The sequence below is a fragment of the Atractosteus spatula genome, chromosome 12 (assembly GCF_055471065.1).
Source record: "Atractosteus spatula isolate fAtrSpa1 chromosome 12, fAtrSpa1.hap1, whole genome shotgun sequence".
NCBI lineage: Eukaryota > Metazoa > Chordata > Actinopteri > Semionotiformes > Lepisosteidae > Atractosteus > Atractosteus spatula.
In genome coordinates, this window is record NC_142717.1 from 21,293,021 (window position 1) to 21,365,109 (window position 72,089).

At 38.8% G+C, this 72,089-nt stretch overlaps 2 protein-coding genes across 2 annotated transcripts in view; one reads left to right on the forward strand and one right to left on the reverse strand.

Moving 5' to 3' along the window:
* Nucleotides 1-14,945: 14,945 nt before the first annotated feature.
* LOC148822764 (uncharacterized) lies at nt 14,946-24,639 on the forward strand. Its single transcript, XM_088929541.1, has 2 exons — nt 14,946-15,060; nt 23,615-24,639. The coding sequence occupies exons 1-2, from the start codon at nt 14,946-14,948 to the stop codon at nt 24,637-24,639; spliced, it is 1,140 nt and encodes a 379-aa protein (XP_088785667.1).
* Nucleotides 24,640-66,008: 41,369 nt separating this feature from the next.
* Nucleotides 66,009-72,089, reverse strand: part of vwc2 (von Willebrand factor C domain containing 2) — a 19,079-nt gene continuing 12,998 nt past the window's right edge. Inside the window, exons 2-3 of the mRNA XM_088929546.1 lie at nt 66,942-67,071; nt 66,009-66,079 (exon numbers count right to left, since the gene is read on the reverse strand). Of these exons, the coding sequence (XP_088785672.1) occupies nt 66,009-66,079; nt 66,942-67,071 (201 nt within the window). The remainder of the gene's footprint in view (nt 66,080-66,941; nt 67,072-72,089) is intronic.

The window sequence follows — 72,089 nt, forward strand, 5'->3', positions numbered from 1 at the left end:
GTTTTGTACTGTATCTCAAAAGATCCTACAGTGCTTTACATATACAGTAGTGGAGGATCACTGTCACCCATGTGCACTGAATTGACGGTAGACTTTGGTAAAACAAATTCTGCAAGTCTTGAGTGGAATTTAACCAGGACACTGGGGTTAACATCCATATCTTCTGAACTGTACCATGGGATGTTTAATGAAAGAGTAGTTACTGTAGGACCTTACTTCTCCTTTAACTTCTAAAGGATGCATAAGGATAAACATCAATATTTTAAGCTATAGTACTATATCTTTCTCAAAGTGGACAAAACTGATAACTTCTTCCATATTAAATTATATATATATATATTATAAATTATATTTTTATATATTTATATTTCTATTGTGGATACAACTGTATTTCAAAAGCATTTAGAAGGGAATATTATGAAGTAACTTTTCAGTCACAGTAGGCCTAAGCGACTAAATGTGTATGTGCGCTTTCAAGGTTAAGTGTAGCTAAAGCCATGCTACATTTACATTTTACAAATCCAGATGAGTTTTAATGTAGTTTATAACAAAAGTTCGGCAGGGATGACAACAGCCAAAATCAGTTGAACTTGGTTATCAGTAATATGCAATTACTCCTGACATCATTTCCTCACCTAAAACATTATACTATAAATAGTATATCCCCATCTCCCTCACATATTATACATCTTTCTGCATGGACCATGTTATGACTATGTTTTTCCCTACCTCTTTCACTTTGCAATGGATTTTTTTAATTTGTTGCTCCAATGAATAGCTGGAAACCTAAGAAGTAACAACATCTTGCTCACCGACATATATAGGCAAATGATTCTTGTATTGATTTCACTGTACCTACTTTCGAGCATGTAGCTCCAAGCCACAACTGCTTCTGCCGCTTCTGGGTCAGTGCAGCATATTTTCTGTTACAGAACTACAGTCTGATTCCAGAACTGGTGCTCATTCTCTAATATACCTAGCTGCCCATGTGGCATTACATGGGGGCATGCCCAGTGTGGAGGTGGAGCACTGGAGGAAGGGTGACACCTTTCTAGTCACAGCTGTCCCAGCTCCTAGAAGATGAGCCACAGCTGTGCAGGTCCTATAAAAGAGCACTGGACACCCCCGAAGGGACGAGCAGGGCCACCCCCGGAAGGGGGATTTTTTACACCGACAGTCCCGGAGGGGATTGCACTTGCGTAAGGTGTTCTTTTTCTTTTCTAAAACTACTTGATGGGACAGGCAAACCTTTTTCACGTACTTAGTTTTGTTTTTGCCTTACGCGCCAAGCCTGGAGGTAGCGATGCACAGCGGTTCACCTTTCTTTTTGCCTTTTTGTTTCACTTTATTTTTGGTCCCTGCTAAGCTCACACCGCTGCTTCTATCCCACAGTTATGGGCGTTGACTTTTTACCGGTGGTCGCCGTGGCTCCTCCCAATCTCACAACCAGAAGGGGAGGCATCCTTTGGGCCAGGACCCCCAATTCAGTTTTTTTTCCTCTCTAATGAACCCACATGGTCACATTCCTACACTTTCAAGGTCTCAATACACTCATAATATGTTCAGAAGAAACTGCATCTCTCAGCAGTTGGTTCCCTAGACTTAACCATTCCAGCCACACCAGGAGTTTGCAAGGTCAACAGATAAACTTGCCTCAGCATCACATTTGAGCCAGCCAGTCCGTTCCCTCACTCCATTCCCTCATTGCAGCTATTTTCTTTCACAGCAAAATACCTGTTTAAACCCCAGAACAACGTGTTCAACTTTTTACAGTAATCCCTATTATCATGCCAGCTGCATCCTGTCATCCTGCATCCTTGGATACATTTTCATTTCCTAACATCTTACACTCTCATACCTGTATCCAATTGTAACTTTCCACTTTCCTGTCAGTTAAGTTTTGCACATAAGGAACTTCTGCCTCTGCTCGGTTACCTTAACTTTGCCTTGCAGATTATATCCCATGGATGGTCTTGTATTTCTCATTTTCTCAAGCTGGCATCATCATCACAATCTTTACACCACTCTTATCACATTGTAAAATAGAACTTTGGTTGTGGTGCTTATTTTTCAAACAGTGAAAAGGGTTCTCTCTTTCTTATAATGAATCTTGTTCTCTCCAAAATGTTTTGCAGTCACAGCACTGCCATTTGCTTTGGAGGCTATTATTGAATCAGTGGTTAGCAGCATATTGTCCTTCTGCCTTTACCTTCATATCTCCTTCTGGTCATTCCTCTGCTTTATTGAATGGTTTCCAGTTTTTGTAGCTGTTTCTTTTTGGTGCCACAATTGGAAACAACAGTCCTTATCCATTCAGATAACATTGTCATTTATAATCAACAAAGGAAGATCTGAAGAGCATCCTCTCAACTTATCATTTAAATTTACTTTTGGATCTCTTCTATTGTAAGAACTGGGTAAGACCAATTTAAATCTACTTCCATCAGCTCTTAAGAATCTCTTTTTGTTAATAAGTCTCTTACTGTCTTATAACTGGTTTCTCTATAATCTGCGAGATGTTCTCACAAAGTCTTGAACTGCTGTTGAGGAATGCTCATCAATGCATTCCTAAATATCTCATTAAGCAACTTGGCCACTGGTCACCCAAGGTCTACCTTGCTTACATAAACCTATACAGGTACACTTAAACAAGCCCTCCACCACCTTTCTATGCAACTGCCACAGCGACCCACAGTTCAAGCCATACATTGCAGAACACATCTCTCACCTTTCTTTATGGTTTCCCTATTTCTGCATTGGAGTTTTGAGATGCTGTTTTGTTCTTTTTGGGGATCAGCCTTCTTATCCCATGGCCAGGAAGGTAGCCCTCAGCCAAGCGGGTTAAGCCAAAAATTCCAAAATCCTTGGGTGTTGTTATTCCTAGTGAATACTCTTTAAATGGAAAGTATATCTACTGTATATTGCTTGACCTTCAATGGTCTATTTTAATTAAAGCGGTTTTTAAAAATCAATAAAAATGAAAAATCCATCATTTCTCAGGGACTTCTTTTTTAAAATTTAGTACCTTTCATTATACTGTATAATATTCTGTGTTCCATTCAACTCTAATGCATTTACAGTTTCTGTACCAAGAAACTTCAGAATGTTCATAGCCAAGCAGAAAGATTTGTGTTGCTTTAATCACAAGAAAAAAGAACTGTAAGAGATTTAGATTGTTTTCCATTTGATCCTTACCTTTACCAGACATTACCAGGTACGGTATGCTGCTCTTTATAGAATGAATGGTAAAAAAAAAACCACTCCAGATTTTCTTAGCTTATAAAAGAGCTTGCATACCAAAGTCATGTTTTGAAATTTTTTTTAATTCCACATAATGGTTTGACTATTTATTTTTAGTGAAAACTAACATATTTCCCTGAAGTAAGCTCTGTAATGACACCTAAAACTTGTTTCTTTTCTGTTTTGATTCATGCAGTGACCTCATCTGACAGTAAGCAAGGACATTTTTCTTCAAAGCTTATGATCACAATGTGATAACATGATTTTGAGATCCAAAGTTATTTTTTTGGACTTTTTTTATTTGTACTAAATAATTCATGAATGTAATGGTTTTTTGTGTATCCCGGCTTTGCATTCATTGGGCTCCATTTATTTGTTCATTTATTCAGTCAAATTCTAATAATAAGAAAGATGACGGATGTAAAGTGGTAATACTTTGGCTTTAACTCACCTGGCTGGGGAAATGACCAGGGTTATTCAAAATATGTTATCTGAGGAAAACTACTGTGAAGTTCAAAAGTAAATATAGTAACTCAGCAAAAGTAAGTTTCCTTTCCAGAAAACTACTCAAATAAAGCTACAAAAGTATTATCTCTTAGTTATACTCAGGTATTTGAAAGTAATAAGTAGCTGTCCTTTCTGCTGTTAACATAAGTTTATTATCTACTTTTAAACTAATTTTCCCAATCGATGTCACAACATTTGTCCCATCTTTGGTTTTAGTCTATAATTCCGAAGTACTTGTAGTCATTGACAATTTATACAGTCTGACCGGTAATTACAATAGGTTGGAGGAGTGTTTTTCCTAAAATCAGTGATTAGTTTCTTTGTTTCCAAGACATTTAACTTCAAGCAGAAGAAATTCATCATACCATTTCGTTAATCATTTAATAATGATTAACAAGTGATAATTTTCTTGGGTTCTTTAATAAAATGACAAGGGCTGTGTCATCAGCAAACCTATTGAGATGTCTGTGTGTTTGCTCTTATAGTGTACAAAATATATAGTAGGCAGGACAAGACACCAGTTTGTGGTGATCCAATGGATGTGTATTGGATGTCAGATAACCATTTCCCCATTTGATCTGTTGAGACATGTTTATTATGAAGTCTAGGACCCTTCTTATCAAGTTGTTTAAGCTGATGTTCTTTGAGAGTTTCTATGAAATGGTGGATGTTGGCCTGGCAGTTTTGGGATTGAGAATAGTACATGTCTTCCACAGAGAGGGAATGATTTGTAAACCTAATGGCTTCTGAAAAAAGCAAGTTAAAAATATCACATACCTGATCAGCACAAGACTGTAGGACTCTTCCACAAACATTGTCTAGACCTAAGCCTTTTCTTATATTAATCATCCTAAATTGCCTATGCACCTCTGCTGATCAGCTGAGCTGGTTGTGGATTTTAATTCAAAACAAGTATAAACACATTTAAATTAATTACATCTGTTGAATCACATCTTTTCTAAACCATTGTACTTTAATTAAAGTCAAAGTATTCTGAAAATAAAATACTGAAATAAAGGACAGATCACAGAAAAATGTACTTAAGTAAGTAGTGTAGCTAAGTATTTCTACTGCATAACTTCACAGCCCTGGAAATGATAGTGCTGGTGGAAGATCAGCGCTGTCACATTCCCGCAAAAGAATCCCAAGACACTAAGCTAAGGGGAAGAAGGGGGGCCAAGGTGGGGGGACTCATTGCTGTAGCGGCCTAGGCACGAGTGCTAGGGACAGCTTGAGCAGATCAGCCCAGATCCAGAGCAGAATGACTTTGTGCACTTGCAGTCATTGATTAGGGGCTCCTGTGGGGACAATGAAAAGAAGGATAGGGTAGAGGGAAAGAAAGGAAAGGAAAGATACAGTTATAGGCAGGAGCCATATGTGCATTGGGTTAGACACTCGACCAGAAATGGAGATAAAGAGAGGAAAGAAGGGGAACATATTAGGAAGAGAGAGAGGGAAGGGAAAGGTGGGACAAAATTGCCACAGTTTCACAGTTTCTGGAAGGCTAAAGCTTCTTGAGGCTACAGAGGCCAGAAAGCGACACTGACATTGTCATCAACAACAAATGCAAAACATGTCCATCTATGATGAAGGGAAACTAGAAAGATGCCTGTACAGCCAGGGAAACAGAAGTGCAAGATTAGAGTTTGACATCAACTTCTATTTAATAACATCATATGTGTTCAGTATTTCAATCCCAATTTAGTTTGGACAGAATACTTTTAGACCTTTTTAAGGAAATGGCTTTTGTTAAAAAAAAATATTTCTTTCTCTTAAAAGTTGAGAAACCTTTAAACACAGAATTTCAAATTATTCTTCACCATCAGCTCCAATGTATTTTATGCTTATCCTTCAATGAGTCGAAGAGTTTCAATTAGATAATTGGACTCTTGAGGGTACTAGGTGCCTGCTGAGTTCTTTGGATTGTTTTTTTTAGGCCTGGCTCCAAAGTAACACAACAGAAGCTACCAATGAAAAGTTTTGTATTTCTGTATTTGATTATCACTTATTAAAGAAAGGCAGTATCACTAGGGAGCCAACTTCCACATATTTTATTCTTAAATCTTATAAAACATGTAATTTTGAATATATTGTAATTTTGCCATATAATTATGGTAACAATTATGTCATGCTTAAATGAGAAAATATATTTTTGTCATTCGTAAATCAAAAGCATTACTGGAAACGTACTACTTATTTTCTGTATGTACTGTATGTTAATGGCATCTGAATTCATTACACATGTTTTTTACAATACATACAGTATATATTGTATATACAGTATATAGTGTATGAGTGGTGAGGAGATTACAGTATATAATAGAAGCTTATTTCAGAAGTATGACTTTCTGAAACAAATACGCCTGTAAAAAGATGGTGATGTATGCTCATTAAAAAAAAAACATTTTTTCTCTGAACTGCTTAGTAATCTACTCATATGTTGAGATTTGTGTTCTGTACAGCAGAAACAAGGTCTTGAAAATGCAAAAACCAAAAGGAATTCAAAAAAGGATTTGATATAATCAAATACTCTGTTATATTGTAAAGCCTGATCATACTGAGGAAATATTTGAGCGTCAAGAAGCAATCATTATATATTCCAGATTGAAATTGACTGCCAGTGTTATATGAGGAGAACATAATCCTCTGTAATAAAAATAGCTACAGTAGGTTATACAAATGCCATTACAAATTCAGTAGTAGTATCAGTGCAGATATATCAGGGTCACATTTTGATTTACTCACTTGTTATTTGGTTACTTGACCTTTTATAGAATTTAGCTTAAAAAACCGTGTCATAAAGAACTGGTTGTCATACTGGAGCCCCAACAGGACTTTTCTGGTTATCATTTTTTACAAAGTCTTCTCTGTGTTTATATTTCTACTGGAATGTATAATCTTGATATCATGTTTGGAGATACTGTATTCATATTTGCTTGACTTGTTCCTTATATAGCAGTAAGTTTTTTAAATCTATTTCAGCCTTCATCTGAGATTTTGAAATATATTTAATCTTTTGGAACAATATATTGTTCTATCATTTTTTTCTGCTTTTATGTGATAACTAATCTAATATCCCTAATAACACATTGAGGTACAGTACATACATTAAAAAGGTTTAGAAGGAGTTGTGATTCTTTGGCATCTCTAGCATTTTTGGTTGCTACTGTAGTAACGGAGTGATCAAAGTATCTCATCCAGTCATTTATTTAAAGAAACTAGGTAATATATAAAAAATTGGCTAAGTAGCTTGTTCAAGACTTTGTGTACTGTAAACCCTTTGTGTTGATTTTACCTGTGCTTTTGAGGATTTTGAATACTTTTAAGTACTGCAGATATCATCAATGTGAGTTAAACATTGCTTTTATACATAGTCTTAACCAATGTATTTACCAGGTGTTTAGTCAGGCCTGGACCAATGGGACATCGAGACTCTTGGTCAACGTTGGTTGTATGGATTGTGACCTGTCCAAGATTTCTCAGTTGACAGAGTTCTGATTTTTCACCATGATGCAGAATCAATAAAGAAGATGAATAGCATAGTCAAGACTCATTTGAGCATAATTACTTTGAAACAAAAACATATAGAGATACCAAGATTACATATTAATCTGCCGCATAACATTTAATTCAATTATATTTCACTTATTATGGTGTTTATACCTTCATTGAAACACAATAAATCCTGACTTTATTGCATTGGAACAGCTTTCTATCACAACCATTATTCATTTGTGTGCCTGATACTTCAAACTGTGCCCTTGAAATATTCCTTGCATGTCTATTAACTTGTTTTAGTTACTGTACAGCAGATTGGGAGTTGGTTTGGGATATTTGTTTGTTTTAGGGAATCTCCTAAAGTTTTCTGAGACTCTGTCCACAGTTCCTCTTCACATGATGATACATTATTACTGTACGTATGCAACATGATATGCTATTGACCTCAACAAAACGTTTGTTTGAAGACAGAGACAAATAAGAAATTACCTTAAGATTATCGCATCACATTTATTGGTTGTTAGGCTATGCTGTTAGTTGTTTTGAGTGGGAGGTTCACAGCAGAGGAAGCAACTCTAGTTCATTAAAAGGCATTACCAAATTTAATCTTTTTAGAACTAAAAATGAGTTTTAACAGTCATTACCTAGCAACACTGTGTTAATGTTATTTATTTGTCACAAAATACTGTATGTGGTGATAGTGAGTTAGGCTGTCAGACAGCACTAGTCAAACTTGCTGTATAATTCCAGTGTAATCAAAATGAGCAGAATGAGTTCATGCCCAAAGCCCATGCATCGTGACACTGACCAAATCACATGAATCACTGCTGTCAGCACCAGTACTGTCTATTCCACTGCAACTGTTATTCACAACCTGAATGCTCAAACTGAAAACTTCTAATCGTAAGACAAATCACGGAAAATGTTAGAAAAAAGAAACTAAGGAGGACAAAACTGAAATATGTAGATTTCAAATTCAGAATCAATTTCCTTTTTGCCCGTCTACTGAGCCTTGTGGGAGAGTCTTATATAGGCAGTGCCTGGATGTCTCACATTTCTTAATGTTTGACATCACCATAGTCATAGAGATATTAAGGATCTATGAAATGATTTATGTAATGGCTTTATCCTTGAGATGTTTAGCAAGCTCCTTGGTCCTCATGGTTGAACATTATCTTGAAATTTACTACCTGAACACCTGAAAGATAGATTATTCTGAAAACCATGTAAATCACTATTGCACACTAACACAATTTCAGTACCTATTCAGTACCTAAAACACAATTTGACAAGATAGCTCTCTAGTGTTAAACCCAGATGAAGCAAAATTAAGGTAATTTTATACAAAGGTTTGCCACAGCAAAGGGTTTGAGAACTTCCAGTTTTTCATAGTATTAGCCATTTCAATCGATACTTTTTATCTAATCTTTTTTGGTTTTTGCTTTGAATGTGTGAGAAACATTAATTCAGGGACATGAAAATAGAGAAAAACACAAATGACCCAGTGGATAAATCAATAATTAAAATAAATATTTATAACCCCCAACTAGTTAATGATTTTGCCAAGAATATACTTGTACTTGAAACAATTGAAGATATCTGAGTTATTTGTTCTCTCACACAGCTTTGGTGAAAAGAGTAATAATTCATAGAACACTGAGTTAAATAAACATTCATTAACAATAACAATACACACATTAAACAACACACAACATAAACATACAACAGAACAAGTAAAGGTTTATTCCATGCTGAAAAGAGAAGAAAAGAAACACAACGTTTCGGCTGTGGAGCTTTTTCCTGAATGACACCTGAAGAAGACTCCACAGCCTAAATGTTGTGTTTCTTTTCTTTTCTTTTCAGCATAGAATATACCTTTTCGTTTGCAGCCTATGCATGCTGATGCAGCTCCCTACTTGAACTACTTCATAAACATACTGTACAACACCAGCATTTTAGAGGCCTACATCATTAACCACATAGAAAAACCCTGGACTGCTACCAAGTATTCAACCCAAGTATTCAAGTAATCTCCCTATTCTAAAAATGCACCTACTGTACTAATCAAGGGATTCACTATACAGGAAATCAAAGTCCCTAACAACAACATAATGGCAAGTTCTCTTAACAGGGTTCCAATACTTAGCTTGAATTAGGTTATTCTGGAAGATCGGGACAAGGAGCTGTCACCTTCTGTCCTTCTGTCTCTTTCCTCCTGTCTTTCTTGTCTTACTCTTCTCTCTTCTGTCTGCCTGTTTATGCTGTGTTCATAGACTGTTGATTGACGCTTAACCATTTACCCAGATTCAGTACTCTAATACTTACAATGATGTATAATGTCATTTTAATGCCACTCGGTATTAATTAGAAAATCATCATCAATCATCCTAAATCTAGGATGTATAGTATTGTAACGATTGTGGGTTTCAGTACAGAATGGAGCAGGCATGGGACTCAGGGAATGGGGTTGAACAACACATTTATTAACTCGAACCGGAGAAAGGTACACACACAAGGACAGGGATTACAGCGCTGGACCTACACTAACACACACACGAAGGGAAGAGACTGTTTCCCAGCCTCCGTCCCACTATATACAGTCCCGTAGTCCCACACCCAGGCGCTGTTCTCAGCCAGCCTTGCGTCCGCATGGCTAAAGCGCCCCGCGTGGTGCTACAGTATAATGTCTATGAAATTAATATTAAAACAAATGTCAGGAATTCTAATGCTAGAAAACATTTTGCTTAACTCTAGAAACTTAGTGGGTATGTACTGTATATTAATTGTTAAACATTGCTTTCTGTCAAAATGTCTTATTCTTGATAATCCAGTGTCATTAACTTCATTTGAGTTTAACACAAGAGTTATCTTGTCAAATTATGTTTCCAATAGGTAATAAAGGTCAATCCAATGCCACCTTTTCACTTTATATCAATGTACAAGAGATAGAATTCTAAATTCTAATAAAATCTATAATTCCCTTATCTCAAACTAAAATTTTTGTATTGCTTATAAGGTCAGAATGAATAAGGAATGTTTGAAATAGTAAATTATCAGTGAGGGATTGTACTGTAGCAATATTAAATTAATTGTAGCAATATAGATCAGAATTTACCCTTGAAAATATACTTATGGAAAAAAGAAACGCAACACCTCCTCCTCCACAGTCTGGCCCTCCCGTCTGTGTGAAACAGGCTGAAGAGTGATTCATCTGTGAAGAGGACCTGATGCCACTGCTGATGAGTGCATCACAGCCTCTGTCTGGCCCAAGCCAGTCGGGTGTGACATCTAGTAGGTGTGAGCAGAGGGCCTCTGACAGGTCGCCTTGTTCTAAGGCCAGCAGCATTGAGCCTCACTGTCCTGTCACTGATGCGGGCATCGTGTCTGCCGGCAGTTTCAGCAGCAGTACGAGTGGCAGATCTGAAACAATCTCTCATACTGTATGGACCTTTCTGATGTGTTAGTCCTGCTCTGGTGTGGTCACTTGAGGCTGACTGGATCTTGGATGGTCATCTGTCCTGCCAGTCTGCTGAATCCTTCTCTGCAGTCGGGACACAATGGAGCAGTTCACTCCATAGTGTCTGGCAATGCTGGCACGTGACACGCCTACCTGCAGAATGTCAATGGCCCTCTCCCTTGCTTCTGGTGACATTCAAGGCATTTTGAGTGACTTTTCCTTGCAGTGACCTAAGCTTTGAATTAAGGTCTTTTTAAAGGTGACCATATTAGGCATTGTTCCATCTGGACCTCATTGGGTAAAAGAGCACCTAACGAGCTTTTGTGTGATTGGCAAGTTGCAATGCCTCACTGCACAAGCTGTATTGCTGGGGTCAGATGGCTTAAAACAAATTGACAACTTTTTGTGAAGGTACATAAGCTATAACTATAGTATTCTCATTCCAGAAATTGTTGTATTTTTTCCATCAGTATATATATATTTCTTGATAAAAAAAGAAAAGAAAAATTTGCAAGGTAGAAACAAAAATATATTTGATATATCATACACTGAAGCAATGGTATTTTTTCCCTTCTCTTTCAAGTATTTCAGGTTGATTGTCAGTTTGTAAAAAGCTAACCAGCTGTGAAACCACATTAAATATATGTAATGTAAGTGACTTTTGAAGTGTCTTTAAGATTCTAGATACAATGGGTAGCACCTGGTTGTTGAAAAAATTTCCAGTTATCAGGATCTTCAAAGCAAGGAGATGTTTGCTGAGAAGTAGGGGTCCAAAAGAAGTCTTTTAGTACACATGTGTCACTGTTTACAACATTACATGGTAACGATGCATTAAGATTCAGACTAATACTTAAGTAAGTACTTAAGTAAGTAATAATCTTAAATTAAGTAATCTTAAGTAAGTAAGGGCTAATAATCTTTAATGTTAAAAATGTCAGGACTTTATCTCGAGAAGCTTTGTCTGCATGTCTTATTTGGCTTAAAATAAGTAGACTATGATCTTCCTAATGAGGGAAGTGTATAATAACATTGGGGCTTTACACGTCTATGACACGTCATGTCAATGCTATAGACACTTTAATATTTAGTTATGACAGCACTGAACACAGTGTTTTCTACCTGCTGCTTCATTTTGCCCAGCTGTGCGTGTGGGTACAAATACTAATTTAACCTGTGATAGACCAGTATCCCATCCAATAATAAGATACTGTATGTTTGATTTCGGGATGTCTGTGTGAAAAATCTTAGAGAGAAACCAAGCTCTATGCAAAAAGTCTCAGAGAAAGACTAGGACTTTGTGAAGAATCTCATGGACAGAGGATATGATGAGGATGTCTGCTCTGTTTTGAAGCTGGTATGTATGCAGCTTACCTGCCCAGTGGGGGTAATTAGGCATTGAACAAGGTAGTTAGAGTTAGGCTTATGTTTAGTGTTTTGGTTGTGGTGTTTTTTTAATTTTCCCACTTTATAAATGAAGATAATTTTTTTAAAATTTATGGCTATAATGCCTTATGGTGTCACACAGGATTATGGTATTTTGACAAACTACAATATTTTCTGTTGTCAGAAAAACATTCAACCCACATGAACAATCTTTTGGTTATTTTTAAATTTACTAACCTTAGCATTCTTAACAGGCTAGGGAATCTATCTCCAAAGAGAACTGGCAAACCTGTTACAGTTATTTTACAGATTTCCATCATTTTCTGAATTGGGAAGATTAATGGTAAATTTAACATTTCAAATATTGAACAAATATAATACAGCTAAAAAGGCACGGGATAATAACAGGTTATGTTTTTAAATAGGCCTGTTTACAATATTTAAAATAATTATAACAGAATAAGCAAAGTTCTCTATGCCAAATTTGTTAAAATTACATTTCTTAGTAAAGTAGCCTTTTTCAGGTGTCCATATAATCTGTAGACTTTTTCCATCCTGTGTACAAAACATTTTATAGCTCAGTTTTATAATCTCCATAAACACTTGACATTTAAGATATAATTTTTAATTAAAGGGCCTGTCAATGGTTTCTTAACTGAAGGTCCATTCTACTCTGTGGGCGCATCTATATAATATATACTTTGATTAGCTAAAGTTCTTAAACCTGTCACCCTGAGCTGAGTTTACAAATGGGGCAGTGTTTCTCTGCAACACTAGAGTACAGCAAAACAGATCCCATTTTCAGCCTTGAGGATAAACAATATTTTGAGCTGAGAAAATATTATTCTGCAGAGGAATCTGTGTGTCAACAATGTTTCATGTTATTAGTCAGCATGTCTTCTTTTGCTTATCCCCTGCACACCTAGAACCTAGTGGTACACCTAGTGGTGCAGTAATTTATCTGAACATTACAGTTTATTTAGTTTTAGTACATATATTGATAAGAAATTATATTTTTTGAAGGGCTGTTATACCTGTCTTTTTTTTCAGGATATGTTCTGTTTATATTATTTCCTTGAGGCTATTTTTGTCATGTTTGATTAATTAGATAACTAAGGACAGTTACTAAAACAAATCACTGCCTAAGGAACAACATATAGAATGAGAACACAAAAAAATGAAACAGAGACTGTGTTTGTTGTGACAAAACAGTGCACACATTTTATTGCTGGTTTTAATTAAAAGAATAATACAGCTAACTACATTTAGCAGTATGTACAAAATAGCATTTTTGTATTTTTACATATTAAATATAATATTTAGCATAAAGTACACAACAAATAAAGTAACAGTTCTGCCAGACCAATACCAGAACAGTATCTGTTTATTCCATTAAAAGTCTCTGTAGGAGCAGGAGCCATTAGAATCACAACTGCCAGGTGTGGCTGATGAACAGAGCAAAGAGAACTAACAAGGTAGAGTTACAGATGAAATATCTAGTAGCAGTAAGCAATAAGCTAAGCCTGCTGAAAAACTTAGCTAAAATGTTTTTGTACAATATTTTAATTAAGGACAAATAACTCATTGCAGGTTTTCTCAGCTTTGTTTTTTGTATCTAATTTCAGAAAGCACAGAATTTTTAAACTGAAAAACATGATAAACAGTACTTCTTTCATGTGGTGTTTGAAAGGGGCACTGTTTCTTGTGCTCCCACTAAAGAAATGTGGTTAAAATATGAGGTTATTTCCATTAATCATGGGATCAATGTTCCCTCTTCAACAGAAACCTCATCCAATAAGCAGTTCTTCCATTCTAGTCAGTAAAATGTACTTTTTAACATTCATTTAAATTTGGCTTTTAAAATTTAAAAATCTGGAAAGACACCAAGATGATATACAAATGTAAAAGACTACATTGAAACAAAATCCAAGAAATATGTGAGCACATTGTTTGTGAGCCTAATGTGTCTGGAAGGGGTTTCTGTGAAGGTGAATTGTGTTAGAAGGAATGGACTAAATAAAAAAAACAAACAACTAATCCTCTCCTTCTCTGTTCTCACACAACCCTGGCAACATTGATGGTGTACAACAGTATGAATTGTCATATTATTTAATTGGTATTGGTTAATTCCATGGTGAACAATATAAAGAAGAAAAATACACAGTGTTTTTGCCATGGAGCCTTTATCAGGTGTAAGGGGGAGAAAATAATCAGGAAACAATAGGGTGGCAAGGAGACCAAAATAAATATCATGTAAGAAAGGGCATTGCAGGTGAGAAAGAATGTCCAAACACATGGATATCCAGGATGCAAATTTCAGGAGAAATACAGTATGAAAAGCTGAAATCTACAAATGAATGGTATGATATTAAATTAAGGATAATTTTGGGAGTAGGAGTCCTGGAAAATAAGTACAAAAGTTGGTAAGTATGCTTAACAACAGATATTCTAACTCATGCTTTTCCTCAAAAATACTGTTTGTCGAATTAAAATGGTAGAAACATTGATTGCTTGAATACTACTGTTTCTTATGCAACTTTTATGTTTCTCTCTTTTTAAAATTATTAATTGCGGTGTGATGAATATTACCACTGACATGCACAGATAATTTGCATTTTACTAAAGTAAGCTAAAACAGAGAATATTAATGTAAAAATAAAGCACCTTTTAAATAACAGCATTTTCGAAACAGCATAAATATTAGAATTGTCACGATTGTAGTCCCTCCCCCTTCAGGGCGCTCCAGCTCTTTCACTTCGGACTTGATTTTGTGCACCTGCCCCCTGTTCCAGCCTCCTTCCAGCCCACCTTAAAAGTCAGACGCTGACGTTAATCCGGGGTCCGCATTGGTTTCCGCATCATGCAAGCCTGGGACCTGGATGCGCCTGGCTCTGTTATGCTTTTAGTTCCTGTTCCTGTTCCTGTTCCCATTCCTGTTTCCCCTGCCGGTCCCAACCCGGTTTTGGTTTTTAATCGTCAGTCCCGGATGGATCGCCTGGCTTTAGACTTTTGCCCTGTCTTTGGATTCTGCTTTTGACTCATCCCCGAATTGTTTGCTTTGGTCTCACCTCCCCCGACCACCAGCACTCCATGGACACGCCCCCCTGTTTTCATCCCCGTATCCTGCATGACTTTTTCCCTGTGTTTTCTTCACTTTTCCCTGGATCGTGTTGTCTGCATAGGGTCCGGAAAGAACGCTTTCATTACAAGAATATGACATGAAGTGATGAAAGTTATATAAATCAAATGTGTTAACAACATTCTACTTATGTGTAGTTCACTACGTACACTATATGTGTACTTTGCAAAACATTTCAGACCTTTGCTATAATTTCCTATTTTGTGAAATTAAAAATTGGTACATACAAATTTTTTTAAACTTCATATGTTATTTTAAACCTGAATGTTAAGGGTAAGGTACTGTACAGTACATGTGAGCAGAAACTAAAGAGAAAGAGTTTAAATATGTTGATTATTACAGTATTCAATACAGCATTTCGTGGAAGCTTGTTTAGCAGCAATTACAACTAGTAGTATTTTTAGGTATGGCAAGTCTCTACTAACTTTGCACACTGGCATTCTTCTTGGCATGTTTGCTCAACCTCTTGAAGGTGACTTGGAGATCACTTATGGACAGCAGTTTTGAAGTTTTTCTAAAAAATCTCAGGTGGGTTTAAGGTAGGATTTAACCTTGATACTCAAGGACATTTTGTTTTCTTATTCTTAAACCACCCTTTGTGGAGTGACTGGATTATTGTCTACCCATGGACATTTTCCAAAGACACTGTGCATTTCTTTTAAAATTACTGTTGGCCTCATAGTAGCATACTTAACAAGATTCCTCCTTGTGTCACTGTTCAGTCTGGAGGGACAGCTTGGTTTTGGCAGGGTCTGGTTGCTTTCCTCTTCTTAATGATTGACCTCACCATAATCAGAAAGATATTAAGGGCAATTGAAATGTTTTATACCCTATTCCTGATCTGTGCCTTTATACATCTTTATTCCTGAGTTGTTTTGAAAGCTCCTTGGTCTTCAGGTTTGACTTTTTAGTTGAAATTCACTACATGACAAAGGGGACTTGCAGAGACAGGTGTATTCTCAGATTACGTGAACCCGATACTGCACACAGACAGAGGCCACCCTCCTAATTGCATGTCTCGTTCAAGTAATTTTGTGCACCTTAATTAACTTAGGCTTTCAAAACTTTCAGCCTTTTACTTCTTCCCCTTTGGTTTTTGCTTTGAAAGTGTTTTTTAGGATGTGTATTTAAAAATATTAATTGCTACTTCAAAGTGTAATGCCTGAAAACTTTAAAACAACAAAATATGAAAACTGTGCAATGGTCTGAATGATTTTACAAGGAACTATACAGTATATGTATCATTTAAACAATAATCACTAAATGATAACTGACAAAACGTACTAAAATGTTCTGAATTTTGGATCTTGAAGTGAAATTCAAGTGAAGTGAAAAGCACTTGTTCGCTTTTCCATGACTGAAGAAAAAGAAAACTTCATTCTACGCATTCTGCGCTGGTGGATAAAAATGACTGAATGACTTTAAATTTTAAAGGACACATGGTTATGCATGAATCTTTTGGTTTGATTATGCACCATTTCAACCGTATCTCAACCGTAAAAACTTTTAATGGACTAAATAACTCCAAGTTTTTGCTGATTCTTGCTATTTTATTAATCTTTTTTATGACATCAAAAAGGACAATAAGAGGCAATTCTAATGTGGCTGCAAAAGCTAACCTTGTTTCACTTCAATACTGTATGTCTAAAATGCAATTATTACTGACAATTAGTTTGTGACTTGAAAAACAGCACATTCACTTGTGGGACAACTGGCACATATATTGTTGATGTGCAATGAAAATCCCAGCTGGGAAGTGACAGACTCTACTGGGTATAGACTCCCTCAAACACCCTGGGCAAGAAATATTCTGAAAAGGAAGTGTGATTTGTCAAGGATCTTGTTATTTGTTGAGCATGCTTTGCATCCCCCTAAGATCCAGATATACACATTACTTGAGATGAAAATCACATAGACTCCAGGGCTTCTCACTACAAGAAATGGAATGTGATACAAAGATTAATTAAAATGAAAGAAAAAAGTGAAACACAATTTTACATTTAATGTTAAGGTGTTAATGGATTAAAATAAAATGTTGTGCAAGGATTTATTATAGTCACTCCTATTGTTTAGTTTGTGAAATTATTTATAATTAATTCTACTATCCTTTTACTGTCTTTTCTCCTGTTGTATTTTTTTCTTGTACTGATGTACAGTACCTTTCACAGCAGATGATAGTAATACTTGCTATTATTAAAATAGGGATTTTTTTAGCTTGTTCGGTTTTAACTGCTCTTTTTTTGTAAAAAAAAAGGTTTGGTTATGGGCCCTTTATAGACTTTTGCAATTTTAAGGTGTATCTTAAAAAGTCAACAGATCGAAAGGTTCCATTCTTATCTTCAGTTATTTTAGGTATTTTAGTGGTAACACAGAAACAAAAGTTCACAAAAAATCTTCACAAATATAAGCTTTGTAAATTAAAAAAAAAACTGACTCATTAACGACAATCAACAATCTCAAATAAAAGCAAATTGTTTAAAGATTATAATTAAGAATTCCTAAGTGAATTAATAATTATGCCCCAGGTGGGCCACCAGTTGTTCTGCGACATGACATGTCAAATTAATTTCTTTGGAGAACAAGTCTTGTAAAACTGAATTCATATGATTAGAATATTGATTATTATAATTTTATTTATCTTTTAAAAAAAGCAAAACTGCTGCCTTTCTGGGCACTTGGCTTTCTTCTACTGTTGTAGTTAATAAAATGTGATAAACATAAATGTTGAATTTTAAAAAGTAAGAAATCTACAAGCTAAATCTATGAATTACCTAAAGCTAAGTTGATGATATCTGTTCTATATTTAGGTATCTTAAATTTAAAAAAATCAGACAAATTAATATAACTTTCTGGAGGCCAGCATCACTTCACAAAAACACCAAATGCAGTTCTTAAGTCTTCAAAATAATGTGTATCTGAAATACCCTTTGACATTTTCTGTATGTATCCAGGTGAAACCTTTTTGTTAATCATCTTTTTGCAACTACTGTACTTGAAATCACTGAGGTTATCTCATCGTGAAGGATTGCAAATGTGTTCATAATGTAATTTGTGTGTCTAACAATTTGTAAACAACATTAGCTTAAATAAAACATTTAATCTTTTTTATTGAGTAAGTAAAAACAAATGCAAGTTATCATCCAAATAAGGATAAAATGGTTCCTATTTTGTTAATGGTCCCCAGTTGACTGAAACTGAAAGTCATGCACATTGTTTTAAAAAGAAATATGGAGAAAGGGATAGGGTACTCAATTAATGGTGCAGGGAAAGCCTGAAAGATCCCAAAGCAAAGCAGTGATACCATCTCCTGCCCATATTGTTTGAATAGTAATGGCATTTACAGACTATAAATGTGTGGATGACACAAGGATAATGGTTGTGATAATACTGAAAACAGATTATGAGAGTTTACAGTATAAGGTTCTATTTTAATAACACAATCAAGTGTCCTAGATATGCTTCTGCAGTCGGAACAATGTTGGTTCACAGCTGTCAACAAATGGAGCAGCCATACTTGTAACAAGTTGCTTTACTCTGTGTGTTGTAAATTAGTAGCTGGGCCTTACTTTTCACACAGCTATTAATGGTGCATATGCTTGTTTGACAGTGCCAACATAATTCCAGGAATTCATGGTTGCAAGCAGAAACAATAGATAAGAATATGGATCCAAAGCTTTCCTATCATACCTAGGTTAACTAAGTAAATGTCAGAGCATTTCTCAGCATATTCTAAAAATAGGTGATTTAAAAAAAAAGAAATGTATCACATCAAAGAAAGAAACTGAAACAAAAGTTCCAATTTCTGCCCTCAGTGTTTTGGTAAATATATACTGTACCACTGGTGCATGGTGTAGAAAACAGGACACTTTCACATTAAGTTTAATTTTTCCCAATAGAGATAGAACAGTAAGAGCTAACTCTCTGCAATGTCCAATTATGTACGTACAGATCCAGCCATTCAAAATGTGCAAAGTACGCTGCGTCAAAACGCGGTAGGCGTGGCCCATCACAACGCATCATACCACATGTTATGATAATGTCATGCCCTCTGCAGCCAGAGGGCACTCCCACTCTGTCCTGTCCCTAGTTTACTCTGCTTTGCTGTCTTTCCAGTGTCTCTCTCTGGGGCTATTATTTCCGGGTCACTCATTCCCCTTCACTCAGCATTGACGTTCAGATGTCCTGAGACCTGCCTTGGTTAATATACGACTCCTGAACTGATGAGCCTGGGCTAACCCCCGTCCCGCCGTTAAGCATAGGGTTTTTTTTCCGCTCTCCTGCAATTCCACGGTTCGTCCCTTCCGACATTCATGACAGATAATAGTATCTGGAAACACCTTGTAAAACCGCCAGGTGGAGCATTTGAGCTGTCACCAGAAAACGCCTGGTTTCGAATCCCAGTCACTGCTGAGGGACAATCTTTTTCCATTTAAGATTTTAAGTAAATAATTTTAAACTGTGTATTACAGCATGTTAATCATTACACATTAAAAAGTCGGTATATTTTATAAAAGTAAGATTGCTCAGTTGGACAAAAGTAGACAACCTTCCACCTTCATCATAAATATTTTAATTATAAAATTATTATTTTATGCATCAAAGTCTTTATGGAAGATATTACTAATAGTATTAATAATGAATGACCTTTGACAGGCTGTAAGCTCAAAGTATTACCGTGGCCCACTTTCTTTGTAACCGTCTGCATCAGTTTAACTGTTGTGACACGAAAATACTTTATTTTTTCATTGACAAAAAGTAACATCACACTCTCTTGTTTAAATGGATTATTTTGTTGCTGCACAGACTGCTAAACCAGAGGAAAAGAGGACCTCTTTCTTCGAAGCATTTAGTTGATCCAATCACATATTCGTTTCCAATCATACAAAGTAAGTTTTGAGAATCTCCGATTCACCATGCCTATAATGGTATCCCAGAGATTGCTCATAAACTATATTAATTTAGGAACATAAACATATTATGTAAACTGTATATGGCTGGTATGGGTAGTTTAAATAAGAAATACACACCAGTATTACACTTTCTTCCTAAACATTTTAAGCATCAAAGTCTTTCATTTGGTTACATACTGTGGTTATTTTGGAAAAGTTTTTACGTGCTCCTTCTGACTATATTAGGTTTATATATGTCGCAAAAAGTTATAATGTTTTAACCATTTCTGTGAATATGCTCGTTATCGCAGTTAAAAAACGCATATTTTTTAGAATTTGATTAATGGGGAATATTATATGGAATCACGTATCTAAAGAAATTAATAACGATATAATTATATTCATATAGCTCAAATTTGGAAATGTCTACATCAGTTTAACTCATTCCCATGTGATTATGTGTGTAGTGTAATGGCTTAGGTGTGTACCTTGCATGTTGGGGGTTCGAACCCAGCTGTCTCCATGAGATTTCTTTTAACAAATAAACATTTCTTTGAAAAACTAAAATAGCAAATACTATGGACACTATATTGACATTTTTGATATTTCTAAATATCACAACATGTTCGAAGCTAAGTGATTTATTAATAACAACAAATAATTTCAAACTGCTACTGTACTGCCACTACAGTATAGCTTATGGGAAATACATTTATTTGTCCTGCATCAAAGTTTAACTTGTTCAGAGCGCCCTACGTTACAAACTCCAAGCCTTTCATTTTGGCTATTGCTACAATATCGACAGCAATGTAGTTAAAAGGAACATGTCAAAATGGTTGATCGAGTTAAAAGTCTGGGTGTGGCAAGTTTCAACTGTTTCCTGCCAGTCGTGGGCGAAAGTAACCTTTCTTTCTTTGGAAGGTTTGCCTATAATAATCGTGCATAGGAATATAGAGGGGAAGGAAAAGTGCCCGCTGTCATTTTTTTCACTGACAAAGTTGTGTTGTGTTAACAAAAACTATGCTTAACATTCTCTTGTAAGAGCAAGGTAACTTTCTGCTATCTAAACCAATTTTTTACAGCTTTTAAAGTCATGCAATGTTTGAGTTAGGCAGGAACATGTCATTGTATCATATTTTTTATTTCATTTTTTAAAATAAATATAAGGTAACCAGCAATCAAATGTCCTGTTTTTTCTTAACAGACGTTATTCCATACTGTAGTTTGAAATAATATAGAATTGTTTATCTAAAGAAATTAATAACGATATTAATTTAAGGATCTAAATATATGTATTTATATAGCTGATAGTATTACTGTAATCCACTTTCTTTGTAAACACGTTTTTATTTTTAATTTGACTCATGTTACTTTAATGTTACTTTACAACCATTTTTGAGCTGTTCATTCTATGTAGGCGATCAGAGTTCAATACCCGGTTCAGGCACAAGTTTTTCTTCTAACAAAGACTTTTTAAAAAATAAAATAGTAAATATTATGTACACTATATTAACTTTTTTTGTGTTTTTCATATTCAATGTTAAGTGATATTAATAATAATAACGTGAATGACAAAGAACCTGCAACCTACAGATTTAAAGATCGCGATTTGTTAAACATTTCACAGCTTTTATTTAAACAATATCTATTACCTGGTTGCATTTTTAGAAACCTTAGTTTGAATAAAGCGGATCCCAGGTGTAAGTGACTTCATAACGCTAGAAGGCATTATGCTATATTTTTTTATGAATCAGTTGAAACCTTCTGACTACATAAAAAAAAAGACAGGGTTAACTTTTTTCTCTCTTCCTACTCTCTCTCACCCGCTGCGATCTGGACACAGAATGGTTAAAAATGGGAACAAATCAGACAGGCAGAGGGAAGGGGGAGGGGTGAAACTGTTACCTGTCCTGGATAAAGTGGTTAGAAAATAGGTAGATTTACACTTGTGAAAAGCATTCCAGTTTTAATGCGATATGGAAAATACCATTCATAATAAATGACCGTGGATGGTCTGTAAATTGAAAATTTATAGAGGAGAAACCTTGTGTCTTTTCTTTTCAGCTTGGAATTAACTTTTACCTAGTAGTATATTCCATTGCAGCTACCTTATGTAACGCAGCTCCATACTTCTCACAAAGGCTAGGCCTGTCAACACCCCACTGTGTAACGTTATGTCGAAAAGAATAGAACAGAAAAGTTCTGGGGAATGGGAAGGAATTTTCAGTAGCATGCACCGTTGACATTGTTAAGGGATAGGTTTATTCCATGCTGCCTTCTTTAGCTTTTTGCAAACATTCCCGACACATAACCACATTGTTCTATTTTGTACTGTGAGAGGAGACTACACACTGTATTAATTATTGTTGCTGCTAGTCTTCGAGCTTTGAGTCGCCAACTTACTTCTTCGACTAGCTTACAGAGAAAGTCATTGCCCTGCTTTTTGTCTATCACTTAATAAAAAGGTCAATGTAGAACATGTTATTTATTACTGTGTATTTATTTTAGGGCTTTACATTTACATTTATAAAGGAGAGTCCCCATTAACCCAGCGGGCCAGTAGGTGAGAAGACATTTCCATACTATTTTCATTTTTTTTTAATTAAAATCGCAAATGGGTGTTTAATTAAATGCTTTTATTGATTCACAATCTGACAATACGAGACAGAACTAAAGCATCTGTGAAATCACATTCCCGAATGTCCCCCACTGTGCTCAACAATCTTAGGAAGAACATGAAACAGCCTGTTAATAAAATTGTTGCAACTTTGTTCTGTCAACTCTTCCTCCCAGAACTTGTAAATCGCTTTGATGAGTTTACAATTGGCACTCAGAGATTCTGACTGATTTAATTCCCCTCATTTAGCTGAAACAGATAAAGAAATCATGCAGTAGTTATATGTATTTGAAGGCGCTCTGTTTTATTAACAGACACTCCGGCTCAAATCTGTGTTGTACAGTGATATAGACGTGGGTAATGTCATCACATTTAATGTGCTTATTGCACAAATCCTGCTAAACTAGAAATTAGACACACGAAGAGTATTATTGGACAATATGTGGCTCTGGTGGAATTTCTCTGTAAACTGAAGAGTTATAGAGGAGACACGTTGTTTATCACCTCTTTTTACACTTGGAAGAACATTCCAATGTTAATGCGACACGGAAGATATTGTAACGCCCTCGCCTGGTGGTGAGGAGGAAGCGCCCCTAGGCGCTCGTAGTACCGCCGGGCATGCTGGGAGTGGTAGCCGGGGAGAGTCTGAGGGTCAGCACGATGACCAGCGGCTGACCCTACCTGTATAAATAATGTCCTAGTAAATCTAGTGCCCTGTGTAGTCCTGTAAAAGTATAGTGTGTTGTTAGGTAATTACCACCCTAAATATGTGTACGTGTTCCGTCAGTCTCCTCATGTGTGTGTAGACCCTGTGTTTGGTTTTGGTGTGGTTGTTAAATAAAGTCAGTGTTTGGTTGGTTAATCGCGTCTCCACTGTTCTTTAGTTCTGAAAAGAACCTGCAACGCTACATTGGTGTCAGAAGCGGGCAGAATGAGCAACTCGTGGCAGACATTACCCGACTCTGTTAAGCGCCGGCTGACGCTGACAGACGCAGAACCCATCGGCGGCACGCATAGGGAGCCTGAGCAACTCCTGGGTGCGACAGGTGGCCACAGCCCTTACCAGGTCTACCCAGTAGTGGTCCCGCCAGTAGAATTGGGGCGGCTGCCCCGGAGAGAGGATGCCCTCCCTGCCGGAGCCGATCAGCGATTCCCACACCCATCGGCGCGGGTGCGACCAGGTCGCTACGATGGTGAAGCGCCTTGGGAGACCTTTGAGGCGCAGTTCCAGCTCGCGGCCCGGACGAATGGCTGGAGCTGGGCGGAGATGGCCGGCCACCTGGCGGCGGCGCTGGAAGGAGCGGCCTGCCAGGTGCTCCTGGACGTCCCGGAGGAGGACAGAGGTGACTACACGGCGCTGGCGGCAGCCCTCCAGCTGCGCTTCGGTGTAGAGGAGGCGCCGGACTTGATGCGGGAGAGGCTGGCCCTGCGGCGGCGCCGACCAGGAGAGCGACTGGGCCCGGTTGCCGCGGATGTCATGTTCCTCGCCCGCCGAGGATACCCAACTTTCCCCCGGGAGGCGCAGCGGGAGATGGCTCTCCAGGCCTTTTTCAAGGCCCTCTCGCCCGAGGAGCTGCGGCGCCACGTGCAGCTGGCTGCGCCAACATCGCTGGAGCAGGCCTTGGCCTTTGCTACACGGGCTGAGGCGGTGTTCGGGGTGACTGGAAGCGCCAGCAGACGCAGTGCGCCCTGCCGGCTGACCGAGACGGCGACGGAGGAATCCAGCGAGGGGGAAGAGGAGCCAGCCCGGGCAGCGACCCCCGCGGAACAGCCCCGCACGCTGATTTGCAACCGCTGCGGGAAGAGAGGACACCGAGCCCGGTTCTGCCGGGCACCCGAGCCTCGCACTCCCCGATCGGCGTCGGGAAACGGGAACGGGGCGGCTCAGCGCGGGGAAGGCCGCCCTTGAACACCTCAACCCCCGCTCCGGAGAGCGCTGTAAAAACCGGCGCCCCTCATGCCACCGTGGGGCAAGTCGGCTGTAGCCGGGGCCTGTACCTCCACTGCCGAATCGAGGACCAACCCTGCCTGGCCCTACTCGACACCGGTTCTTCGGTAACCCTACTCTGGCCGGGCGTCCTCCCCGACACCGAGGGCACCAACCCCCCAGGATGGGAGGCCTCCGGCCTGCGGCTGAGGACCGTGACGGGACAGCTCGCTGCAGTCCGGGGGAAACAGGTGCTTGCCTTCCGTCTGGGTGCAGCGACGGTGCGCCACCCCTGCTACCTCGCACCCATCCAGGAGGACTGCATTCTGGGGCTGGACCTACTGCAGCAAGTGGGGGCCAGTTTGGACTTGGACCGGCAGGAGTTGGTGTGGCAGGGGGAGCGACTTCACCTGGTGGAGGGCAGGCCCGGCGAAGGCCGAGGGACGCGGGCTTGCCGGAGCCGGGGGAACAAGAGGCAGCGGCGGCGGCGGAGGCGGCGGCAGTCGCCGGGGCAGACCAGGCCTGCGAGCCGGGGAGCGAGCGTGCCGGATCCTGCTCCCGAGTCAGCCGGGGGGCCAGACAAGGCGGCGGCGGCGGGGGCCGAGCACTGCTTGGAAGCAAGGCGCGCCGTTGAGGATCTCTACCAGCGGAGCTGCGAGGGCCTCGATCAGGACCAGCGGCAGCGGCTCCAGGAGCTACTCGCCCAGAACGAAGACCTCTTTGCGGCGAGAGATGAGGACTGCACCCGCACTGCCCTGGTCCAACACGAGATCAACACCGGCGATGCTCGGCCCATCCGCATCCCACCGGGGCGCATGATTCACGCCAAGCGGACCGCCGCCGAGGAAAAGATCCGGGAGATGGCTGCAGCGGGGGTGATTGAGCCCTCCGCGAGCCCGTGGTCGGCGCCAGCCGTACTGGTAAAAAAAAAAGACGGCTCGTGGAGGTTCTGCGTCAACTACCGCAAGCTGAACGAGGTCACCCGGAAAGATTCCTACCCCCTGCCGAGGATAGATGACGCCCTGGACTACATCACCGGGTCGACCTGGTTCAGCTCCCTGGACCTCCGCTGCGGCTACTGGCAGGTACCGCTTGCTCCCGATGCTCGCCCGAAGACGACCTTTTCCATCGGCCAGGGCCTCTGGCAGTTTACTGTCATGCCTTTTGGCCTGTGCAATGCCCCGGCGACGTTCGAGAGGCTGATGGAGAGGGTGCTGGCATCGGTCCCGCGGAACCAGTGTGTGTTGTATCTGGACGATCTGCTGGTTCATGCCCGGAGTTTCGATCAGGCCTTGACGAACCTCCAGGCGGTGCTGGCCTGCATCCGCCGTGCTGGCCTGAGGCTCAACCCCCGCAAGTGCGAGCTCCTGCGGCGGGAGGTGACCTTCCTGAGACATGTTGTTGGACCGTGAGGGGTGGCTACGGACCCAGGTAAGGTCACCGCAGTGAGGGGCTGGCCGACTCCACGCACCGTCGCGGAGCTGCGCAGCTTTCTGGGGTTGGCCTCGTACTACCGGAGGTTCATCCGGGACTTTGCCAGCATCGCCGCCCCGCTGCACCGCCTCACTGACAAGGGCCGCCATTTTGACTGGGACTCGGGCTGTGAGACTGCCTTCGGCCGGTTGCGTGAAGCTCTGGTGGGGGCCCCTGTGCTGGCCTACCCCGACCCGCGGTTGCCGTATGTTCTCGACACCGACGCGAGTGACTCGAGGGTGGGTGCGGTGTTGGCGCAGGAGGGGCCGGATGGGGAGCGCGTAGTGGCATACTATAGTCGGGCTTTGACTAGGCCTGAGCGGAACTACTGCGTGACCCGTCGCGAGCTGCTGGCGGTGATGGCGGCGGTCCACCACTTCAGGCCGTACCTGTTCGGGACCCGGTTCCGGTTGAGGACCGACCATGCGTCCCTCACCTGGCTGCTCCACTTTAATGAGCCAGAGGGGCAGATGGCGCGATGGATAGAGATCCTGCAGGAGTACGACTTCACTGTCATGCACCGTGCGGGGTCTCGCCATCTCAATGCTGATGCTCTCTCGCGGCGCCCCTGCGAGGCCGCGGACTGCCACCACTGCGCCCGGCGGGAGCAGCGTGAGGAGGCTGTCCGCCCCGTGGCGGGGGTGAGCACCGCGGCCACGGCCCGGGAGGGGCCGCTGGGGGTGGGCCTGCCAGACCTGGCGCAGCGTCAGGCAGCTGATCCTGATGTGGGGCCGGTGCTCCGCTGGAGGGCAGCAGGAGTGCGGCCTACGCGAGAGGAGCTCGCCCCGCACCCGAAGTCCGTCAAGGCCCTCTGCGCCCTGTGGGAGGCCTTGGAGGTAAAGGACGGGGTGCTGCGCCGGGGGTGGCGGGTACCCTCCAGTGGCGAGGTACGGTGGCAGCTGGTGGTGCCTCGGTCGCTCCGCGGGGCGGTGCTCCGAGCAGTGCATGGCCAGCCGGGCGTGGGGCACTTCGGCGGTAAAAACACCCTGCAGTGTCTCCGAGGCCATTTTTATTGGGGTCTTTGCCACCGGGACGTGCAGCGGTACTGCCGAACGTGTGCGGTGTGCGTGGCGCAGAAGGGTCCCCCCGAGCGCTCTCGGGCCCCCCTCCAACAACACCAGGTGGGGGCTCCTATGGAGCGGGTGGGGGTGGACGTTTTGGGCCCGTTTCCGCGCACCGAGGCTGGGAACCGCTACGTCTTGGTGGCCATGGATTATTTTACGAAGTGGCCGGAGGCCTACGCCCTCCCGGACCAGAGTGCCCCCACGGTGGCCGATGCACTGCTGGAGGGGATGTTTGCCAGGCTGGGGGTGCCGGAGGAGTTACACAGTGACCAGGGGCGTAACTTCAAGTCCCAGGTCTTCGCCAGAGTGTGCCAGCGCCTGGGGATCACTAAGACGCGGACCACACCGCTGCATCCCCAGAGCGACGGGTTGGTGGAGCGGTTTAATCGGACGCTCGCCACCCAGCTGCCCACCCTGGTGTCCCGGCACCAACGGGACTGGGACCGCCACCTCCCCCTTGCGCTCTGGGCGTACAGGACCGCGGTCCAGGAATCCACCGGGTGCACCCCGGCCTCGCTCATGCTGGGCCGGGAAATGCGAACCCCGGTGGACCTGGTCTTCGGCCCGCCGCCCGGAGACGGGTCGGCACCGCCGGCTGGACCGGATTATGAGTGGGACCTGCGGCAGCGGATGCAGCGGGTGCATAGCTTTGCACGGACCCACCTGACGCAGGCGGGGGTCCGGCAGAAGCGGTACTACGACCTGCGCTGCAGCGGGCCTGCCTTCCAACCCGGGGACTCGGTTTGGGTGTACAACCCGCGCCGCCGCAAAGGCCTCAGCCCTAAGCTGGCGCCGTCGTGGGAGGGGCCCGCTGAGGTACTCGGGGTGGTGGGCGAGGTCTGCTACCGTGTCCGGTTGCGAACACGGGGGAGGGTGGTGGTCCTGCACCGAGACCGCCTGGCCCCCTACCGGGCCCGGGAGGAGGAGCCATGTGGGGAGGCTCTAGAGGAGCAGCCGGGGCTGGAGCCGGCCGATAGTGGGGCGCCCGTGGGTCGCCAGCCGTCACCGCGGCGCAGCGGCCGCTCACGCAGGGTTCCGCAGCAGTTGGCCGAATACGAATACAGCCTGAGGGGGGTGTTCGACGTCGGCGAGACGCCAGACGCTTCAGGTGGGGGCAGTGTAACGCCCTCGCCTGGTGGTGAGGAGGAAGCGCCCCTAGGCGCTCGTAGTACCGCCGGGCATGCTGGGAGTGGTAGCCGGGGAGAGTCTGAGGGTCAGCACGATGACCAGCGGCTGACTCTACCTGTATAAATAATGTCCTAGTAAATCTAGTGCCCTGTGTAGTCCTGTAAAAGTATAGTGTGTTGTTAGGTAATTACCACCCTAAATATGTGTACGTGTTCCGTCAGTCTCATGTGTGTGTAGACCCTGTGTTTGGTTTTGGTGTGGTTGTTAAATAAAGTCAGTGTTTGGTTGGTTAATCGCGTCTCCACTGTTCTTTAGTTCTGAAAAGAACCTGCAACGCTACAATATTATTAATAACCTTTTAAATCTGAAGCTGTTATTTCTACTTCACACCTGCACGTCAAGATCATGGTTTCAAAATAAAAAAACATCAAACATTAGATCGCATGAGAACGTCATGATTGTTTTGCAAGGATGTGAAACGTGACAATTTGTTGCAGTTACCATCAGGAGAAAAACGCCAATGTAAACGTCATATTTACAATTTCTTAAAAAAATGTAAAGTTCTCCAAAGATTTCTGAGTCAAGAGGTGACTCAGTTTCAGGTGTGAAGAATACAGATTCCCAATTCAATTGCAGCCTAAACCTTTTCCCACACACCCTCCCCACGCTTTGGAATATACACAAAGCACTGAAAGCTTTACAGTAGATGATCAGGTGTTTCGCAGATGTAGGGATGGTACATAATGGCTTTTTGAACTAATGGGCTAATCCTTCAGTCATTCTCTCTGATGCAGTGCATCAGCTGGTCAGGTGACTGAGGGTGGCACATTATTTCCCACTGCATTCTGGGGAATTTAGTTTTGACAAGAACCTCCATCTTGTCTCCATCTATCACTCTCACAATTCATCATCCGAGAATGAATCAAATTAAAAATAAAACATGTTTACAAAGAAAGTGGATTACAGTAATACTACCAGCTATATAAATACATATATTTAGATCCTTAAATTAATATTATTATTAATTTCTTTAGATACATGATTTCATATTATATTCCCTAACAATTAAATTCTAAAAAGTATGCATTTCTTTTACTGCGATAACAAGCGCAAGTATTCATGGAAAAGGTTAATCACTTAACTCACTTAACTTTGAACATTTTGTGATATTTAGAAATACCAACAAATTCAATATAGTGTCGATAATATTTACTTTTTTAGTTCTTCAATGAAACGTTTATTTGTTAAAAGAAAACTCATGGCGACAGCTGGGTTTGAACCCCCCGACCTCCAGCATACAAGTCACACGCCTAAGCCATTACATCACAAACATAATCACATGGGAATGAGTTAAACTGATGTAGACATTTCCAAAGTGTACTACTGTGATAATTTGAGCTATATGAATATAATTATATTGTTATTAGTTTCTTTAGATACGGGATTCCTTATTATATTCCCTATTAATCAAATTCTAAAAAGTATGCGTTTTTTTACTGCGATAACAAGCGTAAGTATTCACAGAAATGGTTAAAACATTATAAATTTTTACGAAGAATAGAAACTTAATATAGTCAGAAGGAGCACGTAAAAACTATTCCAAAATAACCACAGTATGTAACCGAATGAAAGACTTTGATGCTTAAAATGTTAATAAGAAAGTGGAATACTGGTGTGTATTATTTAAACTACCAATACCAGCCATATACAGTTTACATAATATGTTTATGTTCCTAAATTAATGTAACCCGGTGGTTATGGAGGGGATATTTGAAATCTGACACTGAAATTGGTAGCTGTTGCTTTAAGGCATGCACGTATGAGTGACGTCAGTGCCCCAGTAATTGTGGGAGTGGACATCGTAAAGTTGAGCGTGGTGTGTGGCTACGTGTGATGTGAATGCAGAGGTAAATGTTCAGAATTCAGTTGATTGTGTAGCTATCAAAAATGAAGTTTGTTAATCCTTGAAAGAGACATATATTGCTTATATATGAGTGGAGAGTGACATATTAGTTAGACAAAATTGGTGGATGTTTAGGGATGAAGTGATCCTGACTCCCACGAGGTTCCAGTGCTGTGTGGGTGGGTTCGTGGGAATAATGTCCATAACGGTAAATGGTCATACATTTTTGTTAGATGTTTGCATTTCTTTAACCATTGTTTGTGGAGGAAATTATTTGTTTTGTTCTTTGAGAATGACCTTATTCTGTTTAACTTGTTCAGAGCATGTTAAAAGAAGACTGTGATATTCTGTGCATCTTGGATTAGACGAGATCAAAGAGTGAATAGTTTTGTTTTTATACTTCTGTGATGTAATGGAACCAATGAAGAATGTGGCATCAGACTAATGCGGAGTATTTCTTTCCATAGGGTAATTGTCACTACCGTATTTTTTCTTTGTCTTTGTTATTTTAGTAGCGCTTTGTGCATCCTGGTGTGTGTATATCTCCATGTATATCTATGTGAATCTTTTGGGTTAAAGCTTATACTGCATTCAATCTAAGTTCTGTAACAGAAAATAATACAACCACTCATTTTTATGATTTCATGCAGATCCAGAATAAAAAGAATCCCCATTTAAGTTAATTGTAGTACGGTGTGTTCTTTCTCGGGCTACATTAATATCATTTATGGCCTTCAGACGTGTTATGCTCCTCTTCTTTTTATGCTCAGCTACTAAAATTATATATTCAATATTAAGCAGATTAAAACATGCTTTAATGCAGTAAAGAGATTAAATGATTAAATCGTTTCACTAACAATCAATGCACCACGAGTGCCCCTGTCGGTCATTTTGGCCAGCTAAATCATGTACTGCGGTACAACGCGGTGAACTGTGGGTAATTTCGCATGGTACGGGGTTGTACCATGCATTTTGAATGGCTGCATCTTGTATAAGCATTGGTATTGAAAACTGCTTTCATCATTTTGTATCCCTCGTTTCAACCTTTCAATAGCATCTTGGCTCATTCATCCTAGTGGAGAAGTTACAATATCCTCATACTTATGGTCAGATTATCAGTCCCTCAGCCTAATGGGTTAAAGTCAAATGTGTAACCCAAATTGCACACACTAAATTGATCAATACTCAAGTTATTCCAGTCCTGAAATTTTTAGCAAGGATAAAAATAACTGTTTAAAAACTGTTTAATTAGAGTAGTAAGCACGTTACTTTTGTACAGTATATCACACTGACTCCAGTCACATCAGTATGTGATTCAAAACCTTTTACTGCCTTGATTCTCCCTGTCAAAAATGTAAAACTGTAGTGTTGAGGGGAAAGTAGAATGTCCAAATAATGTTAACTATAGCAGATGCCAAAAAAATCATAGATCATGGATAATATGGAATACTTTTCTTTCATAGTACATTACACATCACACCTTGAGTTTTATTAATTCTGCTTTAAACTCTGCCACCATCCTACAATTATTACTAACATACTTTAGAACTATTTCTTGCTCGAGGTTTCTAATGTGATATCAGATCTGTTATTTTAAATCTGAAAATAAATTATCATTCTAAAGCAACTATAGAATATTATTCCTATTAAATATTTTTAATCAGACAACAATAAACTCTTAAAAAGGTGGGTTTATATGTACTGTAGTATGATAAGTGATGGTTAATTAATATGCGTCTGTTAAGACCAAAAAGAAAAGCACACATAAAAATTACATTTCAACTCCCTTCCCCCCAAAAATCTTCTTGACAAGCAAGTTGTTTTTTAGGGTGACAATGACTATCAATGACTGGCACTTATTTATTAAATGGATTGTATCAGCATCAAATAGTTGTTCACAGCAGTATGTTAGTGTATATAAGTGTATATAAGGTTGGTATGTTTTCTTAAATGTGTGTACTTATCTTTACATTCCACAGGGTGTCTTATGGTCCTGCTCCAACCTCACAGTGTGTTTACAGTTCGTATAAATAAAAAAAATGTTTTGGCTCTATACCGTATTGTCTAACAGTCCAGAAGAGAAAAAAAATCCCTTAACAAGGTTTACAAAATTCATAGAAAGTTTTTAGGCAATAATAATTTAAAGAACCACATTATTTATCACCTTAGAGGTGTAACTGTCTATTTACCAGGAGCAAATTGCTATGATTCAGCAAACAATGAAACGCCTAGAGAGCATTTAAAATAGCTGGGCATGTCTTGTGCCAGTTAGGGGCCATATTCCTGCAGTGTTCAGATTTTCAAGATCACCTGCCTTCTAGCTTGGCTTGCATTCGTTTTTGCTGCAAGTAGCCTGGCGCTCAATCCTCCACGTGCCTTCCTCATATGTGCAGTAACAAATTGTGCAGTCATCAATTTTCACCTCTCGGCCAGCTGGTATCACAGCGTTGTCCGCAAAACAGTTTGGTCCTGGCAAGATATAGAAGAGCCATATTTTCAGATTTTTTTTTCTCACAACATACAATATTCAGCAACATCATTAAAAGCACAAAGACAAATTTTCAGTGGTTAACTTGATTTGAGCAAAACCAGTTCAAATGCTGTTATATCTAGAATATGTCATTGTCCTCTCTATGTGTTGCAAAATAAAACCCCTAAAGTCCAACATTCACTGAAATTATGGGCAAGTAATATTTTGTCCAATTGTATTGTAAGATAAACTATATAATGTCCAATATAAAGTCTGTCTTACAATACAATGGTTATGGTAGCTCATCTGACTAAAAAAGGATTAACAGAGTGACATAAATGTGATAATAACCAACTTCTAAGATTAAATGAATAATATAACCACAATCCTAATTCAAACCAACAACCTAAAATAAATGTAGTAATAGATGTCTAATCTATTGCCCATTAAGTAGCTTAGTAACAAGCTGATACGGGTTAGGTCTGGGGAAAAAAAACACAACAATTTCAAGTATTTCATGGATTCTGTTTTAACTATCCATATTTTTTATACTTCTTGTAGTGCATTCTATTAATTAAAATTCACTAGAGAATCTTTTTGAGATGTTTTAAAGTATCTGAAGTGAAGCATTATTTAAAAGTATTACAAATTCCAAATAAATACAATTTTGTGTGCTCTATTTTATTGGAATTATTAATATTATAAGCAAATATATTTTTCAGCTTGGCTAACTTTGCATACTGTCTCACAAATGTTTATAGCTGCTAGGTTAATTCAATTTGTAAACTGTATTTGGATTGTAGATACTTGATTACTAATGTTAATTATTTGTCTCCATTTTAAAGTGGTGCAATAAAAAAATCAACACAATTCTTTGTACAGTACTTGGAATAAAACCAAGTTTGTTCTGCAAAACTGGTAAGCAGGTGCTATTTGTTGAACCATTCCGGTAAGTTAAAAAACACCATCTGTTTTCTCAGTCATGCATGTGCTGAACACAGTTCTCCAACAGCATTACTATTTTACTATTTAAGAGGCTGGACAGCAACAAATGAAGCTGACAGTGATTTTTAATTACATAGCCGTAATGTAGCTAACATTATCCCACACTGCTAGGTCATAGATAAATATCTGTTTTTATCACTTTTTTGGATGTGGGCCATTAGTTTCCTTAAATGAGCAATGAAACATTCCTTAATGTTTCTCAATGTGCACTACTAAATCAGTGGATTAAGGCTCAAAGTTCCCTGTTGAATTTTGACTATCTTTGATTGTTGGATTATGGCACTGAGTTATTGCTGTCACTTTCCTAAAATGGTATACTGTGCAATACGACACAACAAAACAAGGCTGGAGAATACATGTAGTGGTAAAAAAAACTGGGAAAAAACACTTGTACATGAGGGACATCAAAGATATGAAAGCAAAAGCTTTTAGAAAGCATAGCACATAAGTTAATAAAGCAAATAACATGCTTATGGTCATGTACTGTATAAACATGATGGACAGACCTGTGTGCCTATAATTATAGCTAGAATGGCTGCAAGAGGAGACATTGATAATTCTAAAAGATAACTTATTGGGGCACATTTGGAAGGAGCTTCAGTGACCAAAATAACTCGGCTTGCTGATGTTTTACAAACAATGGTGTCTAAGGTGATGTCAGCATGGAATTGTGAGAGAAAGACATCAGCAAAGGGCAACAGTACTGTAGCTTGGAAAGCACACATTCCAGGATCGTGATATCCATGCAATAACTCAAAGAGCAACTACAAATCCATCTGCTATGGCCCCACACTAAATTAGGTAACTGCACATTGTTGTTTCCATTTCTTTACAAAACAGAAATAATACATATATAAAAAATAATAAATATATTGCAGTCTACCTCACAGTCCCTCAAGGGAAGACCCTGACAAAACGGCACTGCCTCATTGTGAATAATGATTGCTAAATGTTTACTGTACTGTATAAAGCAAAATTAATTAAAAGAGATACCAAAACCAGTTTGGAAATTAAACTCAAGAGGTTATAAAACACTCTGTGAAAGGGTGGGTGGACCAGCAATACACAAATACAGATTTTTTAAGCATGAAGAGGACTTTAAGGAATTTTTCTTCTTACAAAAAGGTATAGAAACATTGCTAATACTGTATAATTGTTCGTAAACTTTCTCTTCTGCATTGCATTACCAATGTTATGTCATTTTGGCTGGACACAGTGTACCCCCCTAAAGCTAATTGAATAAAATAGCTAGTGGTGCAGCTGATGAAAGTGTTACAGTACTCATCCATGGGTAATTACATTTTACAACCTTCTGGATTCTGATACATTCTTTGTAATAGCCAAAGGTTAAATCCACAAAATTGTTATACTATTACTTTATATTCCTACAGTAAATAGCTTAAATAAACATTTAAGCATACAATACATTTGCAATAGTAGAAAAACAATAGAAACATGCAAAGATCAGTAAATGGAAAGCAATGCTACCGTTTCTGTGAAATATAGCTTACTAATATTAGGTACTTTTATTACAATGCTCTACTGCCACTCTGAGTGTAGTAATTATTTTTGTATTATCTTTTGCACAATGTTTACACAGAGGTCTCAATCAAAAAATTAGTACAAAGTAAAGAAAATGGAAGATAATACAACTAGGTGAAATTGCATTTAAATTAAACATCTGGACAACTACAAGCTGGGTACCGAACTTGTAGAAACAAGATGTATTGTTATTTTATATGTACAGTAATAGATGAGATGAGGATATGTCTGACACTTCTTGTCAATATAAAATAATTATTGTTTCTTGAAATGGTTCATTCTTATTGTCTAATGGAGTGACCACCAGAGAAAATGACAAAATGAAACTTTCAAGGTAGGTTTTAGTTCTAATTATACTGCTTCAGATTACTAATTTAGACAAAACCACAAACTCATCTTTATAATGAAAAGGGAAAAGGTTGGTAGTGTACACTAACTCAGGATAAAAAAATAAATAAATTGGTTTTGGTGAAAACCAAAAAGGGCCTCTTTCAAAACAAAACATTGTACCGCAAACGATACTATTCAGAGCTCATGTTCAGAGTTCTGAAGTCATAAAAGTTTCATTGCTTTTCCAATTCTAATACTCTTCCATTTGAGGAGCTAAAATCCTTTCAACAATTTTCATGTACATCCAGTCTTGCACTCGCAATGGATGGAATATTCATTTGCTCCACAACATTCCCTGCTATAGTACAGCCCTTCTGCAGCACGATGGCTTTGGATTAGTTCTGATGTCTGTCAGGACAGAACTCTTGGGAAGTGACAGTAGCAACTATAACGTAGTTTGAAAGATGAATTTAATTCCCTCTGGTTATACAACAATTGCGGTTAAAAAATAAGATCTCTTGCAAGCTCACATTGATTTACATTGCTTTAGTGCTGACACACTTTCCTGTTACCAATTGCACAATGGAAGTTAATTGCAGCATGAAAATAGGTGCAAATGACTTCTCCTGCTTTGATAGAATATTCATGTATATACCTTACATAAATTGGTTGTCCTAAGAGTCATTAGCTTGGTACAAATGATAATCATAGAAGTGTAAGGAAATGAAAATTGGAACCATGATGTTATTTAGGCACTTAGGCACTCCTTTATTTATTCATGCATGCATTCATTCATTCATTTTAATTTGTGGTATATACAGTATAACTCATACACTTCTATCTGTGCACTGCTCTGCTAATCAAGATTCCAGTTCAGATTGTTGGAATCTAACACTGATTATTCCTCATGCTGAAATAATTAATGCAATTAACTCTTATCTTCAGGGAGAAAACCATTCATTGACATACATTAGTAAGATAAAATAATGAACTTTTTTTTAGCTTTATATTTCTTCTTCAGTTTCTCTAGGCAATTCTTCAAAAATTGATCTCTCATGGGACTACAGGACATTAACTTTAAATTTAGCTTTGTTTTCCTTCTTCATCCATTATTGTGCTTTGCAATTGTCCTGTTCATCGCATTTTATATCACATCTCAGTTTACTTTTACATTTTACTTTTTACCCAGTATGTTCTTAGCTCAACACATAACAAAGGACACACCCTTGATTTAATCAATGCAAATGACTCTTTTGTTTACCACTGCTCTTTGCTTGATCTAGGTCTCATTGACTACTTAGCTATTCTCTTCAATCTGGAATTACCTGTCTCTAACATTTCCCCCTCAAGCTCCGTGACCAATTTTTTTATTGCAATTTTTGCAACTGGTGATCAATTGATCAGCCAAGGTTCACATATCTTCCTTATCTTGTTTCTCTGATACTCTATAGGACAAAATAAGAAAAAAATTACTTTATTGGCCATATACAATTTCTTGTATTAAGAATTTGTCTTTTCGCATACCCCAATTTGCTCTCCATGAGACACACAGACAGAGAGAGAAGCTTAGGGTCAGAGCACAAGGTCAGCCATTTATACGGCACTCCTGGAGCAGTTGGGGTAAAGGGCCTTGCTCAGGGGCCCAGTGGAGTAGAATTCCTCTGCCGGCTGCAGGATTCAAACTGGCAGCCTTCCAGCCACAGGCGCAGATCCTTAGACACAGAGCCACCACTCATCCTTAATATCGCTTTTTTATCTACCCTCGACAAAAACTTTATTTATTCCTGTTAAAACTCAAACCATCTCTTTTTCTTGCTCTGCCCCCTGGTACACTGGCCATCTGCGATAAATGAAGGCAGTCTCCTGGAAACTTGAACATAGATGGCATCTTTCTGGCCTAAACATACATTATCAAGCTTGGAAAGATTACTTGTCTGAATATAAGGATATGATAGAGTTTGCTAGATCCACCTGCTTCTCTCAAATCATTGAAAATAACCATAACAACCCCAGACATTTTTTCTCCACCATCAACAGACTGCTAAAGCAAACTGCCCCACCACATTACCTGCCTCATCGCAACTTTTCAAAACATTGTTAAATTTCTTTAGCTCCAAGATCACCAGGACCCGGCATCACATTCTCTCCACAGCGCATGACACTTCCACATCTCCTCCCCACTTACCTAACTTTACAGGTTCCCTTCTTTCTAACTTCTCACTTCTTGACTCCGCAACCATCAGTAAACTGGTTTCACATATGAAACCAACCACCTGTATATTAGATCCCATCCCCACCACTTTATTTCAGTCCTGTTTCACTTCTCTCTTCCCCATTGTCCTCAATATAATAAATGAATCCTTGAGCACAGGTGTTGTACCAACAGTCCTCAAAACCTCAAAACGGGGGGGCCATTACCCCCGTGCCAAAAAAGCCTAACATGGCTCTGGACAATCTAAAAATGTTGCCCCATCTCCAACTTACCCTTTCTTGAAAAAATTCAATAATGCACTGTTAAAATTTAGTTAAATAACCACCTCATTGCAAACAACCATTTCAAACCCCTCCAATCTGGTTTCTGACAACTTCACAGCACAGAAACTGCTCCGGTCAAAGTCACTGATGATCTTCTAATAACATGTGATTCTGGTTCTCTTTCTATTTTCATTTTTCTTTTGATCTCAGTGCTGTGTTTGATACTGTTAACCATGATATAATTCTTTCTCATCTTGAAAGTGTGTTTGGAGTTTCTGACACTGCTCTAAAATGGCTCAAGTTTTACCTCACTAATCACTGTCACTTTCTCTCTCTTGGAAGATTTAGGTCTGATATTGGATTTGTTAAGTCTGGTGTTCTTTAGGGCTCACTACTGGGCCACCTACTTTTCATATTTACTGTACATGTTCCCACTTGATCAGCTTTTCAAATCACATGTCCTCAACTAGCATTTCTATGCTCATAATTCTCAAATCTACATCCATACCAAAGCTGACACTGAAGTAGGTGTCTCTATTCTATCTAATTGCATCTCTGACATCAAAATTTTCCTTAATCAAAACTGTGACAAGACTGAAGTCATGCTTATTGGCACCCCCCAACAGCTTTGTAATGTCTGTAACTCTGTCTTTGGTTGGTACTGTACTTGAACTTCAGGCTAAATTGAAAAGCTTAGGGGTGATTTAATTCAGGCTTGACATTCGACCCACATACTGTATGCAACATATTGTCAAAACATCTTTCCTTCACCGTCAAAAATATTGCTAGACTAGGTTCTATGTTATTGCTAACTGTGGCTGAAAAGCTGATCAACACATTTGTCTTCTCCCGAATTGAGTACTGTAATGCTCTACTAGTTGGCGTTTCTAAATCCACATTGAACAAACTCCAGTATGTCCAAAATTCGGCAGTGCAAGTGATCACATTACTTTTATCCTGGAGTCCTTGCACTGGCTTCCTGTCAGGTTTCATGTCGACTTCAAAATCCTCATGCTCACCAAGGCTCTGCATGGCTTGGCACCTCAGTACCTGTCGGAGCAACTATCATCCTACTTCCCACCTTGCAACTTTTGCTCTTCTAATTCTGGTCTCCTATCTGTCCCCCAAGCCCATCTACACTCTATGGATGACAGGGCCTTCTCTTGCTGCGATAGATCTTGATTATGTAAATAATACAGACATCGCTTTCACTAGAGGTGGTGCAGCATGACTGCAACAAAGAAGATTCTGCCTCTTCAGTGGCTTTCAGAGGTTTACAGTTCTACTCAGTCAAGGTGGCATTCATATAAAAAGAAAGTAATACTGTATGTATATATTTAATTAATATACTATGCTTAAATGTTAGCATTGCTGTCTCACAGCACTGGAGCGCTGTGGTTCAATTCTTGGGGTGCTATCTGCATGGAGTTTGTTTGTTATCCTCGTGTTTGCATCAGTTTCCTGTAGGTGCCCTGGTTTCCTCCTACAGTCCAAAGATATGCTGGTAGGTTAACTGGCTTCTGTTAAAATTTGCACTGCTGTGACTGTGTGTGCCCTGCACTGGGGTGAATCCTGCCTTGCAACCTTTTTAATTACCTGGTTTGGCTTCTTTGTCCCCTGTGGCCCAGTACTGGATAGAGAGGTTTAGAATATGCATGGATGGATGATCAAATACTGTAATATATACTGTACAATAGGTGTTATTCACATCTCATATGCAAATAATTATATTGAAGCTTTTATCACAAAATTACATAAAGCGTATTTTGTATTATATCCTAATATTATAATTATATATCAGTATATATAGGATGATCCCTCCACTGGGGCCCTCTTTTCTGACCACCCCATCATCTCATATCGCCGACCACCTAATCTGTGTAACCTTCTTGTTCACTGCTCCCTCGACCGCCCTCAGCAACCATCCACACCAGGTACTTTCCCTTGCAACAGAGCTCGCTGTATCACCTGCAAGTACATATCTTACACCACACTCATTCAAGGCCCCTCAGGACAATTCCGGATCACCCAGATGGCATCTTGTACCTCCAGCAACCTTATTACTGTATCTCTTGCAGTAAATGCCCAGCTATCTACATTGAAGAAACAGGAAGGAGATTCGGAGACCACTTCAGAGAACATGTTAGGGCTGTGAAGGTTAAAGATCTCTCCAAGCCCATTGTTTCTCCTTTCACCTCTGACAGCCATGATCACACTATCTCTCGATCTGTGTTGTCAAAGATGGTTTTCCGAACTCATACATCAGAAAGACTACAGAAACTAAAATTATCCTGCAGCTAGGATTACACCTTCCCCCTTCTCTTAACGACAGACTACTTTTCTTCTAAATTTTCTCTATTCATTGTATTTCATTTCACACCTCTCTTCACTTCCTGACTTCACATCTCCTGATTGGCCTCTCTTTCTGTCCTCTGCTCCCGTCCCTCACTCCTCCTCTCTCCCAGCTTTTGTTCTCCCGCCACATTACCTTTGCTTACTGCCCTGTCTTTCTCACACCTGAAGAAGGCTCCAAGACCGAAATGTTGTGTTTTCTTTCTTCTCTTTTTAGCATGGAATAAACCTATTACTTGTTCCCTATCTATCTATATATCAATATAAATACTGTATATATCAATATCTTACAATCTTCAAATTATTTAATTGCTAATGTCTTGTTGACATAATTATCATTTACTGCCAGTATTATCAAAGGTGATGTTGCAGAATGAGTAAGCTGTTGGGACTTAAGTTGGGTTTAAGTCCCTGCTGCAAACACTGTTGTTGTATCTTGAGTGAGGTATTTTATAAATGGTGACCACTTGTGTCCCATCCATGGGGAGATTCAAGTACTCAATGGCCAACTTAACACTACAGAAACCAAGCTGAACTTTGGCCTTAAGAATTGATGAGAATTTGGAGTTTTACTGTCAGGATTATCATTTGTTTTTGTTTTCACAAATGTTAAATCCTTCTTCTCCATGTCTTATTTTCCAAAAATAACATTGCAGTACTTCAGCCAAACCCTAATTAAGACTGAGTATAGACATAATTTGAATTAGATTGATTTGCCTGACATGCCTGACTGAAGAGAATAACAACCTGGATGTGTGGAAGTTCCCCCACTTCATGAAGGATGAGCAACTGATTGACTGCAAGGGCAATGATGGGGTAGATATAGAGACGTAAAGTGATAATGTGTAAGTGTACTTTAATTGTGATACTTAGACATTGGGGAGTGATTTCTATTAAGTATAAATGAGTTTTCCTCCTTTAATAGAGTATGCCACTATATTTACATAAATTGGTTGTCCTAAGAGTCATTAGTTTAGTTCAAATCATAACCATAGAAGTCCAAGAAATATCAAATTGAAGCAGTGATGTTAATTTAGGCATTTGATAATTAATTAATTTTTCAATCTCTGGAACATAAAACTCAGAAGTGATGATGGGGTAGAGAGAGGGATATAAATGATAATGTTTACCTGAATTGTAATACTTACAGTATACTGTACATTGGAGAGAGTGAGGTTAGTCTGACATCCAGAGTTTCATTTAAAACTACTGTACATTAATGCTACTAAACAATCTATCATTTGCAGTATGATTACCATTAATAAATTTCTCAGCCTTTTCTTAACATGACAGGACATGAAAAGAAAAACAAAAATATAATGAGTGAAATCTGCTCTCAGTTTTCAGACACATGGACACTTGGACTGTTATTTTACAGCTTCAAATAAACCTCTGTGGATGATTATGGCTAGTGTGCTTTTAGTGAGTTTTACCAGTGCCAAAAATAATAAAAAATGAGTTCTAATCTGTGGCTGGTAAATCTGAGAAAAGATAAAGAGGACTTTTTAAACAGCAGTTAAAACAGAATTGAATCCTTTAGGAGAACCTTTTTGGGGTTTTTCACAGCTTCTTTTTAAGTAATCAACTTTTAAGTCAAACTTGTGGAAATAAAAGTACATTACATCCTACACTCCCTATCAAAGATGATAAAAGTTATTTCCCACAGCAATTTTTAATGCCCACTCATAAATATTTCTCCCTGTCACATTTTTTATTAGAGTATTCTTTCAAACCTTTGTAATCTAACCCTCAGCTCCCAGACTGAATGCATTACTTCCATTCTGTAAATCTGATATCTCTCAACCTTCTTACTCATGGCTAAACCTCCTGTCTTTTTAGCACAGCAGCAGCACACCTACTGTACTTTGGTGACACCACCATGTCCATAACAGCCAAAAAGCCTGCTAAACTAAACCAGCACTACAATAAGACTTGAGCTGGCTTACGATGTATGCCTCCAGGAAAAGGTGAGATCCAAAGAGTTACTGTAATAACATCTGAAAAGTTTTAAGAAACTTACATCTATTTTTAAGATATTCATGAATAACTTAAAACAGAGAGAATCGGAATCAGAGAGAAAGGAAAAACATGATTTTTTCAGCGTGTAATTAAAATAGAAAATAATTGCTCCATCCATTTAATCTCTTTTGGTTAAAAGTCTTTTGATTCTTTCACTGATTCCTTTCAAAGCAATTAAGATTTAATCAAATAATAAAGACACAGTCCATTTATCAGAAATGTTAAACATGCATAAATTATGAAGATAATATAGAAAAAAAAAACTTTTAAAAGGTCTTTCTGTGAGACTTTACAGTAAATAATGTCAAATTGCATTACTACACCAAAGGGCAAAATGAAAAAGCTTGTTTTTCTTTCCTTTTAAATTACAGCAGTATTTCAATAGCAAAATAAATAGAAATTCTTTAATATATATACAGTAACTGAGGGTATTAATTTATAGATTCCAAAAGCCAAGAAGTACTCTAGGCTATACATAAGAAAGAAAAAGTGCATAACAATTTCATAAGGAAGATATATACAAACGTTAAAAGCTTTTTGCAACAGCAATGTTGTAAAAACAAATATATTTTTCATATCTTAGACAGTCTTTAATATTTTTGAGATATTACAATAATAAAAACTTTCAGTTTCCGTTTTTGACATTCTTTAAGTGTTCTTTGTGTTCAAAAGCTAAAAAAACATCTACTGTATTTCTCTCTCAGATAAAGCATAAAAACAGCATTCAATCTTGAACACTGTTCCTCAGTATAAATTAATTTTGCTACACTTTAAATAAAGATAGAAGAGCCTTCTAAAAATCTTTGTCTGGACTTGGCAATTTATAAAAAAACACACAAAATATCTCTATTTCTATCCTAAGTTTCCAACTGCTTTATTGTTGTGTTGTGGTACTAGTGGTCCTGGATTGTTTTGAAGAATAGAAGGTCACTTATTGAGTTGATGTACTGTATGAAACAATAGATATAAGCAAAAAAATAAAAAAACTTGCACTGCAGGTTTTATTTGGCTTTTTCTCTTAGTGTTAATAAAAATGTGCAAATTGTTTTTGCATGATAAGTAAAACTTTTCTTACCTTTGTGAAAATGAAGTTTAATAGTATATAGTATAGTAATAGTATAGTATATTGAAGTCATTAACCAAGCCAAGCACAATGCCAGACATCAGCAGAGAAATGTATTCTCTGTATTCTCTACAAACAGTACACATTAAACCTTAATAATAATGACCAACAAGCATGAAATGCTGTAAACTTCATACAGTACAGTGCTTGTGAAATTACTGTGTTGTAACAGACTGGGTCAACTGTCAAGGTTTGTGCTGAGGAGTACAGATCCAGCCATTCAGAATGTGTGCCAGAAAATGCAACAATTTGCAGTGTGCATGCTATAGCGCACCATAACGTGTACATTCTAAAAAAAACATGTTTTTTTGGACAGCACTATTTTGTACAGCTGCCAAGTGGTGCAGTGAATGCTTAACATGGTGTATGGAGGCATTTGGGCTGTCATCAGAAAAGACCAGGTTTCGAATAATGCTGTCTCAATGTGCTTTCACAAATAAAGATGTCCATGGAAACCAAATACTGTACAATGTCTCTTGTTGACTTCCCATTTCTTTTCATCTTCATTATCTGTTGTGAGAGCGTCTTGTTGATTTTGTCCATAGTCCATCTCCTTAGCAAAGCTAAAGTGCAAAACGTTCTCCATCCCGACAAATGGTACAGACTAACTTGTACTGTACTGATGAGCTAATATCTGGGGAGTATTTTTCTTTCTTTGAATCAAACACACTAAAATGTCGAAAACTGAAACAACACCTCATGAAATATGATGGATACATTTGCAACTCAATGCGATACTACTAAAAAGCAGTGCATGCAATAGGTGGGAGAGCAAGAATTGACCGATATCCTGCTCTTCTGTTTTGGAACTTAGTGACTTTTAAAACTTACTGGGGGTGGACCATATCAGTAAAATTCAAAAGAAGCAAAAGGGCCTTGTAATGTCTGGGAAATCATTATAGGCATGCCTACATTGTATGATTGGAAAAGAATACATGATCAGATAAACGAAATGCTTCAAACACGCTCATTTCCTCTGATTTAGTAATCTGTGCAGCAGTAAAACAATTATATTAAACAAGGGAGCATGATGCTATTTTTTGTCAATAAAAAAATATTTTAATATTTAAAAGATTAATATTTAGTTTCCTTCTTTCAATGCATGATTAGCATGAAAGCAACTCTGGGTTATTGTTACGCCAAGGCATTTCAAAACTGCAGTACAATCGAGTTTTATAAAACAGGCCATTTGATTGCTGATTGCCTTATGTTAAAGTACAACAAACAATAAGGCAGGATACTGACAATTCATCGTCATTCTCCATCAAATCTAATCCACATAACAAACACAGCGAAATGTAACACCCCCACCATTTGTAAAAAACAAAATGTTTCTTAAAGACGTTTGAGTACAGAGCTGCACTACATAAGTTGCCCACAATGGAATACGTAAAGGTTAATTCCAAGCTGAAAAGAAAAGAGACGAAACACAACGTCTCCTTTATACAGTACACGTAACTCTTCAGCTTACAGCTTGATGATGGCCATCATTATTCATATTATAAATAATATCTTCCTTTTTGCCTTTAAATTGAAACATAAATTCACCAATCCATCTATTTTCTAACTGCTTTATCCAGGACAGTATTATATTACATTTTTTATGTTTTTGACAGATTTCAGAATGTTTTGACTGATGCGTAAAAACATGTACTGTAACATAATGTGTGTTGTGATTGAAAAAAGGTATTGAGCACAGAACATCTTTCCTCCTGTCAAAAGAAATTCTTATGTAGTTTATTCTTATTCTTATATTCTATATTCTTGGAAAGGGGCCCCTGGAGATCACGATTTGCACATACAATACTATTAATCACCTGCCAACACAATCTTATTTTACTATTAGAGCATCATAAATAAGTTAAAAACAAGAACAACAAGCAGAAATTTTACTAGGATAACGTGTCTTTTAACATTGACTAACAAATAAAACTTCACAATAAATAACGAAAAATAGAATCTTTGTTACTTCAAAATTATCAAAAAATATAACACAAATGACTGCATTAAACCTCGATAATAAGGGAAATGAGATCAGTAAAGCTAAGCAGAAGGGAAAGTTTGACAAAAAACTTTCTATGAATTAAATCATCTAGATTTTTGGGAGGCAAAATCACCAATTACATCTTCATATTATAGTTGCTGATCCACTGTTTGATTGATGCTCATAATGGCCAGTCCACTGTGATGGTCCTGTGTTTTAATGCCAATTATGTACAATCGCTGAACAGTCTTTTGTACAGCACATTTGCATTCATGCTTATGTTTGGCCAGGCAGCGCTAATTTTTACCAGGCCACCCACATAGCATGTATACAATTGCGGGAAACATGAATCTGTTCATTTCTACTAAAACACCTCCAGTAGGCTATGTATCTAGCTTGAAAATGTGGCTTGTCTACCATTCACTAGTTACATGGATCAGACAGACTCAAAACCAAATGAAATACCAATGAGTTGTTCCAATGGCTTCATATGTCATACCTCTGTTTTGAGATTGCTTATCCTGCTCTTATTTTTTACACTTCAGAAACATTACATACTCAGTTATGATTGGTCATTTTTAACCGGGCTACCATTTGGATCATCCACAGCAGGAACAGAAAGAGGCACTATAGGGAACGTTTTGCTTACTTTCGAACGTTCTGATAAAAAAATATGTTCTGTTGCAAACTGAAGAGTCTTCCTGGGGCCCCCAAGGCAGCCGCCTAATTTACCTATGCCCAGGGCTGGTTCTGTCTTCCAGTGTGCCTCACTAGAAGCAGTGCCCTGCTGGAATTCAAGGGCATTCTTTATTTTTTCATCAGGTAGTAGGAACTGGTGAGGACTAGGTGAATGTCAAATATATCTAAATATGGTAAACTATAAAATACAATGGGAGTATACTGACTTTTTCACCACACTGTACACATATGCAAACATATCTGTCAAATCTCTATTCCTTAGCAATGTCTATGATAGATTTTGAAATGACAACTTTATATTTCAGTGATAAAAATCTGCACTGTAAATACATACTACATTAATATTAGATTAAAAAACTAAATAATTTTATGGAATTCCAAAACATATTTAAATGCATACTACTTCAATAATTTAGTACCTATTTGGTTAATATGTTTGGAGCAGAGCACTTGACATCTTGACCCCTGAAGCTGCAGGATTAAAAACATACAGTAAAATCTTTCCTCCCCACACACTCATCCTAAATCCATTAGTAGTCTGCAAAACATAACATCGTTTAGAGTCAAAATGCCATATTACGCCTGATGTAATAACATGAGTTTAATGTGAAGTTAGACTATATTTCTTCTTTTATATTTAGAAGACAACAAGAGAACAAGCGTGGACTAGCCTCAGGCCATGCCTAGAGGGCCCAGCTTCCTGTCTTCAGTCTTCTTGCTTTTTGCAGAAAAAAAGAATAGTTTTGCTCATGTGCTTTCCACACCATATTTCTACCATAATTTGATCCAACATAAGCTTCATTTTCATTCACAATGACGAGCTATCCCAAAGGTCTGTACCACTGAGGTAGACAGCCTGCCAACAATCACACCAAATCACCACCTGAATATCTAAACATTTGTCTAAATGATGTAATTTACAATTCAAATTGTTTTAGAACAAACCTCTGAGTAATTAAAAGAAACACAATCACCCTAGTCCTCTGTTAATGAAAGCAAGAAGACCAAATTTAGTTATTCCCAGTAAACTGTTTTAGAAGTAAATCTTGATATTTTACTTAGAACTTCTAAAATATCTAGACAGTATCTATCTTAAATTTGTTTTTTGCATTTGTTCAATTTTAGTTTACAAATACAGTGCCTTGCAAAAGTAGCCAGATCCTGTCTATGGTTTCTTATTTTGTTAAATTATGCATACGTGTTTTTTAAACTTATTTTATACAAAACCAGAAAGCTCAAACTTAAGACTGCAACTCCTGAAGGTAAGATGAGTTACAGTAAATGTCAGTTTTACAAAAGTTTTTAGATCTATTTGGTGGCAGCAATTACAGTCACAAAGTGTTTTGGGTAAATCTTTATAAACTCACACACTGGTGTAGCAGCAAGGCCTACTATTAAATAGAATTAAGTGTTATTAAAGATTTATAAAAATCTCTGTGTTGCCTTGACAAGGAGGTTTGTGCCACTCTCTAAATAATAATTGCTTACACTTATATAGTGCTTTTCTGGACACTCCACTCAAAGCCCTTTACAGGTAATGGGGATCCCCTCCACCACCACCAATGTGCAGCATCCACCTGGATGATGCGATGGCAGCCATTGTGCACCAGAATGCTCACCACACATCAGCTATTATTGGGGAGGAGAACAGAATAATGAAGCCAATTCATAGATGGGTATTATTAGGAGGCCATGATCGGTAAAAGCCAATGGGAAATTTGGCCAGGACGCTGGGGTTACACCCCTATTCTTTTCGAGAAATACCCTGCGATTTTTAACGACCACAGAGAGTCAGGACCTCGGTTTTACGTCTCATACAAGGATGGCACCTTTTTACAGTATAGTGTACCCGGCATTGTATGTTTAGAATCCTTGTTTGAGAGTATAAATCATCATGTTTGATCAATTCTTAGAAGTTATGAAGTACTATCACAATTAACTATTATGATTACAGTAAATTAAATTTTTGGCCATTCTGCTTGGCAATTTGCTCAAGCTTTCTCTAGTAGGTTGGTCTAGTTCATGTAAGGTCTAGTAGTACTTACAGTGTGAAAAGCTGTTTTTTAATGTCTTTACCTAGATTCTCAATAACTGTTACAGTACCATTACCAGCCACCAGGGGGCCAAACCCACAGCCACCTACCTCAGCTACTCAGGGAAGACTCAGACGACCTAGACCTCGTCAGCCAATCCCAGCACCTCTTCACCACCACAACTCTCCTTCCTAGCCTACTTAAGCCCAGCTCTCTGTTCCTTCCCAACTCAGTATTAGTTTTTTTTTTTTTTACTGTGTTATGACCCCAAGTGTCTAGGGGTAAAGGGGTGTAACATTTAGGATAATTATTTTGGAAGCAGGTGGGTTTTGGTGAGGGACTAGGAAACTAGAGTGGTGCCAAAGAAAAGAAAATAACAAACAAAATGGAGCTGGCTAGGAAAGTGAGGGAAAGCTAACCTGACTGCGAAAGAAAACCCGAAACACACGGTTTTCGGCGTCTTCAACACCCTAACTAACCTCCCCTGACTACCCAAAACCATACAAGACAAATGGCACTCACCCTTACTAAACTAGTGTTACTAATACAAAGTCAACTAAGTGTGTAAAGTGTACACAATAACCTAAACTAACCTTATATACAAAAGTTCACACAAACACAAGTGAACCAGGAGTACAAATAAGGGAAAACGAGTGTAATCAACAGGAACAGGGTACAAAAGAACACAAAGGTTGAACATGTAGCACATTAGGGCAAGGTTATGGCAAAACAAGGATAAACACAAACAAACGAAAGTACAAAGAAACTAACAGAAAACCAACAAAACAACAAAGCCGAAGCTATATGAAAATACACACACACAAAGCAAAACAAAACAAACCAACGAAGCCGAAGCAATAACCAAAAGTGAAGCGATAACCAAAAGCGAAGCGATAACCAAAACCAAACGGGACCGAAGTCAAACGAAAGGCCTCTCCTTGCTGAAAACCTCCATGTTATATGCTGAATAAGATGTGTTCTGATTGGCTGAGAGCTAATTGATGATGACGTCATACTGAAAGTGTGGTGTAATGGTGGGCCAATGGGGAAGGGAGAACAATCAAGGGTCAGCAGTGTGGACATAACAGAAAAAACACACAGAACACACACTGGGACGTAACAACTGTGAGAGCTATACCTCTTGTTTACCTTGAGACATTCTTTGCTTCCCTTTTGGCCTTTGGAATTTTGGATTCTCCCTCAGGTATTTTTTGCTTTAAGACCTTTTGGCTTTTGACCTATTGCTTGTTTGGACCTTGTATTTGGATTCCTCTGTTGTTTTTCCAACTCTTGAGTTCCCTGGATCTGCATAGGGTCCATCCCTTGCTATCTCCTTAACAGATAACACTCAAGCCTGGACTAAGTGTAGCTTTGGTCTTGTGCTTTGGATCACTGTCCTGTGAAAAGGTGAATTTTTGCCTCTGTTGTAGATCTTTTGCACAGTAAAATGGGTTTTCCTTTAGTATTTGCCTGTGTGACCGTCGTGGACCGTCGACCGGCGTAATGTAACAGTGAACCAGCTGAATGCACTAAAGGAGACCTCCCCAGCGCAGGCGGCTGAGGTCCCTGCTACGTGCAGGGAGGGCGATGACGTCACCTTGCTCAAACTAGCACCGCTACACCTTTACTTTGATGCATCAATTTTTCAGTCCTAACATTCAAAGTTTATCAAATGCACAACAATACAGTGTGCAGCAGTAATTGCTGGCAATGAAATGTCTTTTATATGAGCTCACAAGCCCAGAACCTTGACCAGTTCACAGCATTAGTACAACAGCTGATTGACCACACTACTCGGCACCCACCTCAACCTCCTGTCCAAGTTTCGGCACCGCCTGTTGCTGCACCTCCTAGTCCTCTCCCTCTGCCGACACTGGAAAGGTTCGATGGGAACCTGCTTCCTGATCGCTTTCCCACGGATAGAGAGAGGGTGGCCTTTATGGTATCCCACCTCACTGGCCGGGCTTTAGAATATCCTTGCCCAGAACTTGCCTGAGACTGGTGACATAGTATTATTCCAGACCACTCTGCAGTCAGTCTTTGGTCTGATGCACTCCCAGCATTTGGCAGTTTCCCGTCTTACTACCCTCCACCAAGGTTAATATCCTTAACAAGATTATATCTCCGAATTCCACACTTTAGCTTCTCGGATCACTTGGAACCAGGAAGCCCTCATTCATCAGTTTCACCGGAGTTTATCTGAGGAGTTGAAGGACCATCTAGCCCACTTGCCCCTGGACATCCATACTCTGGAGGCTTTCATTTTAAGGATCACGGAATCTACAGATGCAGCCATTCAAAATGCGTGAGGTATTTCGCGGCATACCCCGGTGGGCGTGTCACAGTATCACGCGGTAAGACGCAGTTAACGTGGTGTCACGTGGTTAACTATCCGGCGTCGCCTTGTAAAACCGCCAGGGGGAGCTTAACCTCTCATGTACAGCATTTGAGCCTTTAATTTTGAACTGTGTATTACAGCATGTTAATCATCAGTCATTAAAATGTTGGTATATTTTATGAAAGCAAGATTGCTCAGTTGGACAAAAGTACACAACCTACCTTTATCAGAAATATCAAAGCCTTTACTGAAGATATTACTAATAGTATTAATAATGGATGACTTTGGACAAGCTGTATACTCAAAGTATAATTTCTTTAGCACATTTGTACAAGCACTTGGAATCTGTCCAAGCCATACTTTGTCAGGCATTTTGTTTTACTTCAACGGGCATAAAAACTTCCTTGCTTTTAACAGGGCGTTTCATAATTTCTAGCTACGAAAATGATTTAAAATGCGACACCTATCATTCAACTAGAGCTTAAAATATCACAAGGAAAAATACACACCGGTATTCCATTTCTCCCTAAACATTGTAAGCTTCGAAGTCTTTAACTAACGTGATACCGGAGTCAACAAGCATACTTTTAGAATTTGATTAAAAGGGAATATAATATGGAATCGCGTATCTCAAGAAATTAATAATGGTATGATTATATCCGTGTACTGCGGCAGGGCTGTGTAGGGCTGTTTCGCCTGCTTGTTCATGCGAGCTGTCTTGTAGCCTACTGGTCTAGGTGCGTGACTACCAACTGGCAGGTTGTGTGTTCAAATCCAGCTGGTGCTGGACCTTCCAGTTTTATTTATTTATTTTTTAATCACGTAACATAAACATATTACCGTATGCAAACTGTACTGTATACAATATGTATATGTATATTTAATGTCTTAACTGTGCCCGTTTAAGTATTGAATATTCATATCTAATTTTACCACTGAAGGGAAATCTTAACATAAACATACAGTATATGGCTGGTCTCGGTACTTTAAAGAAAAAAATACACACCAGTATTCCATTTCTCCCTAAACATTGTAAGCTTCGAAGTCTTTAACTAACGTGATACCGGAGTCAACAAGCATACTTTTAGAATTTGATTAAAAGGGAATATAATATGGAATCGCGTATCTCAAGAAATTAATAACGATATAATTATATTCATGTTGCAAAAGAACTGCAACGGACATAAAAACTCCCTTGCTTTTAACAGAGCGTTCCATAATTTCTAACTACGAAAATGCCAGGTGAAAGGATTTGTAAACATATTTTGTTAAAGCAAGTCAGTTTTTTCTGCAACACATAAAATACATTTTTCCAAGAAAGTTTAGCCTTTGTCACTAATGAAACCACTAAATAAAGACATAAATATAGAAATCTTAAGATTTGTTTTATTTAATGTTGGTAGCAGGATGAACTGTCAGAGTGTATATTTTGTCGCAAAGTTGCTGCAAGATGTTAACAGTGAAAAAGGTATTTAGAAATGAGTTATTTCAAGATGAAAAAGAAAACATACACGAAACATGGTTTCATTACGACCAGAATCGGTCTTGAGATATTTTTAACTTGATTTACAGTAATTGAGAGGTATGTCTTAACACCGATACTACAGTGCTTAAGTACTGCTCACGTATATGTTTCTAGGTTTATATTATGCATTTCATACGGTCAAATTACTTTTGAGCAACTAATAAGAAGCGCGAAACGGTATGCGTTTTACTTTCGTTTTGTGCTGGGAGCCATGGATTGATTAGAGATATCAAGTACATACAAGTCATTTTTTAAATGTTGTAGTTCGTCTTGAAAAAATGTTACGAGTACATCATCTATCAACAATCACACAGGTTCTGTTTCCATATTGCAGATTTTGGTTAGGTATTATCAAATCCAGTGGCGCTGTTAGTTTACTGAGTCCCATGTCACATGGTCTGTGATTGAAACCGGAAAAACCGGTTTAATTCGTCACAGCCAGCACTCTTCAGGTGTGAGGGTCTTCTGCTCAGAATGAAACGCTAAAATGTTTGTGTATATTCTAATGGTAGTGGGGGCAGGGTGTGTGGGAACAGGTTTGGTTGAAATTGCATTGGAGATCTATGTTCTTCACACCTGAAACATTTTCTCTGAAAGCATTTTCTTCGCAGTTTAACCGATCTTGTTACAGCATGTTACAGTTTACTATTATTAACCATATTAATTTTAAGTGCTTAATGTAAAATCTTGTAAAAATATATTTTCATTGTTCAAATATACATTAAGTCTGACTATCATATAATAAGTTAAATACAAAACTAAAGAAAAAATAGGGTTAAATATAATTCAAAATATTTTGCTAACAATGTTAACTGTTTATGAATAATAAAATGTATTAACTAAGGAGTAGGATGGCACAGTTGTTAGTATGTTTTTTGTTTTATTTTTCATAAATACAACAGTAGTACCTGATGTCTCAGTGGCTTTCAAAATTAAATTATTTCTCCCTAAACATTTTAAGCATCGAAGTCTTCAACTAACGCGATACCGGAGTCAACAAGCATACTTTTAGAATTTGATTAAAAGGGAATATAATATGGAATCGCGTATCTCCAGAATTTAAAGACCAGACAATCGCAAACTCGTTTTCAATAAAATTATTTTATTCATTCAGCAGTTTGTGAGAGGGACATCCAGCAGGGAGAGACACACACACCGGTTTTCATTGACAACATTGTTTTTTTTTCAATTCCTCTTGTCTAACAGGAATGTTTTGTTTGTGGACAGACTGTTAGACAAGAGGAAATTTGTCTAACAAATTAAAAAACTCCATCCCGGCCTCTCAGTTCACCACCGCGCAGGACTCTGTTGATGCTGTCCCCGCCGGCTATCTCCCCCCAGGAAGCACAGCGGAATTCACAGATGCCAGTGGGACGAATAATTCTCCCAGATGTCCAACTGCTACCCATCACCCAGGAGATGGAGGGGGGGTTGTACTTGCAGTGCATCGGCATAGACGGGAAAGCAAGAGCCGACCGCTACGCCGCCCTCGTGTTTCGAAATCTTGTGACTTTTGAAATTTACTGGGGGTGGACCACGTCTGTAAATTTCGATGGGTCCAGAGGCAAAAGTGCCTTGCCTTGCAATCTCCGGGAAACCATTAGTACGATGGTGAATCGGAGATTCTCAACCCTTGCTGCGTACGACTGGAAAAGAATTCGTGATCGGATCAACGAAATGCTTCGTAGGAGGAGGCGGTCTTTTCCTCTTGTCTAACAGTCTGTCCACAAACAAAACATTCCTGTTAGACAAGAGGAATTGAAAAAAAAACAATGTTGTCAATGAAAACCGGTGTGTGTGTCTCTCCCTGCTGGATGTCCCTCTCACAAACTGCTGAATGAATAAAATAATTTTATTGAAAACGAGTTTGCGATTGTCTGGTCTTTAAATTCTGGAGATACGCGATTCCATATTATATTCCCTTTTAATCAAATTCTAAAAGTATGCTTGTTGACTCTGGTATCGCGTTAGTTAAAGACTTCGAAGCTTACAATGTTTAGGGAGAAATGGAATACTGGTGTGTATGTTTTCTTTAAAGTACCGAGACCAGCCATATACTGTATGTTTAAGTTCCAAAATTAATATCGTTTATGGGCTTCACACGCGTTGCAGTATGCTCAGGCACTAAGTAAAAGGAGATGCTTCGTATTGCTTGACTAATTTTAAAAACTAAGTTATAAATGCAGGCGCTGCTCTGGTGCGTCGGCTCCTACACAGTGCCTGTCTGCTGTAAGCGTTACAATATACATACCCAACACTGCTTGTACCCATCTGTCATGCAAATAAAACACCTTGAATTGAATTGAATTGAGGGGAGAAGGGGGGGATACTAAAGCCAATACTGGCTCAATGGGCTTTGACGTGCTAATGCGTTGGTTTAACAGTCCGGGTGTGGCAGGCTTCCAATGTCAACTCGACTCGATTGGAAGACAATGAACGTATTTTAGCCCTAAATGAATTAATAGCAAACATGGTTTACATAAAATACATTTTTCCAAGAAAGTTTATAATAATACGATCTATAGTTGAAATCTGAGCCTACTTTAAAAATAAAGGAAAAGCATTTTCAGAGAGCAATCACGCTGTGTTTATGTAGAAAAAGCGATTAGGTTTATGAGCAATCTAATTACCTAATCGCTTAAAATGCTATATAAAATAAAGTTTATTTAGAGATGAATGATCAGTGTGGTAGTTTAAATAATGTGAGTCAGGAAACTAACACAGCGCCACCGGATTTAATAACGCAATAAAAATGCTATAAAATAATGTGACACAGTACAGCACAGTACAATAATACTGACCATGACTTTAGAAGCATAAATTACCTTACACTCAATTTAAACACAAGCTGTCTTTCTGTATGAACCTCTAAGCTGGTTCATACAGAAAATGTAGAAATGCATTAGCCTGATTATGATTAAAAACACATAATTAAACACGCGTTTGCGATTTAAATCAGAACACGATTTAAATCAATATAAATGTTTATATTGTAACGCATACTGTCCAGCCTCCATTTCTCTATAAAAATTTACTGTTGCACACACACACACAATAGAAGCAGGAACCCCTGTCAGAAGGGAAGATATGTTCAAAATATCGCAAATATCGATCATGTTGCGATATTTTGAAATATAAAAGTCAACTGATTGTCCATAATATCGCTTACCTATTTTTTCGAAGAAATGTTTGTTAAAATAAAAGTCCAGCACCAGCTGGATTTGAACACACAACCTGCCAGTTGGTAGTCACGCACCTAGACCAGGTGTGTATTTTTTTCTTTAAAGTACCAAGACCAGCTATATACTGTATGTTTACGTTCCAAAATTAATATCGTTTATGGCCTTCACACGCGTTACAGTATGCTCCTATTCTTTTTATGCTCAGCTACTAAGATTTCCCTTCAGTGGTAAAATTCAATATCTACAATGGGCACAGTAAAGACGTTTACAGTAAGTCTTTCTACGACAGACCAACGGACCACGAGTGCCCCTGTCGGTCAACCAATCACGCACCGCGGTATCCCGTGTCATCATACCTGCGGTATCTGTACCGCGGTGTCTGTACCGCGCACTTTGAATGGCTGCATCTGTACCTGCACAAGAGAGGGATCGCCGCTGCAATGAGGGGTGCTGCTTCTACTGCGGAACCCCCGATCACCTCCGATCTTCTTGTCCTGTCCACCCACAGCACGGCATCCCGCCTACAGCTAGGGTCAGTGCAGTTTCATCCATCTCTTCCACATCCGGGCTCTTTCTCCCTGCAACTCTCTCTTGGGGGAATAGACAGGAATCTCTTTCGGCTTTTATCGATTCGTGCCACGGACAATTTCCTAGACTTCAGATTTGCCTCCGCCCTGAACATTCCCCTGCTACCAGTCTCCCCTCCCATCAGCATCCAGTCTCTTGACGGCTCCCCCCGTCCCCTGAACTCGTCCAATGGCAAACTGTACCACTTTCCCTTCACATCGGAATAACACACCAGGAAGTGATCCAGTTCCTACTCCTCATCACATCCTCTCATCCTTGGTTACCCCTGGCTGCAGCTACACAATCCTCAGATTGCCTGGTTTCACAGCGAACTCACAGCCTGGGGATCTCACTGTCTGGCTAAGTGCTGTCAGCTTCTCCGGAAGATTTCTGTTGCCCTTATCTCACAGGAGACATCCCTTCCTATTCCCTCTCCATACGCTGATCTTCATATTGCGTTCAGCAAGCAAAATGCACTTTCTCTCCCTCCCCACCTTCCCTGAGATTGTGCCATCTGGTCCCGGTTATGTTGCCTCCTAGGGGGCGTATTTATTCCCTTTCCTTAGAAGAATCTAAGGCTCTTGAAACTTATATTCAAGAGTCCCTGGACTCGGGTTTCATTCGTCCTCCCCTGCCTGCACTAGTTTTTTTTTCGTTCCCAAGAAAGACGGTTCTCTGAGGCCGTGTATTGATTACCGTGGTCTCAATCAAATCACTACTAAGAACCACTGTCTCCTAACTCTCATTCCTACAGCTCTGGAATCTCTTTGCAGCACTACCATCTTTTCGAAGCTAGATCTCCATGGTGATTATAATTTAATCCATATCCGTGAAGGCAATGAATGGAATACTGCTTTTATCACCCCTCATGGATATTATGAGTATCAGGTCATGCCCTTTGACTCATTAACGCCCCTGCCACCTTTCAGAGTTTTATGAATGATATTTTTCAGGACATTATTCACAAGTTTGTGTTGGTTTACTTGGATGACATTCTTATTTTTTATTGCAACCTTCAAGATCATATTTCTCATATACCCAGAAGTCCTCTCTCGCCTTACTGACAGCAAGCTTTATCCTAAACTTGAGAAGTGTGTTTTTCATGTTTCATAGATTCAGTTTTTAGGCTACACCATTTACCCTCTTGGAGTTGAAATTGATTCCTCGAAGACCAATGCCATTAGAGACTGGCCCGCCCCCCAAAATTTGAAACAAATATAACAGTTTTTATGTTTTGCAAATTTTTATCAACGTTTTATTAGAAATTTTAGTTCCGTCGTTGCTCCTATCACCGCCCTTACCCGCAAGGGTCCTCATCAGGCCAAGTGGAATCCTGAGGTAGATGGTGCATTCCTACATCTCAAGCATCTCTTCACCTCAGCCCCCCTCCTCCGACATCTGGACCCTTCTCAGCCCTTCATCCTGGAAGTTAATGCCTCCGCCCATGGGGTTGGCACTGTTCTGTCCCAATGGCATGGGGAAAAGGGCATACCCAACCCGTGCACCTTCTTCTCCAGAAGATTGACTCCTGCACAGGTTAACTATGATGTTGGGGATCGAGATCTCTAGGACATTAAAATAGGTCAGCTTGGAAGGAGCCCAACACCCTTTTACTTTTCTCACTGATCACAGGAACCTCGCCTATATTCAGTCTGCCCGACGACTTAATTCCCACCAGGCCAGGTGGTCATTATTTTTTGCCAGATTCAGATTCTTTATTACCTACACCCCAGGATCAAAGAATGTTAAAGCTGATGCACTCTCCCACCTCCATGACCCTTCTGACATCGAAAAGTCCCCGGAACCCATCATACCACCCCACCGGATCATCGCTGTTACTCACTGCAGTATCGAACACATCGTCAGACGAGCCCTGAAAAGCCAATCAGTACCCCACCCCGATGCCCCTCTGACAAACTGTTTGTCCCCAATACTGTTCGGTCCATGGTCCTCCAGAGGGGGCACGACTCCCATTTTGCGGGGCATCCTGGCATAGGACGTACTTTGGATTTGATTTCCCGGGACTTTTGGTGGCCCTTAATCAAGTCGGATATCACCGATTATGTTAAAGCTTGACTCACTTGTGCCAGGGTCAAGTCCTCCCATCAACGGAAGGCAGGCCTCCTTCAACCTCTCCCTACACCTGAGCGACCATGGTCACATCTGTCGGTGGATTTTCTTACTGACCTTCCCGGGAGTCACCACAACACTGTTATTATGGTGATTATTGACAGGTTTTCTAACGTTGCCCATTTTGTTCCGATGCCCACTGTACCTTCCGCCCGGTAGATGGCTGAGCATTTCATCCAGCATGTTTTCAGACTACATGGCATTCTGAAAAACATCATGTCAGTGTCTCACAATGGCCTGAGGAAGGCCAAAGTAGGTCCGTTTTATAAAAGAATGGCTCTGCCGCAAAGCACTCAAGTAAAATAAGTGCAGTTTATTTACAGTGCTCCCAGTCCCCCACACCAGAAAAACAAAACCCCAAAAAGGAACAAAAATAATTCTTCAAATAAAGATAAATCCTCCTTTTCTTATTGCTTTCTCTCTGTTTTAAGTCACACTACCTGACTCACCAACCACCAACAACAACTTTCTTAGGCTGAGGACCCAGTTTAAATAGCATGTAAGCCCCTCCCCCTCTGGAACAAACCATCTCTCCAATTCATATGCATGTGGTTTATCCCATCTCCATAAATAAACCTTGAGAACTGGGGTTAGGTTTGGCCTTCTGAGACCCACCCCAGAATTACCAACACCAAACAAACAGTGAGTATCATCCATATTGAGTGTGCTCTCCATACACACCACAATACTCACTCATACCTGTGTTTAAGTATGTTTTTTATGTATGTGAATGTATATGAAATTAAGTAATAGCAGTTACTAGTCAAGCCCTGAATGTGCACCCTCAGGAACTTATCTAGCAACTGCTTAACGGAAGGTGTATGAATAGTGTATTTCCTGTGCTACCTGTACCTCTTACAGTCAGACAGCAGCCCTCAGTTTATTTCTTGGTTTTGGAAAGCTTTCTGCAACGTTCTGGGAACCTCCATTTCACTCACCTCAGGATATCATCCAGAGGCCAATGAACCGGCCGAGAGGGTGAATTAGGATCTTCTGACCTATCTACGAGCGTATGTGTCTACTACTAAGGATAACTGGTCTTCACTTCTCCCCTGGGTGGAATACACCTATAACTCTCTATATTTGTCAGCTACTGGGATGTCTCCTTTCTTCTGTTCTCTCGGGTATCAGCCTTCCCTCATTCCCAGCACTACCACTGAAGTTGATATCCCTTCTGTGCAACAATACATTTTTTCTCTCCGGAAACTGTGGAAGAAGGCTCGACTTACTCTCCAGAAGATCTCTTGCCGTTACACGACCTCTGCTGATCGCCACAGGAGACCTTTTCCCAGACTCAGACGGGGACAGTTTGTCTGGTTGTTGACTCAAAACATCCCGTTGTGACAACCTTCCCATAAGCTGGGTCCCCGGTTTATTGGTCCTTTCCGAGCTGTCTCCCAAATCACCGCTGTCTCCTATCGCCTCACCCTTCTGCCCACACTCCGTATTCACCCCAATTTTCATGTTTCACTACTTAAACCCTACCATAGATCTCTACTCCAGCTCAACCCTGTCCACCCCCTCCACGCATCATCGGAGGATTACTTGCATTCACGGTTAATAAGATCCTGGATTCCCGCTACTTTAGAGGTTCACTACAATATTTGGTTGACTGGGAAGATTATGGACCAGAGGAGAGGTCTTGGGTTCCCGAGAGAGACATTCTGGACAAGAAGCTCATCGACTTTCCATCACACCCTTCCTACTCATCAGTCTACGGCATCAGGAGCCACCTGTGAAGGGGGGGATACTGTCACAAACCGCACGCAGGCACACAGACACAGTCGCATTCCTCGCTCACTATTGAGGTTTCCTGAGCCTGAGCTGCGAGTTTAGTTTGCAATTTATTGTTTGTTCTTGTGACCTCCTGGATTTCAGACCTACCTGCTTTTGATCCCTGTCCTCGCTTTAGCCTAACGATTTGGATAACGTTCGCCTAGGAAAGCTGTTTTTCTCTCTTACTCTCCGCACGGGGTCTTTTCCAACTTGCACGAAACGCATTTCATAAGATCCACTATTGTTGCACAAACGACAGAGACTATTGAACTAATTGTGTGGCTCATTAAGGTAATTTTGTGCACCTAAATTAATTTACTGTAGGTTTGGTAGAGAAAAAAGTTTAAATACTTTACAATTATGACCTTTTCGCATTTTTTGTTTTGGAGTATATTGTGCATTTACCAATTAATAACTTCAAAGGATCATGCCTGCAAACCCTAAAGTAACAATATGTGAAAACTGGACAAGGGTCTGAAAAGCACTGTAAATATGAGTGTATTTTAAATGAGCCTGGTGGATCTCTTTTTATTTTTTAAATACAATATGTTATTCTAGGATTCATTTCAAACGTCATCTCAGCAGAAAGAATCCAGCACACCAATGAGGGTGTCACTTATGAGAAACATAAAAAGGAAACTCTCACTGCAAGAATAAAAAAATAACACAAAACTTCTCCTGTGGGATTTACCATTAAATTCATCACTCTAAGACAGCTTTTCTGCTAGTTAAGATGTTTCTTATTATTGCAGAGCAAATACCTTCCTAAATAATATATCCAATCAATGATTACTACTTTATCCAATACAGGGTCACAGAGGAACCAAAGCCATTGTATAGTTTAACCACTCCAAAGAGAATGAAAGGGAATGAGATAAGAAATATACATTACATTCTTTTATGTGACATACTGTATATGGTGATCTAAAGTTTTCTGACTTGAGGATCTTGGAGGAATACATGCTATGTTCTCAATTGTTATTGACAGCCATAAAGAACAACACACATTTTTCCATGAAAGCAATACAGACATTTACTCAGAAAACTACAACAGTGTGTAGCATGAGTGGAGAAGCAAGTGTCTTAGTTTTTTTTATATCAGCTCAGACACATTATTAGTGATAAGGCCTTAGCTTCTGTATCTCACAGGCAATAACAAAAGAAACTAATGAAGTAATACACCACCAGATAAATTAAATCAGAATGTACATTTCTGTACTCGTTCTATTTAAGAATCTTTGGTTTGCTTAAATCATCCACCAAAACCACTTAATTATTCTAGCAAAAATGTTGATAACAGTTATGAAAATATAAATGTAATATCTGATTAATTCATGGATCAGACAAATTGCTCATAGAGCTTAAGAAAGCTTAATGTTCTCTTAAACAGACACTGCTTTCATCTTATTGACCTTTTGATTCTCTTTGTGTAACCAAATACCATAAAGCATCTCTAAGAACTGTAACTGTTCATTTGTATGATGGTATTTTTCATACTCTACTCTGATTTTTAATTAAAAGTCATTTTGTCAGTATTAATCATAGTTTAGTCAGTTCTATAATGAGATTGACAGAGATAAATAACAGCATCTCACAATGGAGCACAGACCTTTAGAAGAAAGCACAATTCAACTCCTTTCATAGTCATATATTAGGAAACCGCAAGATGACCTTGAAAACTGATCTTGACTCTCATCCACACTTTTAAATACCTATTTAAAACTATTAATAAATTATCATTCAGAGGGTGAAGTTTTATATGTTAGAAGTTGGCTGCTGGCTATCTTTATAAAATGAATGGTTTCATGAATCAGCAAAGCTATTGCAGTATTATAGGCTATAAATGTTAACACCTAGATGGGATGTCAGTCCATCACGAGGCACACACAGACACATACACACACACTTACACTAGACCCAGCTAACGTCTCAGTATGTCTTTGTACTGTGGAAGGAAATGAAAGGGAGCATACAGCGAAAACTCATGTTAACATGAGAAGGATATACAAACTTCAAACACGTACTGTAGTACCTCAGGAATTGAACCCAGGGCTCCAGCTAACTCATGGGCCACCATGCCACAACAGACTTATAAATTATCAAATGGGGAAATTAAATTGTTGTGGTCTGGGCAGGACTGTCAAGTTCCAACACAACTCCACTAGTAGCAATTCATAGCAACCTCACAGCATAAAGCTACATTGATCAACGATTCACCCTGGATGGGATGTCAGTCCATCATAGGGCACACACAGACCGCACACACTATAGGGTTAATTTTCCTGGAAGCCCGTTAACTTACCAGTACGTGGACTGTGGGAGAAAACCGGAGCAACTGACACCTACTTAAATATGGAGAACATATAAACTCCAAAGTCCAGATTTGAACCCAGGGCCCCATTGCTGAGAAACAGCAATTCTAACCCCTGTACTGTAATTTGCCCCAAAATGTTTTTGTTTTGTGTTATGTAAGATAATAAAGATTTCTTTGTATTTTTTGCAGATGTATAATTCTATGTATCTACCCAAAAACGTATGCATTTTCTTAATATATAATCAATATTATACTTTATGTACTGGATAGCTATCTATGTCTTGATTTGTAAATGCTTTCATCACACAAAACAGTTGTGCATCTGGTGATCTGGTGAATCACTGAAGATGTTTATAACAGAATTTAAGTCTCTCCAATTTCATGTATCATTCAGGTGAAAAGATTAGCAATTATGTAAGAAGCAGACATTTACATGCATTCCAACATTATTTTCCTTTCACTTATGTTGCTGTTTTGGTTTCATATTTTTGCTGAAAAAACTATTACCATGAATATCGCCATATTGCATTATTATCAAATATAGAAAATGCGAGAAGAAAATCTAGGACAGATTGTCTAAAAACATCAGAAGGTTTTTACATAATCCGTCGTGATCTGTCAGAACTTCTCCAGACATTATAATGGGCTTTGACCCTTGGGCTACCAAACTACTGTACTAAACACATAAAATGGATAAAGACATTAAAGCTGAAAATGGCAAGTTTCGGGCTTGGAATTTCTGTTTATTATTGTTCAACTAAATAAATATATAATTCCATAAATTAACAGATAAATACACTGGGTTTTAGATTATGTTGAATTTTAGTGTACAAAATAAAAAGAAAAGAGATTATTTAGTGTATACAAGATTTTAATTGATTAAAAATTTAATTATTTAAGAATGCTTCATACTGAAATCCTTCTTAAACTGTAAGAAAATGTAAAAACATGGCAATAGGCCTGTTCAAAACATCCTGTGCATGACGTTTACAAAATGCACAGACATATAGCTTAAAACCTGACTATACCAAATTATAACAAAGTAGACCATTGCTCCTCAATCAAGGGAGCATGGAAGATAACATCATTCTGGTCCAAAATTGTTCATCTCTCACGATTGTGAAGTACTATTAGAAAACAAGCAATAAACCTCATAGACAAGTTTAATCCAGTGTTTGGATTTCTTTCTATACAGCACAAAAAGCAATTCTGTCCAAAATGTGTTCTTGTTTCAGAAAATTGTCTAAAATAAATCTACTGTAAATTAGTACACATATTAAACAATTTTGATTTAACAAAAGGCTTGAAAAAGCTAACTGACAGAATTAACTGGTGGTAAAATATGAATTAGGAATTCTATATTAGACTGAAAACATCAGGCAATTATGTTGTGGTAATGAAATATTAAAGTGAAACTTTAATGATTGATTTTACTTGTTTATCTTTACTATATCCTTAATATTCATGTTGATTCCCAGGATTGCAAATGTGCTTCTGAGTTTTTATCTACTTTGGACTGCTTTGATCTCATTCAACTAGTACAATTTCCCATCTTTACCCAGAATGTCTCAAAATTAATGATATTCATGACATTGAACTACAAATTTCTGATGTTAAGGTTGTGTTTTTTAATGTCTGTATCCCTCTTTCTTCAATGAGATATAAACACACAATTTGTTTTAGAAATCTAAAAGCTATGAACCACTCTGATTTTTCAAATGCTATGCTTACTTCTCCCCTCAATCGACACATGTCATCTTTGACCTAGGCAGTAATTTTAACTCTATGCTAAATAGTATTTTGAATAAACTCGCCTTGTTTAAAACTTGCTTAGTTTCCTTTCAGCACTCCTCTCCCTGGTATACGCCTGAACTTCACTCTTTGAAACTAACTGGACAGCATCTGGAGTGCTTACAAAAAAAAAAAACTTTATGTAATAAACAAGTCTATAAAGTTGCTTTATTTTGGACCAGGTCCTCCTACAGTATATCTTGGATACAATGAACTCTGGATAAGAAAGTCATAAAGTGATCTTTTGTGTTATTTATAAGCTCATTTAATCCCTTGACAACTCTGCTCTTTCTTCCACCCCTGACATCTGTCTTAGGTTTTAGCAATTCTTTCAATCCAAGATTGATGCTATAAATCTACAATTATTTGAATCAACCCTTAGACGTGTACCTGATTTGGACAACTATTTTAGCCCTAGTTTTTCTGTGGACAAATTTCTATAGTACCATTTCTATGTAAGGTTTTGGAACATATCAATTACAGACACACACAAGAGCTAATGATTTGTGTGAATCATTCCAGTACAGTTTTCATACTAATCATAGCACTGAGAAGGCTTTTGTCCAGGTTGTAAATTATTTGCTTGTTGAGTATCCTTATGTTCCTTGATCTTAGTGCAGCGTTTGATACAGTAAATCATTCAATTTACTCAAAGATTTGCAAACATTTTTGTCTATCAATGGTAATGTCTTTAAGTAATTCTTCTCTTATCTGACTGGCAGGAAGTATTTTACATTTTATTATTTAGTAGCTTTCTGTTGGTCAGATTATACACAAACATATTCTTCAGTTTCATTGTTATGCAGATGATACTCTTCCACCTCTGATCTCCCGTCTCCATCAGTTATCTCTTGTTTGTGAGACATCAAGCTCGGTTGACATCAAATTTTTAAGATCACTTTATTGGCCATATACAATTTTTTTGTATTAGGAATTTGTCTATTTCGCATACCCCAACACAGACAGGGAAAGAAGCTTGGGGTCAGAGCGCAGGGTCAGCCATCTACTATACTGTATATGGCGCCCCCGGAGCAGTTGGAGTTAAGGGCCTTGCTCAGGGGCCCAACTGAGTAGAATTCCTCTGCCGGCCGCGAGATATGAACCCTTGAAATTCCTTGAAGCTAAATACTAAAAAACAGAAATTTTATTGGTGGGCGGTAGATGTCAGCTGGAAAAGATGGAGAGCTTCAGAGCAATGGTGGATGGTTTCCCTTGTTGTCAAGAATCTAGGAGTTACACTTGATCCTCTGCTCTCTGTCTTTTGAGTCCCATGTGAAAAATTTGATTAATTGATTAACCTCTTTTCACCTTGCCCACATTAGGCATTTTCTATTAATGTCTGATGTTGAGTGCTTGATTTATGCATTTAAAACATCACAGCTTGCATTTAAAACATCACAGTTAATGCAACTCACTGCTCTATGGGCTCCCTAACACTGTTCTCTGTAAGATGCAGTATGCCCAGAACTCTTCAGCTACAATTCTAACTCACACCAGACCCTGGTGGCACACCATTCCTACACTTACACTGTAAATCTTTGCATTGTTAAATTAAGGTTAACCATAGTTCAGTTGAATCTGGTCCTTTGCTCATTGGACCTAGGACTAAATCTCAGACTTTTGATGACCACGCTTTTTCTGTCACTGCTCCTTTGTTATGGAATGACCTCACTCTAAATGTTCAAGAGACAAATTACTAAACCTAAAATTCAACTTTTTACTTGGGCCTATGTCTGATTGCCTTACAGTTCACCTTGTATGTTCTTGTTTCAATTTCTAACCTTTAAATGTATTTAAATTGATAAAGTATACTTTTTTCTTCTTTATTACTTTAAACATTATTATACTGCTACTAATAATAATAAAACATATTGGAAATAGTTACAGATCTTTCATTACATATCCAAATCATTAATAATACTAACTGGGTTTCAGTCAGGTAGTCAAGAAGTAAAGTATTTAGCAAGTAATCCTAAGGGAAACTAATTAAACTGTCCTAAAATACTCTGTGACCTGATACATTGTGCACTTTTTAACATTGAAAGGTGTTGCTCTGTTACAAGTATACAGAACAGGGGGGTAATTACATTTTTGGAGTAAATTTGTTTGAGAATTCCCCCTGAACCTTTTACAGCTGTGTTTCAATAACAGCATCAATACCAACAAGCATGAGATACAAACACCAAGCAAAGGTCAGGTCTGAAGGGAAAGTTGGGAGCTAATGAACATATGACTCTGCATTACACAACATATAATTTACACATAGCAGCAGTGAACCAAAATATACATCACAGACACAAAATATAGAACAGGTGCATTTTACTGTATGCTGCACTATTACACAAAGTTACATTGTTTGGCCATGCCGTGCACTAGTAGAATATCAGTATTGGCCATGTTTTTGCTTAATTAATGAATGTTTTTATTGCAGTGCTTTGAATTGTCTGTTTTGATAGATGGGGAAAAATAAGCATGGTTGCAGTCAATGCAAGTGCCACTTGCACCTTAAGCAAAGATATCCCTTTGCTTTCAGAAAGAATACATTCAGTCAGATTTGAATCCTTTAGCCATTAAGCTCTGAACAGCTGCCAAACACAACAGTCACATTGGGCCAAATTTGGCACTACTCTTCTGTCTCATATTTAAATCAACCAGAGGCTATTAATAAGACCACAATGCTTTACTTCACCTGTATGTCAATCCAGGTACTGTACATGCATAAACTACATACATGCTAATCAATAAGATGTGCTTAATACATGCTAGTTAATTTTCTATACAAAAAAGGTTCCAATAGTTTTCAATTATTCACGTTAAACCTACTTTATTAAGTAAATAATATTTATTCCCATTCTTAAAGAGCATTACATATAAAATAAGAATGGATATTCTAAAAATTAATATTCAGTATTTGATTCATATTTTCTTTAGTTGTATGCTGTCTACTTGCCAATGAAGCAAATAAAAGTGTCCGAGATATTACACTAAATGATAATAATAATAAATGATTTACAATATAGAAAATATCTGAGGTTTGCAAAAAGTGAAAAGGGGAGTGTACCACTTTTGCAGATAGGGCAGCACTGGTCAGGCTCATACTCAGGGTCGACGCACTCAGTCTGTGGACAGGCAGACACTGTGCACAGCACTTCACCACTGGACTCACAGCGACACTTCTCACAGGCAGACACCTGCAACAGAGGGCATAATATACACTGGGCAGTGTGGGCTGTAAAAGTAATCATTATCATAATACAAATACCTGAGTATTTCTCAACCAGTTCTCAACATGGAGCCTCTGAAAGGATTAAGAAAGTCATTGTTAGATGACATTTGTTCTATTTAATTGGACATACTGTAGCTGCAGAGGTGATTCAATGGATGATGTCCAGTGTATGGATCAAGTAGTAAATAAGCAGATATGCAAGAAGAAGAAACTGTCCTTCTATCCCAGTACAATATTTCCAGAGCAGCAGAGTGATTAAAAATATTAATTGCAGCACCTCTAACATATATGTGGTAATATGTGTACTAAATCAATACAAACAAGAGTGTTTATCCCATTTATCTCATTAATAGTAATTTAGTACCTCATTTCACTGGACTTTTGTGATGTATTCATTTCCTAAGTCATGCTTTACATTTACAGGCACCAAGACGATTATCCGTCAAAGGTCTTCTGACCCTGCCATTCTTACATCACACAAACAAAACGTAAGAACAGGACCAAAAAAGAAAGCGTGTGTGTGCTGTGCAACCTAAACAGGAAAGCAGGCACCGTCCTTAGAGATTTTTTACATTTTGATTCACATTAAAGACTACAGTAACTTTCTGAGTGCCTACTCTGTATAAATTGTAAGCACTGAAGACAGAAATTGAGTTGTGATTAACTTTGCCAATGAAGTGGATCATTCTCATTTGGCATTCTGAAACAGTTCATAATCTGGCTTCTACCACAAATCACCACTTTACTAAATGGTCTGGATTCTGCATTAAAAATCGAGCATTTCTATTACTGTACATAGAAAAAGCTGTAGATAGAAACAGATATTTACAGTATATATGATCATTCAAAACCACCTAAAGGGACAGAAAACAGATTAACAATGTGGATTAATAATATATTTGATAAATCCTTAAATTACACTAATTACATTTAATATGTGTATTTTCCTGATCAAAAAGAGTTAATTAATGATAATTGACCTGAGATGAAGCAAAACGTCATTGCAATTTACATAAGGCCCACTGAGACTTTAACATCCCTTATAATATATAGATAGAAGAATATAACATATAAATATAGAAGAATAGTTCAGAAATCTCAGCACAAAGCCATCTGTCTCCATACATATCAACACTCTTTTAAAATATAAACATATAGCACCTTCCAAAAGTAATCAGTACATCACAGTCAAATCTGTTATTTTTGCTATACAGTTAAGAAATGTGTATTTGTGATTATGAGATGAATACATGTGCTAAGTATTACTGTACACAATACAGTAAATGTTTTATGTTGGAGTAATTCCATGCATTTATTTGATAATATTAGAACATAAACATACCTTGTATTCAACCCAGGGATTTTAAATGAACATAAGAATTGGGACACTTTTGCTTATAATTAAATGGATTTCAGAGTGAAAACACCAGTATTTGGTTTAATATCCCTTTGAGGCAATAACTCCAAAATGTTTGCAATCCATAGATATCATTATACTCTTTGTATAATTATTACAGATGCTTTGCCCAGCCTTTTCTCTAGCCACATTTTGCTTCTGCCTGTTCTTTTGGTATTCTAACCTCAATGTTTTCTTCATCCTGTAAAACATTTTTTTCCTGATGAATTTTTGGGTTGCACTGACTTTGTTTTGGATCATTGTCATCCTGCTTGGTGAAGCTTTACCCAATATTTACAGAACCATATTTTTTTATATATACCTGTAAGTACACAAAGTGTTTCTTCAGAGTTCATTCTAATGCTGCCAACATTAGCTATACAGTATGATAAAAAAGACAAGAGAGCCAATTACAGAAAATTGCATGTCCATTTCTTGACATGGATGCCAGATTTATCTTCATCTTCATTATTTTGGGGGTGTCCAACCTCTGTTCTATGGTTCTAATTGAGTTATATTTTTAATTGCATACTTTAACTGCCTGTTTTTTTTAACAGAAAGTACTTTTGTTTTTTATGGTGTTTTGACTACAGACTCCAAACACACTAGTCAAAGCCAGACCAATTGATAGGATTTTCACAGCAGTTTTATGAGTGTCTAATTGCCCAACAACTTATTGACCAACAAGAACCATTCATCAGGCGACTGGCCCAATAAATGTCCTTCTAAAACTGTCTAACAATCTAAATTTGTTTAAATGACCAAAGGATGTACTTGATTTGATCGTATTTAACATTATATATCTAGGTCTAATTTATTTTCATGATATACAGCTATTACAGTTCATAGTGGACATCACACAGCTACCCACCTGAACTACTACATCACACATACTTCACTGTAATATTAGTTTTGGAGGGCACTGTAAATATTCAATTAAAAAATAAATAGTTTCAGACTACAATACTTGAGCTCATAAATATTTAAATACAGGAAATTTAAAAAACAAAGATCTAAGCCATACATTATTTTATATTACTTTTCCCATCACTTGACAAGCATAGGTTTCTTGCACATCCAGAATTGTAACTGGTAAGCATGTTATAACCAAATGAAGAATTTAATTCAGAAGTATGAATAAAAAACCATGCTAATAAAATCATAATGTTTATGTTGCCCTCTTTATCTTTTATGTGATTGTTCATTGCCAAGCTGTACTTTAGCTCAACAGACCTTTGGAAAACATCACGTCCATTAAGAATGATGACTATAGATATTTGCCTTTCAAATGAAGGAAAAGCACAATACTTCACAGTGTAAGCTACTGGAGGTCTCAGCAAAGGGGATTGGACCCTATGCAGTGCTTGATACAAGATGTTAGAGAGAGAGATATTAACCGGAGAATGGAAGCCAGATTTATTTAGCCAAGCTGCGTAGCCAATATTTGTGGTCAAGAGGAAGCATGGGTCTAGTAGACAGGATTTCTCAAGACGAAGCGTTTATCAGGCGAAGAAGGATAATAAAGGGAGCTCTGTGAGGATTAACTCAATACTGAGCGAGGAGGAGCTGGTGAGGAGCCCTTAAGTAGTGGGTTGCCTGGAGGTGTGGTGCAGGACGAGGGACATGGTTGGGTATTTAGGATGTGCATTGGCGTTTGTGGGAAGTAGCAGGGGCTTGTGTCTGATTAGTGGGGGCCGTGACACACATTCCAGTACTTCATTGATGAATTTCTATAAATTTCAATTGTGTTGCTATTTGCTGGTTATTGTCCTTACACCTGAAGAAGGCTCCACAGCCGAAATGTTGTGTTTTCTTTCTTCTCTTTTCAGCATGGAATAAACTTATTACTTGTTCTCTTGCTTGATAATGCCAGAGCTCACCCAAGCATTACTGGACTGGCCTACCATAAGCCCATATATTAATCCAAGATTTGAATCTTTGTTGATAACCAGGATTAGCAATGTCAACATTAAACATGGCTCTGCAAGAATCCGCCTTCACTCAAAACATTTACAGTGTGCAGCTGCTATACGCTAGCTGATATAGACAGTCACAACAATTATTTGTTTTATTTTTATGTTCAGTTTTTTTTACATTTAACTTATTGTATCCTAAACACCATTCAGTTTTAGTATTCAAGTTTTGATTAATAATATTCACAATAATATGTGTACAAAAACTCTAAAATGATATGATGCTACATTAAAACATCTGCACAAAGACAGTGAGAAGGAGTATGTTAAATTCACTATGTGGACAGCAGTTATATGATAGAAAAGATAAGAAGTGAATGAAACATTCACAGGCAATAGGTCTTCTCAGCCTTATCATTTTAGAGGAATATTACACCTAACCAGGTCTCAAATGTATGAGGTAATTTACTCACATAACTGAAAAAAAATGTAGCCAGCAAAGCAGACAGATAACAGCTGACTTCAATTTAGATCCTGTGAGAATTTTTATACCAACAAAGATCATCACAGTTCAACGCTGGGTGAGTCTTTGATAAAATGGGAACAGACAAACTGTTCTATTGTCTGCCTAACACCACCTGCTTATGAATTGTGAGAGCCCACTAGTATAAAAAAATAACATCTTGTTCCCCTTAGGGATTACATTTCTAAGATTCCAGTAAACAGTTCACTGACTGCAGATGTGTTAAGATCAATAATATGGAATAAAAAAGGAAGTGATATGTTTTTCTGTACTTGGTATCTTGTATGCATCGGTGAAACAGACAGTATGGAGCAGAGTTGCACACATTTTTCCATATGTGAGGGCATTTTAAAAGGCTTAGGAATATCATCATCTCACTGTAAGAACAATTATGAGAGTTTCTAACAGTACATAACAATTACATACACTTAATCATATATCTTGTAGAGTAATAAAAAGATTTAATCAGAATCACTGTCTTTTCTAATCATAATGTGTGGGATTAATTAACTCTAAAGGGAGACACCCTCTGTTGGTGACAGAATCCAGCTAAGTGAGCTCCGTGAAGTTGGACCCCCTACAGACAGCACAAACGATGAAACCCACCTCTTTTGATCGCGCTACATTTGTGCCTTTGTGCAGTTGAAAGTAGCATTTGTGCTGCTTTCATTTCTGAGATATAGCGCCTTATTTTTTGGGGGTTCTGATGTCACTCAGCCTCCCTACAACGTCGTAGGGGAACCGGACCAGTCTCAATCGTTAGTGCTGCATCTGTGCCTGATTGTGCCATTGAAAGTAGCATTTGTGCTGCTTTTGTTTCCGAGATATCGCGCCCTGTTTTATTGGGTAATCATGTGACTGTCTACAAGGACGTTTACAGGTACCAACACACTCGGTACTTAAATTACTGGAGAAAGTCATGTGATTACCCAATTAAACAGGGCGCTATATCTCAGAAACAAAAGCAGCACAAACGCTACTTTCAACGACATAAACCGGCACAAACGCAGTACTAATGAATGAGACTGGTCCGGTTTCCCTACGATGTTGTAGGGGGGCTGAGTGATGTTACGACCCCAAAAAAACAAGGTGCTATACCTCGGGATTGAAAGCAGCAGAAACGCTACTTTCAACTACATAAACCGGCACAA

Bases quoted from the DNA above. Each gene is read 5' to 3' on its own strand.
- LOC148822764 (XM_088929541.1), top strand. From the start codon at position 14,946: ATGCAAGCCTGGGACCTGGATGCGCCTGGCTCTGTTATGCTTTTAGTT. The intron at 15,061-23,614 runs GTCAGTCCCGGA...ACTGTTCTTTAG, and splicing joins CCCGGTTTTGGTTTTTAATC to TTCTGAAAAGAACCTGCAAC.